The 72,089-nt window shown below is 37.0% G+C and overlaps 2 pseudogenes across 2 annotated transcripts; one reads left to right on the top strand and one right to left on the bottom strand.

The window, feature by feature from the left end:
- Positions 1-13,092: 13,092 nt before the first annotated feature.
- Positions 13,093-19,536, top strand: LOC143589446 (uncharacterized; annotated as a pseudogene). The gene is made up of 24 exons (XR_013145287.1): positions 13,093-13,293; positions 13,359-13,457; positions 13,544-13,756; positions 13,833-13,952; positions 14,069-14,152; positions 14,223-14,282; positions 14,789-14,914; positions 15,022-15,083; positions 15,400-15,456; positions 15,561-15,675; positions 15,764-15,898; positions 15,966-16,046; positions 16,147-16,260; positions 16,358-16,436; positions 17,092-17,228; positions 17,294-17,443; positions 17,523-17,605; positions 17,684-17,871; positions 17,946-18,038; positions 18,111-18,298; positions 18,379-18,489; positions 18,837-18,994; positions 19,076-19,192; positions 19,269-19,536. The product of XR_013145287.1 is annotated as an uncharacterized LOC143589446 (transcript).
- A 552-nt stretch (positions 19,537-20,088) lies between these two features.
- Positions 20,089-61,783, bottom strand: LOC143589445 (ceramide synthase 1 LOH3-like; annotated as a pseudogene). Its single transcript, XR_013145286.1, has 7 exons — positions 61,631-61,783; positions 21,562-21,693; positions 21,143-21,357; positions 20,911-21,066; positions 20,661-20,846; positions 20,379-20,562; positions 20,089-20,197 (listed from the first exon to the last, which is right to left on the bottom strand). The product of XR_013145286.1 is annotated as a ceramide synthase 1 LOH3-like (transcript).
- Between the last annotated feature and the right edge of the window lie 10,306 nt (positions 61,784-72,089).

The raw sequence follows: 72,089 nt of genomic DNA, 5'->3' as shown, positions 1-72,089 counted from the left end.
GGTCCCGGTTACTCGTTTAAGCACTACGAATTAACCGATTTATCGTTTTACTTGTTACGTAATGAATATAGTGTACCTCGTTTTGTCATGAATGTCACAAACTACAACATATTTAATACCACCTTTGGATCATGATGTGCTTCATTCGAATTACTCCCATAAGTACGGCTCCTTGCTTGATCAGAGGTGATGCTTGCATGAGGTTCGTTCTTCCAACGACACCTTGGTTCAACTTTTGGCAATTTTTCTTGAAACGTTCTGTACTGCCACATTCATAGCAAGTACAACTGTTTGGCATAATTTGATTTCTTCGGATGGATTGTTATTGAAGCGTTGGGTTCGAGTGGTTGTACACGAATGAGTTGGGTTGCCGGTTCACATGGCTTCAATTGGTTCTACAATTGGGGCATTACGTCCATCTTTACCACACCTGTGGCCTACTATCACTCGACATTCTTCTTCCTGCCGATAACCATATTTTCCACATTTAGGGAAGGACCCTTCATGCGGTTCATGTTTCACACAAGAACTAGTCTTTAGTATGATTCTGGGTTGTAGGACATACCTACTTATTCACAAGTCTATCTTGCACTATACCTTTATCATTTCTCTTTTTAACACTCGACGTCTCACCTAACGTCCTTCCAGTCCGCTTCCTATAAAGTCAAATATATCAGTGCTGGCTTGTGACACAACCCTCCCAAAGGTTGTATATTTTACAGGGTTGACTATACTCCTTATCGATGGAGTTAGCTCCCAATATAGCGCTCACTTTGCTTAGTTTCAGGAGTAATTAGCCATGTTACCAGACATGACAATTCCTTCAAACGATTAGCGTGTTCTATGTGATCAGCACACAACATTTCTATCTTCCATAACTCAGTTTCCAATCTCTGAACTTAATCATTCGAATAAAAGTGCTCTAGCACAAGAATTTTAAATTCCGACCATATCATCTGAGTAATAATTTTCTAACTGTAATTTATCGTGTTCCATCACGATACAACATAATCTACCAACATATCTGTAGCATATTTCACTACACAATGTTCTAGACTCTTACCAATATCCTTAACCATTTCGATCTTTTCTATCCACTCGCTAATCCATTCCTCCCTTTACCATTAGTAAACTATTAATAATTTCCTTACCACAAACAACAAACATATCCTTCATACCGGATCTAATTCATTACGACTACTATTCATGTTTAGTTTATAACTAATACTTGTAGTCAAAATAGTATTTGGTGGAACAATATCACTCTTAGTAATACCACTAAGAATTGAAATATTCATATTCATGTGATCGCTCGATCTATAATTCTGCGATCACATTTGCATCAACACTAACAGTAATCTGTGATACGACATTCGGTATCATCACCTGCTTTCTTTGAGCGATCAACTGACTCATATCAATCTTCATCATTGGAGTTATTCTTTTTATGCCATTCTGCCGTACTCATCCCGTACGCAGTAATCAATACTAATCTCACCTTTTAACTCGTTACCAGCTCAATCATATCAACAGGTATACATACACACCGAATATTATCATACATATTACACACACCAGTATCTAGTATATATGTCCCACAAGTATAATAACATATGGACTTAACCTGACGTCGGTTAACGTTTAAATATGTTTCATAACCCTTGTCACCAACCGACATATAGATCTTTCTCAACAAAGATCAACGTTTAATATTCTTGATTTCATTATCCTTCTGCATGTCAGCATAACCGATACATGCTCACCGTGAGCACCAAACGATTACGTACCACGGAGTTATAATATCCGTGTCTATTTGTATATCCGGCATACACGGTATATCACCTACGAACGAATAACCAACTATGCTATAATGATTCCAACACCTCTTTGTGTATGGGTAATCATTCTATTCGAGTATACATGGGTATAGGCATCTAACGGATGTAAGGTTAACATAGGGAGTTGCAAGGTTCGAGTTAATCGCGCAACACGGTTGCCTTCAAATATTGTCAATTACTATTATGGGAAACTCTATCACCTGCTCAGTCAATGTCCTCAGGCGTTCTAGGTTTGCTAAAATCAGTAATTCTCGATCTGGAGGAGGTATGACTCATATGTTTGAAAGTGAGCAATACATATATATATTTCTATATATTATTTTTATCTGCTGATTTATTATCCATTTTATTATTATTATTTTATTTTTATTTTATTGGAACAAGAATGGGTTCAGGTACAGGTCCGTCCGTACGTGAGGTTGGCGGTTCGGGTGAACATAGGGGGTTATTAGGATATACGGTACCGGTGTTGGTAGGGTAAGGGATTTATCAATTTTGGTTGGGAGTGACGGTTACTAGATATTTCTGGTTAAGGTCAAACGGGAGATCTAACTTGGTACTATCATAACTATGGCCCGATAAGTCAGACTCATTATCAACCGATGCTCTAGAAATTTTTAGCATCCACGGCACTTTATTATTTCATCCCCCGGTTCCTTATCCGGGTCCTATTTCTCAATACATGTACCCACAAGATATGCACATATATATACACACACATTAGCACGCATAAATAATATTATATACTTTACACATATGTTGCCATTTTTACCTATTAATGTACCCCGTGATTTCCCCTGAATTCCCTCGTGCGGACAAATCTGTTATTATGTTCCGGACCATAATAACTCACTTGTCCATCCAAGTTCATCCAGATCTCGTCACTATATATTATTAGTTGATATTCAGATCCTATAATACTTGAGCTACTGGTTATATTTTAGGTATCTTTTAAAGACATCCTAATTCTTTTATAACCAATGGCTCTGATACCAAGTTCTGTAACACCCCGAAACCGTAGCGGAAACGTAAACGGGGTGCGACAGACTCGTCTGATATCAACCACATTGTTTATAAAGAAAACTGAATACATTAATATACTTCAAATTGCATTATCTTGTATTTCATTACCGTCTAGGTGATACACGCATCATACAATACGATACACAATTCTATTTGTTATAATGTATCCTAATATCCTGCACGCAAATCTTACACACATCAAGCACTTAGCACGTAAGCAATCACTTCATCTTAATTGTACCTGAAAAGCATGTGAGAAAACGGGTCAACTACGAATAGTTGGTGAGTTTCACAATTTTAGTAAACCATGATAAATCCATATCATAATATAATATTATCTGGGGACACTGTTAACCCAGTACTGTACTCACTCTGGGGACAATGTTAACCCAGAAACACATCTAGGAACCCCTGGGGACACTGTTAACCCAGTACTGTACTCACTCTGGGGGCAATGTTAACCCGGAAACACTTCTAGGAACCCCTGGGGACACTGTTAACCCAGTACTGTACTCACTCCGGGGGCAATGTTAACCCGGAAACACTTCTAGGAACCCCTGGGGACATTGTTAACCCAGTACTGTACTCACTCCGGGGGCAATGTTAACCCGGAAACACTTCTAGGAACCCCTGGGGACACTGTTAACCCAGTACTGTACTCACTCTGGGGGCAATGTTAACCCGGAAACACTTCCAAGGACATCTGGGGACACTGTTAACCCAGTCCTGTACCCATTCCGTACGATTCCCGTACAATCAAATATTTATAAATACACGCAAATCCATGCGTTCAGTACGAACTTAAACATTTAAATAATAACATGCTTTCCGCCCCGGGAAAATATTTAAAAACAATTCAGAAAAAGGGGCTCGTGAAACTCACCTTAGCACATGCAAGCAGGTAACAACAATCATTATCAGTTAACACGTCCAATCTGTAATATGATCCCTACGATCGTTATTATACACTTATTATTAATATAACTTTAACCAAGTTAACCGGTACATCTGGGGCACTGTTAACCCAGCACTGTACCCGTTCTGGGGGCAAGGTTAACCCAGAAACACTTCTCCGGACTCAGATTGTGATGTCGTTTAGAGTTCCATGGTCACAACTACTATTAGTCGTTTTTTTCTCGTTTTGCGTGTCTAGCACGGTTATCCGTTTTTATGTTTCAAAAATGAGGTTGGTCACACACGACCCGAAAATAGTGGTTGTCTGATAATTTAATTAAAGATGTGAAATTATAGCTCGGTTTAGACGTCCCGATTGGCCGCGGGACCCGTTTCCGTCTTTGGCGTACCGGAAACTGTTAAAATAGGTTAAAATTACTCAAATCATCCGAATTATTTTCGGATGGTTTATTTTTACTTGTTTAACTCATTTATATGAAAATAGTTCATTTTTAGGGTTTTTATACACCAGTCAGCTCGTTTAAGCGAACTTCACCGGTTTACGCGTTTTAACTTTAAAAGGTTGATAATTAGCACGATTAATTATCCGTTTACTCTCGGATCTTGAAATTTTGCAAAAATCACTTTTTAACAGTGGGGAATTTAATAAAAATATTTCCAGAATTAATTCTTATATTTAAAATTTATTTATCTATTTTTTAAACACCATTTAAACACTAAATATGTCGTAAATACCAAACGATCTTAGAAAAATCCCAAATTTTTCCTGGATGTCCCCTGCCATCCACATAGTCCCCTGTAATTTTTCCAGAACCAAAATATTCTTTTACATGCCCTTTTTACTAAAACCGAGCTAGAAAACCCTAGAACTCGTTTAACCGAAAAGCATACTTAGACTTCTCCAACTGACCTCAAATTTTGTGTGTGATTTATACATGATATAAAAAGCTTATCTGCAATTTTCCAGAATTTTTCATGATATTTAACTATTTTTCACCATTTTTAGCCAAAACCGAGCATTAAATTCACCAAATATTCATCCTTTATCCAAAAATTACCAAAAATTCACAGAACTCTTATTTTCATGTGTTTAACACCTCTGTAAAATTTCATAACCTAACTCTAAAGCATCAACAATCTGTCCAAATTTCCCAAAACCGAACATAACCGAATATACCTTTCGTTTTCCGCCACTACAAGCTACAAACTCGTCTTTCCACCTTATTTACCACTAAATACAGAACCTACAACCAACATACCACAATACCAAGCAAGTTACACTCACGATCAAGCCTCTTACACTATAGTTTCGGATATTGCTTTAAAAACAAAGATTTAACCGTAAAAATCCGTTTTTGGTCCGTTTAACTCCTTTCTTGGACCAAGATCCCTTGTATAACCCGTATACATCACTTGATCATACAAGAATCGGTTTTCATCTTTGAAACCTCATTTTCTTGCAAGCAAACTCAATAAACGAAAATGAACACGTGAATAACTCAATCATTACCTTGTTTTTCTTGCTAGAACTCTCGGTTTTGGATCATGATCTTGAGAGAGTTGAAGATTGTTGGAGTGTTTGATGAGAAAAAAGAAAATGAAGTGGGTTTGTGGGGGTGGTGTCCGATCGGCCTCTTGGAGGGGTGGGGTGGGACCCACCTCTTCATTTCTAGCCACAAGTTTGGATTCTCGAAATCCGGATAATGTTTTGGATAATCTGGTTCAGTTCGTTTTTCGGTTAAATGTCTAATTCGGCTTAAAACGAGGCTAAAACGGTCTTTTTTCGGCTTAAAAATGAAATTTATATAAAACCGATTTAAAACTTTTAAAAAAACTTAAACCATGGCATTTATTAGCTTGAAACATCATATTATTAATAATTATGCATCTTTTTCGGCTTGATCGATCGTCTCTTGCTCGGTTTGGTATTAAAGGTTTCGTTTAACGTACCGACGTACCATTAAATCGAAATTCTTTTTCTGTGCTTTAATTCACTTATCCCGAAGCATTAATGCTTCGTAACATCACTAAATATCATATATTTCGTCTATAATTGAACCCTTGATTCGTTCGGGTTTCAATAACTATCGATCGATTAATCGCATAATCAATGCGATGAATTATATATTCACGTACAATCAATACAGTGAACCATGTATTCTCGTATAATTACTATGGTAATTCATGTATCCGACATTAAATATGACGTAACTCTCGTCTACCGGTTAGGATATCCCTGGTTTCGTCGGAATCGTTACACCAGCCAACTCCATTGCAGAGTCAACGGTATGAGGTAAGTGAGACCTTACCATGTCGCGGATTTCCCGCGGAAATCCCCATATGTATCTCCTGACTTTGCTGGACTCAGGGTTAACCAGCTGGGGAACAAGGCGACAATACTCAAGGAATTTAGTGTTGTATTCCCGAAGGTTTGTCCCTGCGACCTTATGATTAAGGAATTTCGTTTGGATCTGGTCAGTTTCGTGCATGGGACAAAACTTTCCCATCACCATGGCCTTGAATTCTTCCATGTCAAGCCATACATCACTTCTCTTCCCTTACTCATCAACGCATTCCACCACTCATGCGCTTCACCCTTGAACATCAAAGCAGAGTATTGAATTTTCGCCTCCTCGGAGAACTTGCTTGTTATAACAATAGTTTCCATCTCCTCGAGCCATCTCACAGTTGTGATGGCCCCTTTGTCACCATGGAACTCTTTCGGTCCATAGTATTTGAAGTCTTTGAACGAAAAACCACTTATCTTGAGTTTCTTGAACTCACGTCTAACTCCGCCGTCGGCGTTAGACTCATGTACACTCTCTTCGACACGAGACGGATTCGGTCGAGACTTTTCGGATTTTCGAGAGGGATGAACGGAAGGATTAGCATTTCGAGAATGTCTAGATTGTCTAGATTGAGATCTAAACACGGATTCTTCTCTAACATCATCTTTAATCATCTTTTGAAATTTATTCATATATTTCTCGGGAATTTCTTCCTTTCGCTCGTTCTCGGGGCCTTTTCCCTTGTCTTTCATTTCTTTTTCTTTACGAGCATTCTCGTTATTATTATTACTTTGTTCAGACATCTTTTCTTTTATCTTTTTCAGTTTAGTATGAAATTTAACAACGTTTCTTTTTAAAACACTTGTTTTATTACACACATATATATATATATATATCATAAAAGATATATATATATATATATATATATATATAAATATATATCTTTTCTATTAGACATACATATATATATCGTTTCAACGATATATATAACTTGTCCTACTATTACAAGAGAACGTTTCATACGTTCTTTATTAGTACACATAGCAAATAAAAACTATTTTACACACATCACATCACCACCGTCTTTAGTCTTTCATAAACTTCTTCACAACTTTTGTGAGTTTGTTGTATTTATGAAGAAGTTTCTCTCCCATGCTTTTTTTCTTCTTCTTTTCCTCATCTACCTTCCTTCTCCAGTCGTCAGTCTCATGCAATGCACGATCCAGATGTTCCTCATACGACTGCGGGACTATGTTGGGGTATCCGTACTGCGGAGGTGGGTCGCGATAACCCAGTGTTACCATCTCGTAATGGTTCCGCGGCTCAGGATACGGAACATAAGTCTGGTCAGATACAAGGTAAAGGTATGTCTTGGCGGCTTGATTTTGCTCGCGAATTTCATCGGCTTGTTCTTGAATTGAAGGAATTCTCCCTTGAAATGGCGGGAAGCTTGACGAAGCTTGGTTCCTTAGTTTCTCCAGATATTCAACATACGGATCGATGGAACCGTAGCTTGGATTCTTGGAAGTGAGTGATCCATTCATTGAGCTTGACATCTCGTTAGAGTTCTCAGGATGCTCTTCTTCCATTTCATCCTCGGACTCCTCCATAGGGTCCTCATCATCTTTTTTGGGATCTTCATCTTCATCGAGATCCTCCTCTTCATTGGGTTCTTCTTCTGTTCATCTTCATCTTCCTCCATTGGTTGTGCAGTTTCGTTCTCCATTGGGGGCATCTTGAAACTTTCTTAGGGCATCATTACCCTCATCTTGGGCTTGCGGGACGGCCCTTCGATATTGTTGGGTTGCGAGTTGACTTCATTCATGGTGGAACTTCCAGTAAACCATCGACATGGGTCGGAATGACACTGCATCCAGTCGAAGGATAGGCTTCGTGGTTCTTCCTTTATGGGTCGGTTTGAAAGGAAAGTGTAGGATGGGTGTGCATTTGGGAAATATCCAGCGGGATAGTTTTGTGGTTCTTGTGATGGTTGATACATCGGCATGGTTGGTGTGTGATAGCTGGAGTGTCTCGATGGCTTAACACTTGGCTTTGGTGGACTATGGGGTACTTCTATCGGGTAATGCTTACTTCCGGGGTAGTATAAGGGTTTGGAAAAGTCTCGTTCCACGTCTTGATCAAAGAACGCTTCATAATATCCATCGCTCATGTTATCCTCGGGGTAAGGGTTCGGCTATACCGGCTTCCTTGACCTTGCGAGTAAAATTCTCCATAAGAGCTTTGAATGACATCTAACAATTTTGGGTGGTTTAGAATGAAGAGAGGGATAGAAAGGTTACTAGCCTATCTTATCCTTAAAACAAATAATCAAATAATTTCCTATATTTGGATCGAAGCTTGGGTATTGTTTTATGATACCCAATTCGCTAAGATCGATAGCTCTGATACCAAACCTGTCACACCCCCATCTAGGGCCTAGGAGTGCGACCCACAAGTTGGTATCGTGTTTGTAAATAAATCAGAGTTGCGTTATTTTGCGGAAGACTTATAAACTTTAAGGATCAAAAGTGTAATTTTTATATATATATTCAAAAGACGGGAATTATAAAAGACCCGTTTAAAGTTGTTAACAAAAGATTACTTGTTTATGTTTACAAACCACCATATTAAAATTATACAAAATGAATCCGAGCCATCGGATATTAGTACTTCGTCATTTCCAAGCTCTAACTTTGTTCACCTGCAAAATGTAATAAAATACGTCAGCAACGAATGCTGGTGAACACGCTGACGCAAAAATAATTCTTTTACTTTATTACCCCTCGAGACTACGCCTGCCTCGGCCCAACGTGGCTTAAGAATAACAAAGTCAAATAACACATTAGAAATATGAGCCTCTACGCTAGGTCACCTCAGCAAACACCGCAGCGTTCGACTTAGTTAAGTACCCGTAAATATACACATAAGGTCGTACTCCCTGCAGGAGAGCGTCCTACGACCGAGGGTGGTGCGATCATGCCCATACATCGCATAGTACCACCTATGTAAGGATCCAGACATACGTATACCACAACCTGAGGGCTAGGTTTATACCCTTTATATATAACTGTTTTAGGAACACATAGTTCCTTGTAAACAATTTCAAATAACAAGTTGACTCATTTTAAATAAGTAAAAGTTTGGGGGCGTATTCACCTTGTCTCTTTAGGATCGGCTTCACTCACTGTCCAAGGGTCTTTCCCTTTCTTTATCTCACACCTATAGTACGAGTATAAATATTTGTTAGTCAGATACACGATCCGGCTTAAGACCTTTAGTCTTATATCTCAATCCTCGATTGAACCTTTAGTTCAATTCTTATTTACTTAAAAACCTTTAGTTTAAAAGTAAATTATAAACCTTTAGTTTATATTAAAAACCCGACGTTTCCTTTTCTCCAAGAAACGTAATCTTTTCTTTTATTATTTAAGAATACTCTTTATTCATTAAATAATATTTCATAACAAAGAATATTTACATATATACTTACACATATATATACGCATTCAACAATATTCAATAATCAATCTTTCATTCGTTTCTTTGTTATGTTTTCTTTTCTTTTCTTTTATCGAGGTATCGAGTATATCCTCGACTTAAGGCTTAAGCCTTGAATATAATATTTAAATTATATTGAATTCGATATTACGCCTAACCTTAAATGGCGTATAGAAACTCTAGGGACTCGAGCAGCACTCCAACGCCGCTTGAACTCTTTGGTCGTCAATTGATAACGCCAAACATCAACTCTCGATAACACGCTTATCGAGATTCATTTCCATTATAACATCTTCTTGGTATGTGGGTGGAGGGTGATATAAACTTCAAGGAAACGTTTGACACAGAATTCGAGGAATCGGGGCCCGCTTATCAATGTTTGTCGTGGCACGTTTTACGAGGTTTTTTTAGAGAGAGAGTGATATTTGTAGAGAGAGGTTAGAGAGCTGATTTGGGATACTTGGAATGAGATCCCATGGCTGCTATTTATAGACGATTCCTGGGTCCCCATCGCGCTTCGCGATAGGTCCTTAAGCAGGCCTATCGCGTATCGCGATATAGGCTTGATGACGCAGAGGGTAGGTCTGCCACGTGTCGACACGTGGCAGCCACCACTCCACGTGTCGATGGGAGTCTCTTCTGACTCATCGCGTAGCGCGATGGGTCAGGAAAACCATATTTTCATTTTTAACCCTCAAGTTTGGAATTCGGCAATTTTAGTCCCTATACTTTGGAAGGTTGATACTTTGAACTCGAAATTTTCACGTTGTTACAAAAACAGATTGTTGGTGTTCATCCACTAGAATTGTTTAATTACTCGTTAAGTGAGTTTGCGGCATAACCTATTTCAAGCAACTCTTGAGTGGTTATTACATGAGTTCCATAATTGCTTAAGAGTTGTGTACATCTGTTTCATCGACTTTGCTAAACTACTCCATAAAGTGAAAGATATAACCGACCCACGCTGAGCTGGAATCGGGATCTTGCTCATGTATTCTTGATACATTACTTGGTAATTCAAGGTTAATTATTTACAGCTCAACTAATTTTAATTGGTATTATATGTGTAATACAAAGGTTATTTTTACTAAAGTATCAAGGACAATTCATTTAGTAATTTAAGGAATTGTGTCATCTTTAAAGTGAGTTAACTTAGCTTTATCAAAAATCACTTGCTTACATAAAATGATGTTTTAGTAAAAGGGATCAAGAGTTATCTATTTCTTTAATTATCATGGAATAACATGACTAACGATGTTATTCTCATATTTAATCACCATAACAAGCTCAAATCACATGTTTACTAATCAACAATTAAACCAAGTTAAGAGTAGTTTTAACCAAGATGATACACTTTTATCTTTGATCTTCTTTCTATTTAAAAATATAAAAAACCCAAAAATATTGTGTTTTAATTTTAATTTACGTTTCTTTAAACTCAAACCAAAACCAAAACCAAAACCAAAACCAAAATTTTCACTTCGGTTAAATAAATACAACGATTAGTAGTAAAAATCTATAAGTGTGTCTGTGGATTGATACTTGGTTATTACCTATACTTTACTATATACACGATATGTACACTTGCCTATTTGTGTGTGATTTATTTAATATAATAATCATTTTTATAAATTAAAAACTCAACAATGTGTGAACTAACCTTTGAAAAAATTAACACATTTTTCATACCCACCATGCATCATATACCAAGGTGGTGGGCCACTTGAAAGTCTAGAAGATTTGTGGCGGCCTCATTTCTATCACCAAAACCAAAGCCCCAATGAACAGCTTGAAAGCCATTGTTATCCTTGCCAATATGTCCATTAAAATCACATCCTATACAAATCCTCTCATCCTTCCCACAATCGCGTCTAAGCAATCCTGAAACTCTCTCTTTTCTTGGTCCGCTAGTTCGAGATATGTCGCGTAAGCACAAACCACTGCTGCGACTTCCTCCCCTGGTACTAGCATCAACACGATAATCCTATCATTATGCCTTAACACCCCCACCACACCAGTGTGTAGTTCCTTAACCACTAGAATCCCCACCTCATTCTTAGCTCTGCCACACCCCGAGTACCAAAACTTATACCCATTGCACTTTGTCCCTCTATGCTTTTTCCACCTTGTTTCCTGAAGATAGGGTTGTAAGCGGACCGAACTGAACCAGACAAGACCTTGTCCATGTTTTTCCGTTAAGCTTTTGTCAGACAAACATGTGGTTCAAGAACACTCTACCATACGAAAATTCATGTCCGTGTCTGTTCATTAAGGAATTGAGTTTGTCTGTGTCCGTTCGTTAATAGTGTAAACAAACGTTAACATACACTAATGGACAAATGAACACTAACCGATACTAATGAGCATTAATGGAAAAACAAACATAAACGACTCTAACAAACAAACAAACAAAAATAAACGATTACATATTAATCCAAAAAGAATAATAAATCCACACAAATTCAGAATGACACCACATGATATCCAAAAAGACTAAACACTTAACATGGTAGGGCTTGTTTTATTTTTCACTTGGTTTATATACTTGGTAGAAAAACAAATAATTAAAAACATGTTAACTACAAAATATTACTACACCTTAACACACGGAAGTTACCGAACTTATTAAACAAACGCGACCTCTATTCGTGTTTGTCCGTTAAACTTACCAAGATGGGGGTATTGGTCAGGGACAAAAGGGTAATGAACTCACAAACCATTATATTTGTATTTAGAAAGAATTTCAGAGATTGTACTTTATGTTTGTACCATATTTCACTCATTGTCCTTTATCTTTAAAAGTAACTTGTTTTGTACTGTACGTTTCCACATGTGACATCCTTTGTTCTTTAGACTTAACCCAGTTAGTTTTTCTTGTTATCGGTCATTTTACCTATTTAATTAAAAAACCATTTTAATAATTAAACTAATAAACTAACCTACCCCTCTCTCAAGTCTCAAACCTCCTATCTGTTTCTTCATCTATGCTAGCAACAACAACCCACCACCGGACCACCGTCATCAGCCACCAACGACCTGCACCTTACCTTGTATAGAAAAATACAACACATATCACTGCTTCCTCCGCCCCCACAGTCGCGTCCACAACCTTGGCTCTTCCCCAACCAATATTAAAAAATACATTCTGATAGCTGTGGCGTCGATTTCCGGCGATTGACAGGGGCGTTGGTGAATACGGCACGGAGAAACGCGATGAAGATATTGTTCCTTGTAATTTAAGGTAATTTGTTATTCGAATTATTGGGGAAAGGGGATAAAATTGGTCATTGTGAAATGTATGAGGATGATGATGGTGTATTTTATTTTTCACCTAGTTCCATTTGCAGATCTGGAATTGGAATTTTTTGGAATGATGCATGAGATTGGTGATTGTTAGTTTATTAGTTTAGTTATTAAAATGATTTTTTTTAATTAAATAGGTAAAATAATCAGTGAGTGAGTCAAAGAAAGAAGATTGCTGATTGGAGGTAACAAATGAGGTGAAATCGGTGGCGATGATGAGATACTGAATGGAGTTACTGCAAAGTCAGGTGGCTCAGGCGGTTCACGACACCGAGTCCTGTAACCGGGTGTCTGCTAATCAGTGGCTGGTTCAGTTCCAGCACACTCATGCCGCTTGGGAGATCACCACTTCAATTCTCACCTCTTCCAATCATTCTCATTCTGATTTTGAACTCCACTTCTTCGCTGCTCAACTCCTTAAGCGAAAGGTATCACATTTTCAACTAATAACATAATAATTACCTACCAATACTAACTAACTAACTAATCCCAGATCCAGAATGAAGCCCATTGTCTCCCTCTCCAAGCTAAGGAGTCTCTTGTTAATGCTCTCCTTATCGCAGCCAAACGCTTTACTTTAGGCCCATCCCAGGTACCTACTTCCGTTACACACAATATTATATTATGCGCAGGTCGTTTGATAACTTATCCTTTGTGTTTTGGTTGGGTTGGGCGTAGCTCTTGACACAAATTTGTCTGGCTCTATCCACACTCATACTTGGCGCTACCGACTACTACAACCCAATTCAGAAGCTCTTTTACAGTCTTCACAATCTTCAAGGTCAGGATGATGGCAATATTGTTGTTTTAGAAACGCTCACTGTCTTGCCAGAGGTTGTTGAAGACGAATGTAAAATCAAATCTGCTCAAAGAATTGACTTTGGCCCAGAGGTACTGAATCTAGTTATAAGTAACTATAACTTTTCTTAATAGCAACTAACTTATTATCTTATAAATTAACTGACAGCTACTATCACACACATCAGCAGTATTAAAGTTCCTACTGCAGCAATCTGAAGAAACCTTTGATAATGCCATTCAACTACATGAAAGGAGCAGAAAGATCCTTCGGTGTTTGTTGAGTTGGGTATGACAAATTCATCATCTTTAAATGTTTTCTGACTACTACTGATCTTAATATTGCTTGTTGAATGTTTTGTTTTCACGTTCTTCTACATCTGAATCATGCTTTTTTGTTTTTAGGTCCGGGCAGGATGTTTCTCGGACATTTTACCTGTCTCATTACTAGACCACCCCCTTCTTAATTTTGTTTTTAACGCGTTGCTGGTGAGAAAAACTTTAATTTTGGTAATTTATGAAGGATATAGTCATTGACCTTACAGTTGAGTGTTTCTAGGTTTCATCCACATTTGATCTTGCAATTGAGGTTTTGATTGAGCTCGTTAGCCGGCATGAGGTATGCATATTCTACAAGTTATAGAATCATCATACAGGCTTGTTTTTCCTAACTTGGTCAATGAAGTAAATTTGAAAATAATTATTAAATATTTCACGACAGGACGCAATTTGAAAAAAGAAACATTACAAAATGGTTTGTTGAGATTCCATCTTATGGTAGTATTTTATAGTATCTTCATCTTCAAATCCCTGACTATGGATTTATGAACTTACCCTTTATAAGTTAGAGCTCACTCGAATTATTTTTCAAAATTGAACAATAAAGAGATACATGTTGGAGATCACCAAAACTAAACACAGCAATATAATACTGTTATTACATCATTTATTTTTGAAAATATGGAAGATAAAAAAAAGGATGACTTTCAGTTCTATTTATATAACCCCGAATGAAAAATACCCCCTTTCTTACAAATAAATTTAAATTTTAATATTATATCTGGTTTGGTATCAAGTGAAACATCCATTTAATTGGGATAAATTTACATTTGAATGACACTACAGGGACTGCCACAAGTTCTTATATGCAAAGTAGGATTTCTTAAAGAGCTTCTTCTTCAAGCATTTAGTGTCGGAGATGAAAAAGTCATTAGTGGTATTGCATGCTTGATGTCTGAGATTGGTCAGGCTGTAAGTAAAAAAACATCTTGTTCTCCATCTTATGTTCCTTTACATTTTCGGAAAAGGTAGCTTTTTTTTTCTGTAGTGATTAAGTTCTTGATTATATTGGTATCTAGGCTCCAAGTATGATTATAGAAGCCCATTCTGAAGCTCTTATGCTGGTGGATGCACTTTTAAGGTCAGAGCTTAAGTTATTGTTTTTTATATATTTAAAACATTAATACAGATACATAATACATTAATAACTTAAAGAGTAGTGTTTACATCGAAAAAGAAAGCAAACGCGTAACAAACTGCACTGCTGGCTCTTATTGTCAGTTTATATCAAAATATATTGGATTTTTTGAACCTTAAATTAGTATCATAATGAAATGTGATATACATGCAAACATAACTGTGTTTTACATTGTCTTAGTGTATTACTCTGTTAGATATTCAAGCTGCAAAAAAGTCACGATTTCACTTTAGTTTTAAGTTCATGTATTTTCTGGCAGCTGTGTGTCTTTTCCAAGTCGAGATTGGGAGATTGCAGACTCAACCTTGCAGTTCTGGTAGTTCTTTTAACCAGTTCAGTCAATATTAAGAAAAAGTAGTCATATGCACAGTTCAGATGAAGTTCATCAATTGAATATGTTTGCTCTTTTCCAATTTATAGGTGTTGTCTTGCAAGCAATATTGTTAGAATGGACGTTGGGATCACAGAAAGTAGCAAAGATGTTTTCTCCCCAGTATTTTCAGCATTGTTTGATGCTCTTCTGATGCGTTCTCAGGTAACAAAGTGTCCAATAAGCTCTACTTTTTCCTCTGTTAAAACATAGTAAATGACATTGACATTAAAATAGACATTCACTGTGGTAGGTAGATGATTCAACATATACCTGTGACACTGCGTCAAGCGACTTGCCAGATGGCCTTGCTCAATTTAGGCTAAATTTAGTGGAGCTTTTGGTGGACATTTGCCAGCTTTTAACTTCTGCTGTATTTTTGCAAAAGGTATTCATATTATATTCCACATTATTTTTCTCTAAAATAATAATATTGATATATAATTATGAATCAGATTCTTTCTGGTGGTTGGTTGTCTTCAAATTTACAAATTCCTTGGAAGGAGGTGGAAACCAGAATGTTTGCTCTTAATGTGGTCAGTTACTTCTACTGTATTGTTATTTTTGAAAAGGCAAATTGAGGGACACTGATACAAAATATAGGAATTAAAAAAAAAAATTCATTTCCTGTTTCAGGTGGCCGATGTTGTACTGCATGAAGGACAAAAATTTGATCTCTCCATGGTTTTGCACTTGGTGACAATTTTGTGTGACAGGGAATCATATGAACCAAAAGGCTTTATGAGCAGTGTATGTCATTTACTTTAAATAATGTTTTAACATGTAAATGAACTCCATAATGCAGAACCAAAATATTAAATTATATTCTGGCTTGGGTTTGTTTTAGGTACATAGATCACTTGCAGATGTTATTGGTTCCTATTCGAAGTGGATGTCTTCTTACATGACTGACGCCAGACCATTTTCTTTAAATGTAGTCTAAATCTGTCTCAGAATATATTTATAGGAAAAGTTAACGTAAAAATGAAATTAACGTGCTAATTGTGAGAATCAAGTAGAGTAATTATATATACAAGTAGAGTAATTATGTAATTACATCATAGAATAATTTCTATGATGTAATTACATAATTACTCTACTTGTATATATAATTAGTCTACGTGATTCTCACAATTAGCATGCTAATTTCATTTGTATTTGATCCAAACCCTATATTTATTACATAAATGTGAAAACAACTGTTCATAAAGTTTTGCATTGTGGATTACTAATAATGATCAGAGGATGCAATTTCAACCTATTTACTTGTCTTATCTCTAATGGGTCAATCGGGTAAAGTAAAAAAAAGTTGTAAGGAGACAGGTCAAAGGGATTAAAAAAGTCTCCTGAAGTGTGTTTTAATGCAAACAAACCCCGTAAACAACTTTATACTTGATACACTAATGAAAATATTTGGGCAAATGGTGGTTCGGGTCAACTCGACCTGTACCAAAGATTAGCCATTTTGACCCATTGCATGATCTGTCCTACCCTCTTTGCCACCTCTATGTTGATCTTTAACCTTTGTTCTGCTCAATATCACTTGTTATATTCATGTTCTTAACTCAAATCTTGTTTTCAGTTTATTTTTTGCAGCTGGTATGTCAGAAGCTTTATGCTCACATGCATGTGCAACTGCCTTCCGGAAGTTTTGTGAAGATGCTACTGCAGTTATGCACAAGCCTTCTAGTTTAGAAATGCTAATGTGGATCACAGAGGTTAGTCATGAACAGTTTCTTTGTTTAAGTTTTTTTTTGTATACTCATATTTAAAACAATTTCAGGGACTGGAAAAGTGGCACTTACCTCTGGAAGATGAGGAAGAAATTATTAGTGCTATTACTCTCATACTTGGATGCCTTCCTAACTTGGAATTAAGAAATAATTTATTACTTAAATTGCTTGCCCCTAGTTTCGGATCTATTGGCAAACTTGTAAGATTTCTTCTTGTCCCTATTTTGGAAAAAAGAAGTTTTTTTAGCAATAACGTTTGCAAGTTAATTCTTTATTCAGATCGAGGGAGATCATGTCCATTCTAGGCAACTACCAGGTTCATATACTAATCTTGTCAACTCTGCAGCAAGAGGGTTTTTCAGGTTTTTCTTAAACCGCCCAAAACATGTAGGTTTAGTAATTTACTAACATTGGAATTAACGTTTAGCAAATGTTTTCAGGATAGGAACGGTTTTCAGTAATATTGTAACATCACCCTCTACATGTCATGATATAGACAATTCTTTAATTACTATTCTTGGAAGTTTTTGGCCTCTGCTTGAGAAATTCTTCCAGTCAGAGCACATCGAGAATACATGTTTATCCATGTCAGCATGCAGGGCTCTTTCACAAACAATCATGTCTGCAGGTAATTTACCATCCCATTAATCATCGGTAAATTGCAAAAGCACTTAATTATGATAAATGTTACTTGATTTACAGGCCACCATTTTGTGACACTGCTGCCTAAAGTTTTAGATTATTTATCAACAAATTTCACTTCATTTCAAACACACGAGTGCTACATTAAAACAGGTAAACACATGCCTTTCATTTTAGAATGATGAATATAAGCTTCCTGCCAGTTTCTTATTACCCTCTTTACAGCCTCTGTTATAATTGATGAATTTGGTAATAAAGAGGAATATGGACCGTTATTCATCAGAATGCTTGAAAGATTTACAAATGCATCATCAATAATGGCTTTAAATTCATCATATGTTTGTGACCAAGAACCTGATCTTGTTGAGGCTTACTGTAGTTTCACTTCAATCTTTCTTCATAACTCTCCAAAGGTCTAATTACTTGCTGCTTCCTTCATGGTGCAGTTTGTGTGTTAAATTCATTATTAAATTCGGGTTTTTGTGCATTGCAGGAAGTAGTAGCTTCTTCTGGTTCTCTTTTAGAAGTTTCCTTTCAGAAAGCAGCTATATGTTGTACAGCTATGCATCGTGGAGCAGCACTTGCACGATGTCTTATATGTCTTGTGAGCATCATTTCGTTATAAGTTACAAATGGATGTCTTTTATATCGTTCTAATTTTTTTAACATCATATTTACATTTTTAAAACATAAAATATATTTTTTTCTATTCCATAGTATAAATAAAACAATACCAGTTACTTTTCACAGTTTGGTTTATTGGATAAAAAATAGGAAAACAACTGAGAGTGAATAATGTTTTCACTTCTGCAGCTGCTTTAGTAAACTATTTCGTAGGTAAATATGATAGATTTAGTGTTTCGAAAGGGAAAGGATATATATAAAATTTTACAGGGATATATGTGCAACTTATGGATTATGTAATTAAAGTATTTATTCCTTGTTATTTAGGTTTTCTAGACCTTAGCCTGAGTTGGTTGCTGGAATCAGTGACATGTAACTCTGAATCATTAGTTACATCAATGGCGGTTAATGTAATATCTCACAGTGGTGAGGGGATTGTTTCAAATGTGGTATATGCTTTACTTGGCGTGTCTGCAATGTCAAGGGTAAAACTCTCAATTCATCCATACCCCCCTCGAATATCAAATAGTCAAAAAGTAAACGAGTCAACTGTTTCCTGTTTTTAGGTTCACAAATCAGCAACTATATTGCAACAGCTGGCTGCAGTGTGCAGTTTTAGCGAGAAAACAAAGTGGAAATCTATCTTATGTTGGAAATCTTTACATGGATGGCTACATGCTGTGGTATTTCATTTAACCTTTTGTTGTTATTTGACTCATATGGTGTAATAATGATGTTATATTATAATGTTGAAAGCAGGTTCGGAGTCTACCTGGTGAGTACTTAAGGCAGGGGGAAGCAGAAGGTTTAGCAGGGGTATGGGTAAAGGTTTTGGGTGATGCTGGGATTGATTATATCGAAAGCAGAACAAGTGCAAGTAACGGACACAAACATATGAGGGGAAAAGGCGGGAGGATGCTCAAGTCTTTATTTAGAGAATTTGTTGATAGTCATCGTAACATTGCTACATGTTAACACATTTTTGCCCATCATTGTTTCCTGTATTACTATCACTGTCACTATCATGCATGTTTTTACGGGTTTCTCAATCAAATGATAACCCACAACTTTGATTGTATGAACGCAGAACCATATTCTTTTTGAAAATTTTGCCGTATTGATCATACACCACCTCATGAGATGGCAGATTTTTTTGTATGTGGTCGCTTATGGAAAAGAAAGTAGACGTTTCGTGTAAAGGGGAAATACTGTTATTTCTGATGTTACACCAAAAATGTGCATTTTAGAAATTAACCATCATGGTCAAATGAAAAAAATAATAATTTAATTGGAGCTGTTTATTTCAATAATTAGCTATTGTGATTGTGATGAAATTCAAATTTAAGCATTGATATTTCGTTCACCTTAGCTTGGTTCTAGAGCACATGTTAACGTAGCTTGTCCCATGAAAAAGATTATTAAATTAAGTATACCACATATCAATATAATTATTTAGATTCAAAGTTACTGAAAACCATATTTTCAAGCAAATTTCTTCATATGAATAAACAAAATTTGTTAGCATAGACAGATAGGGTCTTGTATGTATGCTGAGAGGATCACGGTGAGGTTCGTATATAATATAATGGCATTTACCAAATTCATAGAATGACTACACTCATGACTGGCAACTATGTTCATTGAGCAATAGAACCATCAATCTTCGTGTTCATTGTCGCTTTCAGAATCTGCAAAAAGAATCAACATCTCGCTAATAAGCTACAAGAGAAAAGAAAATGCAAAATTTAATAATTGCCTAGCTAGTGGAACAGGCAAACTGATTACAAATAATTAAACATGAGCAAAATAAAGACCACAAGAAAGAGTTGTTTCATCCTTCAACGGAAGAGAAAAGCAGAAACAACTGACCGGAACGAACATCGTCACTGAGTTTGCCTCTATCTTGGATTTGTTTAACAAGCATCCTGTACATTAGCACCCACCAATATATGTGAAGAACAAGCAAGCAAAAAGCAAAGTGTTGAAAACATAATAGTAGACTGGTGCTTCTGGAGTCTGCTTCTCTTCATCCAAAGTTTGAAGAACTTCATAACTACAACAACAAAGGTAAAAGACGTTAATATGTATGTAATGATGGACATATATAGATATATAGTACAAAAAAAATAGATTATTTGATGACCGATCGACCTTGTACTCCACAGGATCCAGAAGGGGAAATATACAAGGCGAAGCACTACCCATGAAAATACAAACAAAATGAATGATAAGCTTGCAAGCCGTTCAAAACCGCTGTATTTAGAAGTCTTCCCTATTTCAAGAAATACATCACTTCCATCATGAAGAGCTAAAACAACCGACCCAACACGAGCAAACCTGCAACAACTACTTTCAAAGAGAGAGCGTATATAGAATTAATCAACGTACTAATGATACCTGCCTGCATATATACGAGAGTGTAGTAAGAATGACAGATGCAACATGATGACCCATTGACACACCAAAATCCGATCGTCTTGTCTCCCAGAAAATCAAAGCAAATATTGAGTATGTGTAGAATCCATCAGTATACATGTACATGGCTTTTAGTTTTAACCTACAAGCGGTCAGTTTCATGAATCATGAATTAATTAAGAATGAGTGAGTGAGAGAGAGCTAGCAGTATAAAATACTTCATTTTCTGGTGTGGCCATCTCTGATTGCCGGGACCGATCCAAAAGCTGGTCGTCTTAGTAAACCACGGCTCGCTAAAAGTTACAGCCAAAGTTAGGATTTCTGCTGAAAGATAATATACGCATTTCCAGGCTGATTCCTTGAATTTATACATCCTTTTGTTTCTTTCACCATCTTCCAGCCGTTGGTTACATATTAAACGCCTTCCTATATGCTGCATAATACAGACCTCAAAACAAATTCTTTTGTGTCATGTCGGCCAACATGTTAGCTACTTTGTTTGATGAGAACTTTACAAGAGATACTATATATAAAGTCTACTATTATGTAAAACTCGATCATGATATTAATTTCCCTATCATGAAATTCGATTCTTAAACTTACAAAAAAACGATTTGATTTGAAAAGAAGTGTGTACCTCGAAAACAAGTCTGTCGAGGAAAAAGCGAAGAGCTGGGAAGAAGATAGCAGCAAAGAGAGGAAGAAATACAAAATCTTGATAAGTTGGGAAGGATTCATTTTCAAAATCAATCAACATGATGGATGGATGCTGTTATCCTCAGGGCATTGATTTTGTACTATGTGAGTGCAGTTGGAAATCAGGTGGAAGTTGGGTTTTAAACCACTCTCGTCCTTAAATGGCTTTGGTCATCCTACTTGTATTTTGAAATATAAATACCCAAAATTACTTTCATGAAATCCACAATACATATATCACACATTGACCCTTCCAGTTTTATGCCGCCCTTCTAAAAAAGAAAAATAATGAACCGTTCCTGTAACATCATATGTAGTGGGCCGTTAGTTATAGGTGCCCATAGCACCCCAAACACCACCCCGGGAGCTTTATGAGGGGGGTTATAGGCTTGGGCGTTTTGTACATAGTGTTCGCCCCATAATCATTCCAACCAATCATGCTTTTCCTAATAAACTCCAACCAATCATAAAGTTATATTATAAGAAATAATTAATTATTGTGTAATTATTGCAAGAAAAAAAAAGGGGGGAGGGGGGTTTACAACTACACCACTTTTCATAATATATCTTTTGCCATGTTTATTGTTGTAATGTTAATCATCCTTAAAAAATTTGGTTTATATAGTTTGTTACTCGTTAGGGCCTAACGGTCCTTTTCTTTTGACTCGGCCAAGACATTTTAATCCTCAAGACAGGCCATGACTCTGTCAAACTGTTTATACTAAACTTAAAAACTAAACCAACTATGAGTCAAGCTCTTATAAACTTATTCAAATAAAAACTGATAAAAATATAAAAGATGATAATCTTTAATAACTAACACAATCTCAAACTTGAATAGTTTCAAACTTTATCAAGAGTAACCTAACCCTTCAATGTATAAAACATGTAGTGTCAAAACCAAGTACAAGTTTACGAGTTGGATGTGTTGTCTCACATTTTTTAGTAAATATATGTGTGTGTATATATATATATATATATATTTTATAATGTTATGTTCTACCCGATGTGGTATATAAAGTGAGAAACCATATCTTACATCAAAATTATGTAATGTAAGGTAATGTTATTGTTACACAACTATACTTTTCTTAAGATGTTACTTTAATAAAGTCTTTTTGTTAGTTGTATATAATATAACATAATTTCCTTTACACCAATATAGATAGATATACACAGATGATTATTTTCTAAATCTATCAACTAAAGCCATTGCTTTATGCGTGATTAAGTTACGTGTTTGTTTTAATAAATTCATCAACTAACTCATTAATAAATCATTATATAATTACTTGTAGAATAAGATGGGAGTTAACACACTTTTCCAACAACACAAACTAACCTACTTCAAATTACTCCAATAAACAACTTATACATGCACATTGAAGACACATTTCCTAGAGTTAGTTCTCAAAGATTAACTCTTTTAACTTCTTCGTGCTGCTTTTAACGACAAACCATGTGAATTATACTTCTGTTGGATAAAACATGAGTTTAAGACGAGACTTTATGTTTGAATTCGAACCTATATATTCAACTTGAACTTGATCTTGTTGTCAAATCTTGATTCATGATCACTTGCTTAGACATAAAACAAACTTAATTCTCTTGAATTATATATCAACCCTTAGTATCTCACACAATAATCAAATTATTAAACTAATAGTTGAAGAAGAAATTAAGATAGAGGGAAATTATCTTAATTCATAGCTAGTTTGTTATTAAAGATTGATCGTTATTATACAGTTACGAACAAAGTACTCTAATGAACTAACTATTGCACTAACAACACTAGTCCTCTAACATGTAACTATTACAAAAGTTGTCCCTTGAATACAACTATTACAAAAGAATAGCGGCGCAGCTTGTTGCTCGCTTATCCATTATCCAAATATAGTTTGGTTTGTGTTAATTGTTAATAAAAAAAAAAAATCATTAAGAAATAGCTACTCTACGAAAAAGAAAAAGGATCTTTACAACCAATTCTCCAAAGGAATTCTTCTTCAAGATGACAAAGTGGTAAACAATTGGCTCATCTTCAAATCTAAATTGACAAAAGAATACAATATGACCAAAAATTAAATAAAATCTCCGTATTTTTCTTTAACAAAACTTCCCACGTAGAATAAGAATCAAATTGTGGGAACCTGAGTTTAAATTCTTCCAAGTCTTCCCACATTGCCTCTAACAAAGGTAGATTATTCTAGTGAACCAAGAGTTGTGCACAGTGCACCTTGTTGGGTTTATAGGCCTTTCGTTTAGGCCCGATTTATTAGTCGAAGTTCAAAAGACAGACGGGTGTAGGGTGGCCAGACCGAAGCCTGGCGCGATTTGGATTTCTTGTTGGATAAGATACAAACCCTAGGTCAATCTATATTTACCCAACTCTGTGTACTTATAATTATTTGCCACTCAATAAAAGAAATACCTATTTGCCACCCGTGGACGTAGGTCAGTTTAGACCGAACCACGTTATATCCTCGCGTTCTTTTATTTCTTTCGTGTGTGTGCTTAATCCTAACAAGTGGTATCTAGAGCTTAGGTTCGGGTCACACGAAGAACACTTTGAACCAACAGAGTCACCGCCAAACCTTCCGGCCGCCTCCACCCTACTGCGTTAGGGTTCCGCTGCCGCCTACGGTTTTCTGATCGCCGTCAGGGTTTACGCGACCGTTGTTTCGCCGCCAGTAAACCCAGCACGAAGATCACGACTAGGGTTCAGTCGAGCACTGCATCACCACCCTTTGACCACCATCTCGCGCAATCCGGTTTGTCGCTTCGTTCCTTTGATTGCCACTTCTTTCTTTTTGCTCCGGCTGTTTGCGATTGACAAGAAAGCACAAGAGTTGTGTTATTATTTTCTTGGAAGTTTGCGCCATTAAAGGGAAAACGAAGAAGCCATATTGTTTTCTTGGAGTTTACGTCGCATGAAAAGAGGGTCAGGTCAGGAGCAATTGTTTTTTTTTGCTTTTGAAGTTTGCCTTTCTTTAACTAGATTACTATAGTTATTATTATTTCATCTTTGGCCTATTAAGTTACAAAGGGCAGTAGCCCTGTTTGGTTTTGGTTTAATTTTGTGTGGCTGAAGTATTGGGCAGTCTTGTTTGGAAATAATTATCGGGCCGAGATCGTATTTTACATAGAGCGAGTCAAGAATGGTTGAATCGAGATCCTATTTAGTTGAAGAACAGTCGTCAAATCAGAAGAAATTGTTTAAAAAAACGAGAACCAGTGCCAACCGTGTTTGTCAGGTTTTATCGTTTCAGCTTCTGATTTTCAGTTTGTTATTCCGCTGCGTTTATGTTGATTGTTTAACAGAGTTAAGTAGAACAACTGTTAAGTTCAGGCTCGTGCCATTGTTGTGTATGTCTCTGTTTTTATCCAGGTTTCCGTTTAGTCATTGTTATGGCAGAAGACAGAAAGATTTCGATATAGAAGTTTGATGGACAAAAATTTGGTTGGTAATGCAAATTGAAGCGCTACTTCGTCAGAAAGACTTGGATGTAGTGTTTGGGGATGAAAAATCAGGAAAGTTGTTAGAAGCAAATTGGAAGAAGTCAGACAAGAAAGCTAGGGCTTGTATCACTTTGTCGTTGTCGGAAGATGTGGCGCTTAATGTTATGAAATAAACCACAGCCCGTGGTATGATGGAGGCACTATCCAACATGTATGAGAAGCCTTCGACAGCAAATAAGGTCTACCTTATCCGAGAGCTAGTGACAACCAGAATGAAAGAGGGTGGGTCAGTTACAACGCATATTAATAATCTTAATTCGACCCTCTCCCGCTTAGTGTCAGTCGACATTAAGTTTGATGATAAAGTTCAAGGTCTTTTGTTATTATCCTCTTTGCCCGACAGTTGGTCGCAAACAGTGACTGCGATTTGTAGTTCGTCTACAAAAATTACATTTGATGGGATTTAGGATTTGATTCTCAGAGAAGATTCAAGATGCATAAGTTCAGGTGAATCAACAGGTAATATAATAGTCACAGAAGGCAGAGGTAGGGGAAAACAACGAGGCAGTGGGAGTAGGAAGAGGAGTCCGTCTAAAGTTTGGGGTTTTTGGAAAGGTTCGACTAGCGAACGATGATATTTTAGAGGTTACGGGTATGGGAGATGTTGATATGATAACTTCAACAAGTACTTCTTGTACTTTGAAAGACGTGAGGGTTATTCCAAGTTTGAAGAAACGTGTGATTTCAGTTGGGCAGTTGGATGACCAGGGGCACGATGTTAAGTTCGGGAATCGGCACTGGAAGGTAGTCAAATGGAATCTCGTGGTTGCTCGTGGCAAGAAAATAGGTTCATTGTATATGGTCGATATGTCACCGAAAGAAGTGGATCCAGTTTTGGTGAAAGACAAAATCGGGATCACAGAATCTCGTGGGCAGAAGAAGGTTCGTTTTGCAAGTAACAAACCCAGAGCCAAAGTGAAGATTCAGGATGAACGAGCTAGGAAGGTTAAATCAGTCAGAGGACATCGTGACAGTGGGAGCACATGTCGTGTTTCAGTTACAATTCCAGGTCGACAATGGATTAAGAAAACCAGTATTCCAATTGTAAAAGTCTCTCCAATTGATTACTTGCTTAATATGGAGAGTGTTTGTTCTCAGAGTATCTCAGGATCCAGTAGTTTGTTTCAGTGGGAGCCAGTAGGGATAGAGAACGAGTCAGGGGCAGTTTTAGCCGTGACTGGTGTGTTGGAGCTCCGAGGAGCTTCAGTGGGCCTTCAGGTTCATTGATGAGAAGGCAGTGGCAACTAGAAGATGTTTAATGTTCGGATTACAGAAGTACAATCAGGAGTGCAGACGAGAGTACTCAAGGCCTCCGAGTGGGAGATTGTTGGGTTCGTAGGACCTTTGTTTAGGCCTGGTTTGTTAGTTGAAGTCCAAAGGGCAGACGAGTATAGGGTGGCCAGACCGAAGCCCGGCCCGGTTTGGATTTCTTGTTGGATAAGATGCAAACCCTAATTCAATCTATATTTAAACAACTCTATCTACTTGTAATTATTTTTCACATAAAAGAAATACCTAGTTACCACCCGTGGACGTATGTCAGTTTAGACCGAACCACATTAAATCCTCGTGTTCGTTTATTGCTTTCGCGTGTGTGTTCGGTTCGTGTGTGTTTTTAATCCTAACACACCTAGCTGGTTCTTCTTACAAATTAGGCGTCTATCGATGATAGCTCGAGGTTGGTAAATCAAATGCACGTATGTTTGGATAGGAACAACGGGAAGATTGGTTCCATGAATTTTCTTTGATAAAAATATATGAAAACTGGATGAATTTGAGAAGCTGATGGAAAGTCCAGCTAAGCTTATAAGCAACATTCCTAGGTTTTTGAATGATCATAAATGTTGTGTTGAGAAGCCTTTTAGGCCTTTGGCACGGTTGGTAAAGAAGGAATTTGGTTGGCCCACCCTAATTATAATGTTATCTTGTTACCCATGTTTTGTTAACTCTAATATTGTTATATAAACCCCTACGCTGTAACTGTAATATTTGCACCTGAATAATGAAATAAACTAGTTGCAGCCAGTGGATGTAGATCCCTCGCTGAGACTGAAAACGTTAAATTCTTGTCACTTATGTTTTCTATATTCGCGTGAATAATCGTATATGCGAGTGTGTTAATTATTTCCGTTACATGCCACTCTTTTCTAACAAGTGGTATCAGAGTTTTATGCTCGTTTCTAACATTCATTTAACTTTTGAAGCTTTTGTCAGTGGATAACTCAACCCGTAATCGGTCCTTTAAACCATCACGACTTTTGGACTTACATCCATTCCTCATAACCATTGCCCAATTGTGGTAAACAAATTATTCCAAATGATTAACAACAACCGAGCCGATCGATCTATGGTGTTCGGTATCAACTACAAAGTGCACCATTAAAAGGTCACCTTGCACTCATCACTCACAATCACACAAAGTACACAATCAAAGCGTCACATTACGCGCATCACCCACTAGTCAAATTGATAGTTGTGACCAATAGTCAATAGTTTGATCTATAAAAATCCAACAAAACTCTCTTAAAGACATTCAACCGAACATATACTTATGATTCATTTTTAATATTACTACACATTGTTGCATTGTTTAAAGTCGAGTATTTGCTAGACACAGGGGTAAATACTAGACATAGGGTCAGAAAAAATCGAACTATTAATCAAAAATTAACCAAACTTAACCATAACCGAATAAAAGCGACGATTATGGTTAACTGGCCATTCTGTTATAGATACGGTTAATGTGTCTCCGTTAACCGACTTTAACCAAAACCGAACCGACCTTGTATGTTTATATTTTTTTTCAAATTTTATACATTTATTTCCTTCTTCAATACATCTATTTATAGCTTTGAACATTTAAATTAGTAGTGCATCTGTCTATACATAGCTTGAAACACCATGACTAAGCTTGGAACCGGCATAGTTTTGAAACTTCACAAGCGATCTTAAAGCACCATAACGTAGCCAATTTAACTATAACAAAGGAAAAATACAAAAAAAACATTGGACAATTAACCGACCCATGGTTAACCAACCATTCGGTTATGGTTGTGGTTGCGGTTGTGGTTGAACAGTCATCCATCACCGAACCTCGGTTACAATTATCGTTAAGTCCTTATAAAAAAACTGACTTTGCACACCCATAGTTAGACAATAATGTAAGGAGTCACATATTAGAGCTGCAACATTTTCAAATGCTTGAAGCCATAAACTTCGATCATACTGATTCCAAGAAATTGTTGGGTTTCATAGGCCTTTTGGTGTAGGCCCGGTTTATTATATGGAATTAAAGAGGAGACGAGTGTGGGTGGCCAGGCCCACGCCTAACCCAGTTAGATATCTTATTTAATAAGTTATAAACCCTAGTTCAGTCTCTATATATAAACCACTCTATATACTTGTAATTATTTGTCACTCAATAAAAGAATGCCTGGTTGCCACCCATGGATGTAGGTCAGTTTAGACCGAACCACGTTAGATACTCGTGCTCGTTTATTGCTTTCATGTTGTGTTCAGTTCGTGTGTGCATTTAATCCTAACAAGTAGTATCAAGAGCTTAGGTTCAGATCACACGAGGAACTTTCCGTAGCTGCCACCTTACTGCGCTAGGGTTCCGCTGCAGCTACGTTTTCCGATTGTCGTTAGGGTCTATGTTGTCACTATTTTGGCGTCACAAAACCCAGACCGGCGATCGCGACTAGGGTTTAGTCAAGCACGCATCACCACAAGGTATCGTCGCTAAATTCCCGTCGTCCTTAGTTCTTTCTCGGCAGTTCAATTGCCAACTACAGAAGATTAGAATCAAGCCGTAACATTGTTGTGGCTGTTGTGTTCATATCAATTTTGTGAAGAAGAAAATGGTGCATTTGGGAATGAGCCTTTGACCAAGATTTGTTTTTATTTTTTTTGGACGACACACAAAGTTTTGTTTTGAGGTCTGTGCGTTAAAGTTAATTTGGGTTCATAATCTTTTATTGGACCAAATCAATTTATTTTTTGGCTTCCAAATACTTAGCCAATAGGCCTAGTTTGATTGTGTGGACCAAAACTATTGAGCAGTTTAGCTTGGTAATAAATTTGGGTCGAGTATCTGTTACCGTAAAGCACGAGACATGAACAATTCAGTCGATTCCTATTTTTATTGAAGAATTGTTGTCAATCAGAAGAAGCGTTAAAGAAACGGAGAACCAGTACCAACCGCGTTTGTCAGGATTTATCGTTTCAGTTTAAAATTTCAGTTTCTGATTTTCAGTTCGTTATTCTGCTTTGTTTAAATAGGTTGAGTTTTTAACAGTGTTCAGTAGAACAATCATTAAGTTCAAGCCCATGCCATTACTGTGTCTGTCTCTATTTTTTTCCAGGTTTTTTTCATTTTAGTCATTGTCATGGAAGAAGACGGAAAGGTTTCGATACGAAAGTTTAATAGACATAAATTTGGCTGGTGGAAGATGCAGATTGAGGTGCTACTTTGTCAGAAATACTTGGATGTAGTGCTTGAGGATGAAAAACCAGAAAAGTTGTCAAATGAAGATTGGAAGAAGTTAGACAAGAAAGCTACGGCTTGTATTACTTTGTCATTGTCGGAAAATGTGGCGTTTAACATCATGAAGAAAATCACAGCCCGTGGTATGATCTATGCACTAACCAACATGTATGAGAAGCCTTCGGCAGAAAATAAGGTCTATCTTATCCGAGAGTTAGTGACAACAAGAATGAAAGAGGGTGGGTCAGTTACAACGCATATCAATGATCTTAATTCGAACCTCTCCCACTTAGTGCCAGTCGGCATTAAGTTCATTAATGAAGTTCAAGGCCTATTTTTATTATCTTCTTTGCCCGACAGTTGGCCTCAAACTGTGATTGCGGTTTGTAGTTTATCTACAAAAATTACCTTTAATGGGATTCGGGATTTGATTCTTGGAGAAGATTCATGTAGGATGTTAGTTACTGAAGGCAGAGGTAGGGAAAAAAACGAGGCAATGGGAGCAGGAAGAGGAGTCAGTCTAAGACTCGTAAAAGTATAGAATGCTGGGTTGTAAAGAGTAGGGACACTTCAGGAATCGGTGTCCGAATGGTAAGAAAGAAGTGAACTTTACAGAGGACGACAAAGATGACCGCGTCACTAGTGATGAGGCTTTGGTTCGTAGTGTTGAAAGTAACGTTATTGATTGGGTGATGGATTCTGGTGCATTGTTTCGTGCCACTCACTGTAGTGAATGATTAAGAAACTAAAGTTTGGGGATTATGGAAACGTTCGACTTGTGAACGATGATATTCTAAAGGTTACGGGTATGGGAGATGTTGATTTGATAACTTCAGCCGGTACTTCTTAGACTTTGAAAGACGTGAGGGTTATTCCATGTCCAAAGAAACGTCTGATTTCAGTTGGCAGTTGGATGACCAGGGGTACGATGTTAAGTTAGGTAATGGGCAGTGGAAAGTATTCAAAGGGAATCTCGTGGTTGCTCGTGGAAAGAAAATGGGTTCTGATGTATATAAAAATATACATCTTTTTAGCATCAAATAATCCCTAAAAAACTGCAACTTCTATCGTATAATATAGTTAAAATAACTACTTATCATGTTAAAATGTATTTTCAGGTGAATCCAAGCCTCAAACGAAGAAACGAATGAAAAACCGAAGAAAAACCAAAGAAAACCCAAGAAAACAGCAAAACATGGGGCTGTGATTTTGGAAACACGGGGCCGTGCTTACCTATCAGAAAAGACAAAAAATCTACAAGAAAAGACAAAATAGCGGACAACTAAACACGGGGCCGAGCTTCAATGGACGTGGGGCCGTGGTCACCTTCTAGAAAAAGACAAAACGAATTTGGCGCATGTCATAATAAAACGCGGGGACTTGCCTACCTATGCACGAGGCCGTGGTCACCTTTCAGAAACGACTAAAAGAATTAGCACATGTCACTAAAAAGCATGGGTTCGTGCCTCAGGAAGCACGGGGCCGTGGTGAGTCATTGTGTACGATCTGACAACATGCAACAGGGACACGTAGACACGAGGCCGTGCTTAATAAAGCACAGGGCCGTGCTTCTATCTCCAGACAACCTATAAATAGAGGCTCTTGTGCCATTTGAGGAGTGTGCCTTGAAAAGAATTCTATTCGGTTTTCTCTTATAAAAACACACACTAACACTCACATAGAAGATTTAGTGAAGAGTTTGAAGGCTTGGAGGTCATCACCATCAACCATCATCATCATCATTAAGATGGAAGATTCATCTTTATTTGGTCAGATTGTTCCAAGTTTAATCATGTATTTGTTATCATCATTCATCTTAATATTTATCATCATGCTCATTATGAGCTAAAACTCCTTTTACCATCTAAAATATATAAAGAAGCTTTGTTTTACTTGATAATTATACAAAACATGTGGTGTAGTCTAGTAAAGTACATGGTTATATTACAATTATCTTTTGATGAGAAATGTTTCACCATCTTAAATCACTAATTCAAAGTTGGTGGTTGTCAATTCTATTGGCAATCGTTCATGATCGATTCATATTCTTGAAAGACAGAAATACTTTGATACATTATCAAAACAAGTATCCTTATATTGTACTTAGAAATGATGAGATATAAGTTAAGATGTATTTCTCTAAGTCTTGGTAATCCGAAAATGGCTTTGCTTAGGATATTATTCTAGTTAAAGAAATCATATGTTAATGGAATGTGTAAGTATAACCTACTTAAATCAACCTAGGGGAGGTTGTGTGAGTTAACTACAACCACCCGAAGTTGTTAGAATTGGTATTTGAGAAATCGAAGTCAATCCTAATCTTTCTACTTTACGAAACTACTTGCCAACCTAAATTGACATTCTTGAGGTAGCATGACATTAGGAAAGGATGGACTTTAAAATGCGCATGTTACCTCCTTAGTGCCAAAGATGCTTACTTAAGGCTTACGGAGCTATCTATCATATATTGCTACGACAAGTTTACCACATGTTTGAATATTAATTATCAATGCAAAAATGGAGTGGATTCTTGATATTAGATGGTAACCTTCATATAATTGAACTACTTGTTTAGAATTTCTCGTCTTGGTCACCTATATATATTATATGTAAGTATTTTTATTTTCTAAAAAGTTCAAAAATCAACCCCAAATATGATTAAAACCTCCGATTAAAGTAAAACGACGATTCATCATTAGAAACATTTGTGTCCACGGATCGATACTTGTTTCTTACCAATACTATTCTACATATACGATAGGTACACTTGCCTATTTTTTGTGTGTTTAGTCTTTGTAGAAATCACATTTATAAATTTAAAACACGATCTTGTGCAAAAGCAAATCATTCAATCTATTAATATTTAACCGTAACGCACAACACACATCAAGTTTTTGGCGCCGTTGCCGGGGACACGGTACGTTCTGAGAACGATCCAAGTTTTAATTTAATCATTGTCCATAATTGTATAAATTTTTCTTAACTTTTATTTTATTTCAACATTTTTTACTTACTATTAAACTATATAATTTTACGGCTAGCCTAATTTTTACCTTTATTTACCTAACCTTTACCTTAGCTTAATTAATTTAGACCTTAATTCAGTTTAAAGTAGCTTAGCCTAACTCGTAGTTTAATTTAGACTAATCTTAGCTAACTTTTGCTTTAGTTTTAATTTTGATTTAGTTCCATGTATGTCCTCTACTTTTGAGCCTGAGCTCGTTTCTCCAATTTCTAAACCAGAACGACTCTTTCGTCGACGAACTCGTAAACGGACAACATAAACCGCCGAAGCAATCAAAGACGAATCAGTAGACGCCACCACATCAGGAGAAAATCAAACCGAGGAAATGATGGCGGCCCAGAACAATGAGCCGAACATGAGCCAATATGCCAAGCCAACTCTCGAAGGCTACGGCAATGGAGTGGCTCCACCTGATATCACTGAACATTTTGAAATCAAATCAAGCACCATTCACATGGTGGAAAATTTAGTTCAATTTCACGGTCTCCTCGACGAAGACCCTCTTTCTCATATCTCGATTCTTACGAATCTGCGGAACCTTTAAAATTCAAAACTGTTCAGAAGATCAAATAAAACTCAAACTTTTTTCCTTTCTCTCTAAGGGGTCAAGCCTTAGAATGGATAGAATCTCTTTCCTCTGGTTCCATCACTAACTGGGACCAGATGGTTGAACAGTTTCTCCTCAAATATTTTTCACCTGATAAAACTGGCAAATACCGAGCTAGCATTACCAGATTCCGGACCGATGATGATGAATCGCTACACGCAGCATGGGAAAGATACAAAAGTCTTCTGAGAAGATGCCCACACCATGGACTGAGCGTATGGTTACAAGTACAAACTTTCTTTGACGCACAATCCAGTCAAAACAAAAAGGCCATCGACCAAATCGCTGGTGGAGACCTGGGATCCAAATCACCTAACGAAGCATTTGAAGTCCTGGAAAAGGTTGCAAAGAAGAGTTTCGCTTACAACCCACCAAGATCTACCCCAACCCATAAAGGAATACACCACGTCGATTCCAATACTCTTGTCACAACACAACTTGAAGCCCTTTCTAAAAAATTCGAACAACTTCAAGCCAAACTATCAAAAACCAGACTCACCTGTGACACTTGTGGAGAGAGTCATAAGACAAGTTACTGTAAACAAGTCATCATGGCCATGGAAGAATTCGATTTCATCGCTCGGCAGAACAACGCTTTCAGCAATAACTACAATCCAGGATGGAGAAACTACCCGACTTTTAGTTGGAAAGACGGAGGTAACGCTCAACCCCTACCCGGATTCGAAAAAAGACCGATAAATCAACCCTTCCAACCAAAACCCCAATTTAAAGATCAATGTTCCAGTAGCCATCAAAAGCCAAGCTACTAAAAAATAGAAGAAATGTTAATCCAAATCATGACCAAGACAAATGAAGCAGAAAAGAATGCCCATTCAAGAGCTGTTGATATTAGTGGAGTATTGTTAAAACATGAAGCTGACCTACAAAGTCAACAAGCATCATTGCGATATCTAGAAACTCAGATCAGATATATTGCCCGACAATTGTCAGAGAGACCACCCGACGCTCTTCCAAGCAACACTATAACAAACCCAAATGCAGCAACCAACGCTGTTACATTAAGAATTGGCACAACCACTGTTGCCTCACCAACTTCAGAACCAGTTATGGAGAAGGAATCCCCTGATAAAACGAAAGAAAGACTGATCCCAACAGGCACCGTACAACCTACGGAACCAGTCAGAACTTATGTTCCACCCATTCCATACCCTGGACGGCTGAAGCATGAGAGATTGGAAGCTCAGTACGGGAAGTTTTTAGAACACTTCAAACAACTCCTCATCAACATCCCTTTTATCGAAGCTATCGCTCAAATGCCAAAATATGCCAAGTTTCTCAAAGAAGTGCTGACAAACAAAAGGAAGCTGGGGGAACTCTTGCACGTCACCTTGAGTAAAGAATGCTAAGATGTCCTCCAAGGAAAGCTGCCACCGAAAATGACCGATCCAGGGAGTTTTACTATCCCTTATCTCATAGGAAATTTGTCTGTTAGCAATGCCCTGGCTGACCTAGGAGCTAATATTAATTTAATACCTTATGCGGTATTTGCAAAACTAGGGATAGGAGAACCAAAGCCCACATTCATGAGCATTTAGTTAGCTGACCGATCCGTTAAATATCCTCGGGGCATTGTTGAAAACATGCTTGTCAAAATTGAAAAGTTTGTTTTCCCAGTAGGTTTTGTGATTCTAGATATGGAGGAAGACAAAAGTGTACCTCTACTTTTAGGAAGACCCTTTTTAGCCACCACAAAGGCTATTATTGATGTTTGCACCGATAAACTCACTCTCAGGGTCAATGACGAGGAAATAACTTTTGACATAGGAAAATCTATGCAATATCCGCAACATCACGATGACACATTATACTGTGTTGACATTATCAAATCTATCATGAGTTGCTATGTGCGGAAATCTTCCCTTAATACCTCATTAGAAACACAAATCTTAACTGACACTATTACCAAACCCATTTTAGAAAACGATAATCTCAATACTGTGAATAACTATCAGGAAGCATCAGAAGTAGTATATGAGATCACCGAATGTAATGAAAAATCAAAATCATCAATCGAAGAACCACCAGCCTTAGAATTCAAAGAACTACCAAACCATCTTGAATACGCCTTTCTGGAAAAAGATTCTCAACTCCCAGTAATTATTTCATCTCACCTTTCTAAATAAGAGAAAGACGAACTTCTTAAGGTTCTCAAACACCATAAGAAGGCTATCGCATGGAAAATCATGGATATCAAGGGCATCAATCCTTCTTTTTGTACTCACAAAATCCTCATGGAAGAAGAATACAAACCCATGGTCCAACATCAAAGACATCTCAATCCCAACATGCAAGATGTGGTGAAGAAGGAAGTAATCAAACTACTTGATGCCGGATTAATCTATCCAATCTCAGATTCACCTTGGGTCAGTCCAGTTCAAGTAGTACCCAAGAAGGGAGGAATGACAGTAGTAATGAACGAGAGGGACGAGCTAATACCAATGAGGACCATCACAGGCTGGCAAGTTTGCATTGATTACCAAAAGCTTAATGACTCCACAAGAAAAGATCATTTTTCACTTCCTTTTATCGATCAAATGCTTGAACGTCTATCTGGAAAAATGTTATATTGTTTTCTTGATGGATTTTCCGGATACTTTCAAATTCCCATTGCTCCTGAGGATCAGGAGAAAACAACCTTTACATGTCCGTATGGAACCTTCGCCTATCGAAGAATGCCATTTGGACTATGTAATGCTTCGGCCACCTTTCAACGTTGCATGGTGGCCATCTTTCATGAAATGATCGAACACTCTATGGAAGTTTTCATGGACGACTTCTCAGTCTTTGAAGACTCCTTCGATCATTGTCTGAAAAACCTAGACAAAATGTTGACTAGGTGTGAAGAAGTGTATTTAGTACTCAACTGGGAAAAATGCCACTTTATGGTAAAAAAGGGCATTGTTCTTGGTCATAAAGATATCCCGAGCAGGACTAGAAGTTGATAGAGCAAAAATAGAAACCACATCTAAACTTCCACCACCAACTTCAGTTAGAGCCATTAGAAGTTTTCTAGGTCACGCAGGATTCTACCGCCGCTTCATAAAAGACTTTTCCAAAATTGCTAGACCTATGACCAAACTTCTGGAGAAAGACGCACCCTTCGTCTTCTCTGAAGAATGTGTTGAATCATTCAACATATTAAAAGACAAACTTGTCAACGCACCAATCATGACTACACTCGATTGGACCCTTCCATTTGAAATCATGTGCGATGCAAGTGACTTTGTAGTTGGAGCCGTACTCGGACAACGCAAGGAAAAACATTTTCACCCAATTTACTATGCCAGTAAAACTCTTAACGATGCACAAGAAAATTATACCACAACAGAGAAAGAGTTACTATTAGTAGTCTTTGTCTTTGAAAAATTTATATCCTACCTAGTTCTTTCCAAAACCATAGTTTACACCGACCATGACGCCATACGTTACCTCTTCAACAAGCAGGATGCCAAACCCAGACTTATCAGATGGATTCTACTACTCCAAGAATTCGACATAGAAGTCAAAGACAAAAAGGGAGAAGAGAATGTAGCCGCATACCATCTTTCACGCTTAAAATGCGCAGCTTTAGAAGAACTTCACAAAGAAATTATCGATGATAATTTTCCACATGAAATTCTCATGTATATCCAAGCAGTCATGCTGGAAAAAGGATGAAAATCCTTGGTTTGCCGACTTCGCAAACTATCTGGCTTGTAGAATCCTAAGAAAAGGGCTACCTCATAAACAAAGGAAGAAATTCTTCTCCGACCTTAAGTTCTACTTCTGGGAAGATCCATACTTGTTTAGGATAGGGGCCTATTAGGTTATTCGTAGGTGCGTAGTAGGCAAGGAAGCCTTAGATATTTTCAAACACTGCCGTGAAGGACCTACTGGTGGACACCACGGTACCCGCCACTACGGTCAGAAAAGTGTTTGATGCAGGATTCTTCTAGACCACCATATACAAAGATACACATGCTTTGATCCAAGCATGCGATGCTTGTCAAAGAGCCGGGAACATCTCAGCCAAGAATGAGATGGCTCAAAAAGGCATTCAATTTTGTGAGGTCTTTGATGTATGGGGAATAAATTTCATGGGCCCTTTTCCTAACTCATTCAGAAATAAGTACATCCTAGTAGCAGTCGACTACGTGTCTAAATGAGTAGAAGCTCAAGATCTTCCCACTAATGATGCTCGGGTTGTAGTAAGATTTCTGAAAAAGTTATTTTCACGATTCGGTACTCCGAAAGCCCTAATCAGCGACAGAGGTACCCACTTCTGTAATGCTCTGATGGATAAAGTCTTAGCACGATGTGGGGTTCACCACCGACTGACAACACCATATCACCCTCAGACCAGTGGGCAAGTAGAGGTCTCGAATCGAGGAATAAAAAGGATTTTAGAAAGAACTATAGGAATGAATCGCAAAAATTGGGCAGAAAAGTTAGATGACGCTTTTTGGGCCTTCAGGACGGCTTACAAAACCCCCATAGGAACAACACCATTCAAACTTGTTTATGTTAAAGCATGTCATCTACCAGCAGAACTAAAACACAAAGCATATTGGGCTCTGAGAGCAGTGAATTTTGATCTAATGTTCGCCAGTAAAAACCGAGAAGGTCAAATTCACGAGCTCGAAGAACTAAGAACACTGGCATATGAAAATTCCTGGTCTTACAAAGAAAAAACTAAACATTTACGCGGTGCCTATTTAAAAGGAAACAAGAAATTTCAAGTTGGCGACCGTGTACTGTTATGTAACACACGTTTACGTCTTTTCCCAGGAAAGTTGAAATCTCGTTGGACAGGTCCACACATAGTTGAATCAGTTTTTGACTATGGGATGAGTGAGATTTCAAATTCTAACGGCCACAAGTTCAAAGTTAATGGATATTGATTAAAACCATACATCGATGGACTATTCGAGACCGTCTCGAAGGTACTAATCCTCCACCAGAACTGATCAACAAATTGGAAGTAGGGTCTGGCCAAGACCCTGATTAAACTAGGTATTGTAATAGAAATAAAAATAAAAATAAATAAAATAATAATAATAATTTTCAGTATTATTATGCTTGTTGGTCGTATGCAGTTTTTTATGACTTAGGTACACTACAGGAAAACGGACGAAAAACAGGGGACGCTCTGTCAAAATTTCGTTGCCCCGTAGGGAAGTTCGTTTCCATTTTACCCTCCATACTTCATATGAATCTTATTATTAATCTTTTTATGAATCTTTTCACATTGAGGACAATGTGAGATTCAAGTGTGGGGAGGGGAATTACTTGACCAATTGCTTGCTTAACTAATTATAAGATTCTCTAATAACAAAAATTTTTGTAGCAAATAAAGACTATTTTTATAACAAAACCAAAAGAAAATCCAAGTTTGTAGCAAATAAAGACTATTTTTATAACAAAACCAAAAGAAAATCCAAGAGAATTTTTTGCAAATAACCAACTAGAAATCTACTATAACCAAAAAAGTGAAAAAGTAAAAAGAAGTTTTGTAATAATGAGAACAAATTTATGCAAAGTATGACGTTTATACCCAATCTCTCCGTTACTGTGAGATAAACCTCATGCCATATAAATATTTTTTCGGAAGCAATGAGTGAGTCATATGTTTCGTGTGATTCAGAACTTTTCGCAATTATTCATTTCAAGACCACACAAAGCGTTGTATAAGGAAGAAGGTAATATTGTTACAATTCCCTCAAACCATTCTCCAAATTACAAATCCCAAAAATCCTAAAATAAAACCTTAAAATACAACACAGGACTTTTACCCGCAGATCCTAAAGAACTGGAAATGCATTCTTTCGATTTCAATTTCCTTTGCAGCATACATTTCGCAAAAACCTAGGTTTCCTCCAGAACTTAGGGAGAGAATCTTTCTCTTTAGCAATGAGGTGAAGAAAAAGTGGCGCCAAGGCGAACAAAGGCCACCATTTTGTGCAGTTTCCAAAAGCGCAATGAAAAGGAGAGCAAAAAGATACGAACGATGCTTAGGTTGCGGAAACTGGTCTCACAAAGGAAGATGTAGATAAAGTCAAACTCAGTCTCAACATGAATATACCGAACTAATGAGGGTGGGGGCTATTAGGCTCAAAGCCGAATGATCCATTAGAGTTGGAAGTTATGTTCTAAATAGGATTGAGGATGAACTTATCCACATCCTCGATAAAACTGGTCTTGACGATCTAACCTTAAATGAGTCACTAGGTTTTAAAAAAATAAAAAAATCATTTAACAATTGGGAGAAAGGAGCTAACCGTTGAAGACATCTTAAGACTCCCGACAATCAGCAGAAGTTGTATTTACTGTCCTCATCCTTATTAACCTAAATCCTTGAACCACCACAAAATACCAAATCCCTACTCACACAAAACCAACCCATATTACCTTCTGATCTATGCAACCCTTCACAAAGGTGGAGATTTGAACTTGTTACAAGCTTATTTATCACAGGTCACATTTTGGCTAAGAGTGTTCACATACATACATCACATGTATGATCAGATATAAAACCGAGTGTGAGTGAACATTGTGAGAACATGACGTTTTGCATAAACGGAAGCTCATAAAAACAAATCACCTTTTTATATATCATTGCATATATTCCTATAATTTAAGGTTGGATATTTTGTTCCCATTTTCTTGGAACTCTTTTGGGGATGTTGCTATGCTCCTAACTTGCTACTTTTTGAGAATATTTATAAGTAGCTTGCTTGAGGACAAGCAAGGTTCAAGTGTGGGGATGTTTGATGTACATAAAAATATACATCTTTTTAGCATCAAATATTCCCTAAAAAACTACAACTTCTATCGTATAATATAGTTAAAATAACTGCTTATCATGTTAAAACATATTTTCAGGTGAATCCAAGCCTCAAACGAAGAAACGAACGAAAAACCGAAGAAAAACCAAAGAAAACCCAAGAAAACAGCAAAACATGGGGCTGTGCTTCTGGAAACATGGGGCTGTGCTTCTGGAAGCACGGGGCCGTGCTTCTGAAAGCACGGGGCCGTGTTTCTGAAAGCACGAGGCCGTGCTTACCTATCAGAAAAGACAAAAAATCTACAAGAAAAGACAAAATAGCCGACAACTAGACACAGGGCCGTGCTTCAATGGACACGGGACCGTGGTCACCTTTGAGAAAAAGACAAAACGAATTTGGCACATGTCATAAGAAAACACGGGGGCGTGCCTACCTAAGCACGAGGCCGTGGTCACCTTTCAGAAACGACAAAAAGATTTAGCACATGTCACTAAAAAGCACGGGGCCGTGCCTCAGGAAGCACGGGGCCGTGGCGAGTCATCATGTACAATCTGACAACATGCGACAGGGACACGTAGACATGAGGTCGTGCTTAATAACGCACGAGGCCGTGCTTCTATCTCCAGACAACCTATAAATAGAGGCTCTTGTGCCATTTGAAGAGTGTGCCTTGAAAAGAATTCTATCTGGTTTTCTCTTATAAAAACACACACTAACACTCACATAGAAGATTTAATGAAGAGTTTGAAGGCTTGGAAGTCATCACCATCAACCATCATCATCATCATCCATCATCATCATCATTAAGATGGAAGAATCATCTTTATTTGGTCAGATTGTTCCAAGTTTAATCATGTATTTGTTATCATCATTCATCTTAATGTTTATCATCATGCTCATTATGAGCTAAAACTCCTTTTACCATCAAAAATCTATAAAGAAGCTTTGTTTTACTTGATAATTATACAAAACATGTGGTGTAGTCTAGTAAAGTACATGGTTATATTACAATTATCTTTTGATGAGAAATGTTTCACCATCTTAAATCACTAATTCAAAGTTGGTGGTTGTCAATTCTATTGGCAATCGTTCATGATCGATTCATGTTCTTGAAAGACAGAAATACTTTGATACATTATCAAAACAAGTATCCTTATATTGTACTTAGGAATGATGAGATATAAGTTAAGATGTATTTTTCTAAGTCTTGGTAATCCGAAAATGGCTTTGCTTAGGATATTATTCTAGTTAAAGAAATCATATGTTAATGGAATGTGTAAGTATAACCTACTTAAATCAACCTAGGGGAGGTTGTGTGAGTTAACTACAACCACCCAAAGTTGTTAGAATTGGTATTTGAGAAATCGAAGTCAATCCTAATCTTTCTATTTTACGAAACTACTTGCCAACTTAAATTGACATTCTTGAGGTAGCATGACATTAGGAAAGGATGGACTTTAAATGCGCATGTTACCTCCTTAGTGCCAAAGATGCTCACTTAAGGCTTACGGAGCTATCTATCATATATTGCTACGGCAAGTTTACCACATGGTTGAATATTAATTGTCAATGCAAAAATAGAGTGGATTCTTGATATTAGATGGTAACCTTCATATAATTGAACTACTTGTTTAGAATTTCTCGTCTTGGTCACCTATATATTATATATATGTTGGGTTTCTATAGGATTTAACAAACTTAGTTAACCGATTAACTAGTTATAATATATGCGGAAACGTGATATACAAACTAAACATATGAACAACCTAGTTTATTCATTTCAAGATTACCAATAATCTATTTACTAGAAACCCGAAGCAAGGATCAAATGATACGGAATAACTAAACTATCAAAGCATATAAACACTTACAATCTTAACCCTTTAAGAGTTTGGTGGATGGTTGAAGAAGATGATGATGTGAATGCTAGACTTTCAAAGGAAAACCCTCAAACGGAATATACCCCGAGCCTCCAACACGCACCGAGCTATGCTAGGGAGCTTGAACACGAAAAACCCGACACCCGAGCTCCTTCTTCTCTTTTGGCCGTGAGCTAGAGAGAAAGAAAGAAGGGAGTTGTGTCTTGTTTTTGGTTACTTGAAAGTCATATGAATCTTGATTGTCCACATGCACACATAAGGGTAGGTTTTTATACAAGTCCACACTCCACCTTATGTCTTTGCATGTTAATCATTTTGACCAAGTTAGTGGGGTGTGGGGCCCACCCAAAACCGGCCCCAATATTATTATTATTATTATTTTTTTTTTTTTTTTCTTTTTATTTTATATATTTTATACTTTATAAAAATATATAAACACCCCATCTTTTATAAACCATTTTATAAAAGAATACATAGTTAAATAATCATTCCAATAATAATTATTTGAATAAATAAATTAACCAATTAATTATTTAATACTTTCAAGTAATTATTCAGAAACCCGATTTTCTGAAAGTGTCGTGTTCTGTATTTGTCTTATAGATCTTATCTTAACAAATACATAATTGGTGTGTGTCTAACTCGTTATTGGGTATGACCCGACTTGGATCAAACATGACTAGCCACATTAACTTAATTATGTGTCTCGGGCATACGATATTCCAACAATCTCCCACTTGCACGAGACTCATAGGAAGTTAATGCTAATGGTGAATACCGCCTAACAACAGGTCACCACCCCTAGTGTGTTTGACTAAGTGCCATTCAATAACATCATCCCCTTCAAGTCCATACTTGATATGATATAGGTAAGTCTTATCATTACATCCCTTTGTTACTAGATGTCCTGTCAAATCGAAGAGACACAGAGTGATCATTCTCTCAATGATTTAACTTAACAGGCCTTAGACATCTAAACTCTCAACACATAAGAGGAACAAATCCCATCTTGACTGCATACATCCTTGTTGACATCTCGTATGATATCTGAGCTCTTTCTTTTACGTCATCGTGTTACCGAAAAACAAAGAAGAGAGTCAAGTTATCAGACTTGATGGAAAACCAGATCCAATATGCATCTCAGGTCAAAGGACACAATGATACTCGCCTTTACTCAAGGATTACTTATGATCAGTTGCACTAACTCCATGCAGTGATCCTTGAGAGCGGATCATGTCCAATATTTGTATCCCACAAATATCTATGAACCTTGGTGGCAAACCTATGCCTTATATTCATCACATGAATATCAACCAATCCGGGTTCATAATAGTCTTACCTTCATACTTGTTCCCACAAGCATGATCGACTACGGACGTTTAGAATAACATAAGTCATTCATGGATTAAACATGCAAAATTAGAACATAACTCATTTAATAATTAAAACTTAATTAATTTCATGAGATACCCATTACATTCGTTCTTATACAAACACTAAACACGGATTTAAATCCACTCACTAGAATACCGAAGTCCTAATGCACAAACATGACCCTCATGCTTTGGCCTATCGAGGAGCTTCGTGAGTGGGTCCGCAATATTTTGATCGGTATGAACTTTATGAATACATATTTTTCTCTTTTCAACTTCATCCCTTATGTAGTTGAATCTGCGCTCAATGTGCCTCGTTTTCTGATGAGCACGAGGTTCCTTGATCTGTGCAATAGCACCCTCATTGTCACAGAATATCTCTAGGGGCTCCTGAATGGAAGAGATAATCCCTAGATCCATGATGAACTTTTTCATCCATGCAGCCTCTTGGGCTGCCATTGAAGCGGCGATGTACTCAGATTCTGTAGTGGATAACGCGACAACATCCTGCTTCGAACTCTTCCAAGAGACAGCGCCTCCATTTAAGATGAAAACATATCCCGACTGTGACCGAGAATCATCTCGGTCAGTTTGGAAACTCGCATCCACGTAACCCTTTACGACGAGTTCCTCCTCACCAGACCCATATATTAAAAACATATCCTTAGTCCTTCTAAGGTATTTTAATATATTCTTGACAGCCATCCAATGACTGTCACCTGGGTTGTGCTGGTATCTACTTGTTATGCTTAAAGCATACGAGACATCCGGTCTAGTGCACATCATTGCATACATGATAGATCCTATTGCCGAAGCATAAGGAACATGCTTCATCCTATCCTGCTCTTCCTTAGAGCTAGGACTTTGGGATGAGCTTAATACGGTTCCTCTAGGAATAGGCACCAAACCTTTCTTAGAGTTTTCCATCCTAAACCTCTTTAGGATTTTATCAATGTACGCACTTTGATTGAGTCCGATCAATTTCCTTTGTCTATCCCTATAGACCTTTATTCCCAAGATATATGTCGCTTCTCCAAGATCCTTAATTGAGAAACGACTACTTAACCACGCTTTAACGTTTTCCATACTTGGTATATCATTTCCAAATAAAAGTATATCATCGACATACAAAATAAGGAACATGATTATACTCCCACTAGCCCATTTATACACACACGCCTCATCACCGTTTTGGACGAAACCAAACGCTTTGATTTCTTCATTAAAACGATGATTCCACATCCGTGATGCTTGTTTCAACCCGTAGATTGATTTCTTTAACTTACAAACTTTATCAGGATTAGATGGATCGACAAAACCTTCAGGTTGAACCATATGGACATCTTCCTCAAGATATCCATTTAGAAAAGCGGTCTTGACATCCATTTGCCATATCTCATAATCAAAATGAGCTGCAATGGCAAACAATATCCTGATCGACTTAAGCATCGCGACTGGCGAGAAGGTTTCATCATAATCAATTCCTTGAGTTTGCGTGAAACCTTTTGCGACAAGTCGAGCTTTGTAAGTATCTAAATTTCCATGCATATCGGTCTTCTTTTTGAAGACCCACTTACATCCAACCAGTTTGGAGTTAAGTGGACGATCAACCAATTCCCAAACTTGATTATCGTGCATGGATTGCATCTCGGCGCTCATGGCTTCAAGCCACTTGTCACAATCAGGTTGTGACATAGCATCTTTGTAGGAGATCGGTTCATCCGAATCGACCAAGTAGCAATCATCCACAAGAAATCCATATCTCTTGGGAGGTTGACTAACCCTACTAGATCTGCGAGCAACGTGTGTATGATCAACCATTTGATCATCTTCAACATCCTCGTGTTGAAAGCTAGTATCGACCAACTGTGTATCATCCAGTGATTCTTGAACCTCTTCAAGTTCCACTCTCTTTTCACTAGGTCCTTCCATAAGGAACCTAGTTTCTAAGAAGTATCCTTTGCGTGAAACAAACACTCTTTGTTCACTAGGATCATAGAATATATATCCTATATCATCCTTTGGGTATCCTATGAAGACACACCTGATGGATCGAGCCTCAAGCTTATTTGGGGTGTCACGTTTAACATAAACTATGCATCCCCATACCCTTAAATATGAAAAGGATGGAACCTTTCCATGCCACACTTCATAGGGTATTCGATCCACCTTTTTGGTCGGGGCCATATTCAAAATACGAGCCGCTGTGAGTAGCGCATATCCCCAAAATGATGGCGGTAGTGAGCTTCGTGCCATCATTGATCGAACCATGTCCAACAGTGTTCGATTCCTCCTCTCGGATACTCCGTTATGTTGAGGAGTTCCAGGAGGAGTGAGCTGTGAAATAATTCCACAATCTCTAAGATGACTTTGAAAGGTATCACTTAGGTATTCGCCTCCTCTATCGGAGCGGAGTACCTTGATTGTTCGGTTGAGCTGATTTTGCACTTCATTTTGAAATTCTTTGAACATTTCAAAGGCTTCATGTTTGTGTTTCATTAGATAAACATACCCATATCGACTAAAATCGTCGGTAAAGGTAATGAAGTACCTTTCACTATTCCTACTAGTTGGCTTGAAAGGTCCGCATACATCCGTATGTATGATACCTAACAAATCCTTAGCCCTTTCATTTGTACCTTTGAAAGGCTCTTTGGTCATCTTGCCTTGAATACAAGATTCACACTCATCAAACGAACCTAACTCGTTTGTTTTCAAAAGACCTTTCTTTTGGAGAGTATTTATACGATTCTTGTTTATGTGTCCAAGGCGACAATGCCAAATGTAGGAATCACTCAAATCCTTTTTGAGTCTTTTAGTAGAAGTTTGATATAATGAGCTATTTGAGGTATTATCATGAACCAATTCATAAATACCGTTGTTTGGTACAGCTTTAAAATAAAAGATACCATTAGATGATACATGCATTTCTGATCTTACAAATTTAAAGTCAAAGTTACATTGTCTAAGAAGGTGCACAGAAATAATGTTCCTAGTCAAACTAGGAGCATACAAAACATTTCTCAAAACAACTTCCAAACCACTTGGAAGCGATAAAGTGAAGTCTCCTCTAGCGACCACGTGCACCCTTGCACCGTTGCCCATGAAAAGATTCACTTCGCCCTTCTTTAAGTCTTCATTCTTTTTGAACCCCTGCAACCAATTGCAAATATGAGTTCCACATCCGGTATCCAATACCCATGTGTTAGAAGAAATAAGATTTAGCTCAACATTAATCATAAAGACATTACCCGAGGTATGCGCCGCATTCCTCTTGTCTTTTAGCTCTTTTAGGTAGACCGGGCAATTGCGTTTCCAGTGTCCGGTCTCCCCACAACCAAAACAAGGATCATCCTTATGACCCCTCGGTTCCATAACCTTTTGTTTCTTTGCCATAACCGGTGATTTGCCCTTACCCTTAAGATGCATAGGGGGACCCTTTCTTTTTGCTACCTTAGCCTTAAGATTGGGTTGAGATCGATTCTTGGATCTACCTTCATTGATCGCAAACACGGGTAAAACCCTTTTGCCCATGCTCGCCTCGGCTGTTTTAAGCATTGAGTGAAGTTCTCCAATGGTTTTGTCCCACCCGTTCATGTTATAATTTAACACGAAAGTGTCGAACCTTTTCGACAAAGAGTTAAGGATCAAATCCGTTGCTAGCTCTTTTGAGATGGGACAATTGAGCTTGGCGAGGCGATCAATGTAACTTTTCATCTTAAGTACATAAGTTGAAACTGGTTGATTATCATCCATTCTACATGCATGCAAGGCTCGAACCGTTTCGAACCTTTCAACTCTCGATTGCTTAAGGAACATTTCCTTAAGTTGAGTAATCATGTCGTACGCATTATGGTTTTCGAAATCCTTTTGGATTTCGGGAACCATAGTCGCCAACATGAGGCATGATACTTGAATGGAATCTTCCGTGAGTTTGACCCAATTCATGTATTCGACCTCAGTTCCCTCTTCCGGTTCTTCGGGGATAGGTGTTTCCAAAACATGATATAATTTTTCTTGTTTTAGAACAATCCTTAAATTTCGGAACCAATCCGAAAAGTTATTGTGGTTAAGACGGTCTTTAGCGAGAATAGATCGGAGAGATACGTTTTGGACGTTAGGGATTATGTTGTCGTCGACGTGTGCGGCCATCTGCAGAATTTTAATTAAGTTCATTTTAGTGTTTTACCTTTTAATTATTAATACCCTTTTTATATATGCAAATATAATTAATAATTAAAATCTAGAATCCAACGATAAACCCGACTCCGGTTAGGTGACCTTTTTCCCATTGTCGGTTTATCAAGGTAGTTATTCATAACAATTGCAAACCCTTTTGCAACTTCTAGAATTTATGGGACCGGTTCGAAATCATATTTCGTGTTGGCATGTTTATCCCATCAACACCTATTAGACCCCATGCTTGGGTGACCCTCTTCACATGGTTCTAATTTAAGTCGTCCTACTTGTATCAACTTGTAATATTAACATACAAACGGTTAGGTGACCTTTTTCCCATTTTATGCCAATATTACCTCAACATGTTAATTTACTCTATGCGGTTAGGTGACCTTTTTCCCACTAAGAGCTTATTAATATGTTAAGTGTTATACAAAAGGATGGTGTTTAACTTATTATCCTTAAATTTAAAAAGGGATTTTTAGTTTTAATAATTCTAGTTGTAAAACTTTAAATCATGTTCTAACATGCATTTAGTAACATGATATTTTGAAACCATTTTCAAAATTCTAATTTATAATAAAGCCATTTTATTATGGGCGTGAGACGGCTAGTTAATAAATCCATTTTATTAAACTATGTGTCACGTAATTACCGATAATTATTAGAACCCGTTTTATGCTTTGTTAATTAATTCTATGTGACGAAGTTGATATCCTAATATCTAACAACCACACAATCAAACAATCAATTAACAAGCATACACAATTATACTAGACACGAGCCACTAAGTTAGACCACACTTGTTAGCCGAAACAAGTGTGTGTCTTAGGTCCGATCCTAAGGGACACATGACACATGGATGTTGTAGCTCCCACTCGATCCCGCATCCAAATGCTTCGAGCATCTTCTTCAACCTTGTTGTGATCCATTGGGCTTGAACTTGGGCCTTAGCTTCCATAAGCTTCCACTTGGGCTCAATTGGTGGGCTTAGGTCCTTTTGGGCTTGAATCCCTTAATGGGCTTGTGAAACCCATTATCACCATACCCGGCCCAATTAGGCCCAAACTTCCAATTTTGCAATCTTCTTTAATTTTACAAAATCAAATGTCCTAATACATTTTTTCTATAAAATAAAGAAATTACAAATAACCTATTTATTACATACCCATATGAATAAATAATTACAAAATTACAAAATTGCCCATAATTAATTATTACAAACCGAAACTTGAATAATTAACTACAATCACAACATCAACCACAAACAAACATCCACATTGGTCTACGGCTCGGTCTAGTATTAGCAAACATAACCCGTTATGTCATAGGAACCCGTTCCAAAACCCCTTGCCTTTATCGGGCCTAGCCCAACCCATTTGGGCTTGACCCAATACCAAGATTATGGGCTTCGGCCCAATCAAAACTGCATGGGCTCGGCCCAAACAAAACTTATGGGCCCGGCCCAATATAAAAACCCATGGGCTCGGCCCAAAATCCTTATGGGCTCGGCCCAAAAATTTTTATAAAACCGGTTAGCCCAATAACCCTTTTTCAAGTGGGCTTCGGCCCAAATTCACCCGAATTGGGCTTCGGCCCATTTGCTCGGTTTTTTTTTTTTTTTTTTTTTTTTTTTTTTTTTTGAACTAAGCCAAAAACAATAACAAGATTAAATACAAAAATATCATGCATGTTAATTTTTGTATAAATCTTTCAAGGGGAAAATAAAAAACCGAGAACCCGAAGCTTAGTTTCCCGTATCCCGGCTCTTGATGCCATTTATTGGGTTTCTATAGGATTTAACAAACTTAGTTAACCGATTAACTAGTTATAATATATGCGGAAACGTGATATACAAACTAAACATATGAACAACCTAGTTTATTCATTTCAAGATTACCAATAATCTATTTACTAGAAACCCGAAGCAAGGATCAAATGATACGGAATAACTAAACTATCAAAGCATATAAACACTTACAATCTTAACCCTTTAAGAGTTTGGTGGATGGTTGAAGAAGATGATGATGTGAATGCTAGACTTTCAAAGGAAAACCCTCAAACGGAATATACCCCGAGCCTCCAACACGCACCGAGCTATGCTAGGGAGCTTGAACACGAAAAACCCGACACCCGAGCTCCTTCTTCTCTTTTGGCCGTGAGCTAGAGAGAAAGAAAGAAGGGAGTTGTGTCTTGTTTTTGGTTACTTGAAAGTCATATGAATCTTGATTGTCCACATGCACACATAAGGGTAGGTTTTTATACAAGTCCACACTCCACCTTATGTCTTTGCATGTTAATCATTTTGACCAAGTTAGTGGGGTGTGGGGCCCACCCAAAACCGGCCCCAATATTATTATTATTTTTTATTTTTTTTTTTTTTTTCTTTTTATTTTATATATTTTATACTTTATAAAAATATATAAACACCCCATCTTTTATAAACCATTTTATAAAAGAATACATAGTTAAATAATCATTCCAATAATAATTATTTGAATAAATAAATTAACCAATTAATTATTTAATACTTTCAAGTAATTATTCAGAAACCCGATTTTCTGAAAGTGTCGTGTTCTGTATTTGTCTTATAGATCTTATCTTAACAAATACATAATTGGTGTGTGTCTAACTCGTTATTGGGTATGACCCGACTTGGATCAAACATGACTAGCCACATTAACTTAATTATGTGTCTCGGGCATACGATATTCCAACAATATAAGTATATTTATTTTATAAAAAGTTCAAAAATCAACCCCAAATATGATTAAAACCTCCGATTAAAGTAAAACGACGATTCATCATTTGAAACATTTGTGTCCACGGATTGATACTTGGTTCTTACCAATACTATTCTACATATACGATAGGTACACTTGCCAATTTTGTGTGTGTTTAGTCTTTGTAGAAATCACTTTTATAAATTTAAAAAATGATCTTGTGCAAAAGCAAATCATTCCATCTATTAATATTTAACCGCAACGCAGAGCATACATTAGGTTCGTTGTATATGGTTGATATGTCACCGAAATGAGTGGATCCAGTTTTGGTGAAAGAAAAAATCTGGTTAACAGAATCTCGTGGGCAGAAAGAGGTTTGTTTTGCAAGTAACAAACCCATTGCCTTAGTGAAGATTCATGATGAACGGGCTAGGAAGGTTAAATCAGTCGGAGGACATCGTGACGTGACGGTGTGTGCACATGTCCTGTTTCAGTTATAGTTCCAGGTCGACAGTGGATTAAGAAAACCAACATTCTAGCTGTTAAAGTCTCTCCAGTAAATTACTTGCTGAATATGGAGAGTGTTTGTTCTTGGGGTATCCCAGGGTCCTATAGTTCGTTACTGTGGGAGCTGGTAGGTACATAGAACTGGTCAGGGAAATTTCTAGCCGTGACTGACGTGTTGGAGCTCCAGGGAGTTTCAATGGGCCTTCAAGTTAGTTGATGAGAAGGCGATTCCTCCGAGTGGGATATTGTTGGGTTTCGTATGCCTTTTGGTGTAGGCCCGGTTTATTATAGGAAGTCAAATAGGAGATGGGTGTGGGTGGCCAAGCTCAAGCCCAACCCAGCTTAGATATGTTGTTTATAAGTTATAAACGCTAGTTCAGTCTCTATATATACCACACTATGTACTTGTAATTATTTGTCACTCAATAAAAGAATACCTAGTTGTCACCCATGGACGTAGGTCAATTTAAACCGAACCACGTTATTCCTCGTGTTCGTTTATTGCTTTTGTGTTGTGTTCAGTTTGTGTGTGCATTTAATCCTAATAGGAATGCCCTTTATGAAGAGAGAAAATCGAGAAATGTTCCCACAACAACAATTCCAAAAATGGCTACTCCAAACGCAACGACGACAACATGGGTTTTGAGTGGGACGACATGTTTGACTATCTAAAAAGAAGACAACGCCCGCCGCGATGTGTTTATATACCAAATATAGTTTGACGACTTGTTTGAATTAATCGACCCATTTTATGTCGTGGTCCCTCCACATTCTCTTTCAGAATTTGAACCTCAAACTTTTGTTTCATAGTTGTATTTTAATATTATATTATAATTAATTTTAATCGTATTTACTTTTTTCATTTATAAATTTTTAGATAATATAAATTTTATAAAATTCCAAATTTACCGGTATATTATGCTTATTTTATCTAAGTGCTGCAATAAATTTTGCTGAACATCAAGCATGGTCACAATTTTATTGAATGTTTTGATATAATTTTGATCGAGCTTGATTTTGAACAAAATTAATATTGGCATGTAGATAAAATATAAACGTCTCAACAGTAAATTCAGATATTTATAAAACATTATACATTAAATGTTATAAAAGAAAAACAAAATATGATTAAAATTTATTGTAATAATATAAAATTCAAAATTACAACTTCAAAACATTTGTACGCATGGTTTCAAGTCGGGATTACAGAATTAATGCAGGGTGACATAGTTAACTGGCTGGCGGATCAGATATTGGTATTGCTGACGTGTTCGGTGACACATTTCTATGCATTGAATACACAAAGGTGTACCGGTAAACAAAAAAAGTAGCTTCCTACATGTTTCGAGAGGAAGATTTTACAAATCTCTAGTATACGAGAACAAAGAAAGGTGAACTCTCTCAATTAAAAGGGATATTTTAAGAATTTTCACTTTATTATTATAAAAGAGTATTATTTTAGTTTTAAGTATATTATACTATATATTAATTTTCAAGTTCTATAGTTAGGGGTGTTCAAATCCGGATACGGAGTTTCGGATATCCGAACATTTCGGATAGTATATTTCACTATCCGAATCCGTATCCGAAATTTCGGATATCCGAAGTTCGGATATTTGTTCGGATAATAAAGCGGATATCCGAAAATCTGGAAAAAAAAAGAAAAAAAACCCAAGTCACATATATTATATAAATATCTAAAAGTTCATTAATAATTTAATTGCTTTATCAAACTAAATTACATAAACGGCTTATGCAGCTACCTACATCAGAATTTGTAAACCAAATGTATGTGTCAACAGATTCATAAATAAACTAAATTAAGAATATTGCTTTTCGTTTCTTGCTTTTATGACATTATTTAAAGGAGAATGTTGCAGAAGCCATTGTCGGCCGCAAAGCTCCATTGGTGGTGGTTGGAGAAGGGGAGGTGAGTGGATCTAGGGCTTGATGGTGGCCGGACAAGGGTGGCATGGTGGTGGTTGGAGAAGCGTAGGGGTGTTCGTACTGGGTAGCGACTAGATTTAGGGAGAATAGAAATTGAATTTTAGGGTTTTAAAATTGATACCAGAGAAGTTTGTGGGCTATATGGAAGTTGGGCTGTTGGGGGCTTCTAAAATTGATATTACTTAGATATATAAAATAAATAAATAAAAATATTAATATCAATATTTCGGATATCTCGGATATCCGAACTATCCGAAAAGTAGCAGAATTGCTATATAATGTACATAAAATTATACATTTTTTTAGCATCAAATAATCTCTAAAAACTGCAACTTCTATCAAATAATATATCTCAGAAGGCTACTTATCACATTAAAATGCAATTTCAGCTAAACCCAAGCCTTAAATGAAGAAACAAGTGAAAAGACGAAGAAAAACAAAAGAAAACCCAAGAAAAACCTAAACCACGCCCCAGTGCTTCAAGAACCACGCCCCCATGCTTCTGAACACAAGAAAAGACAAAAAACTACAAGGAAAGACAAACACTGGACAAAGAAGCACGGGTCCGTGCCTAAGCAATCATGGGGCCTTGGTCACCTTTCACATAAGACAAAAAGAAATAGCACATTTCGCTAAAAAGCACGAGGCCGTGCCTCAGAAAGCACGCCCTCGTGGTGAGTCATCATGTACGATCTTACATAGCATTTAATGCAACTGTAACCCTGGACATGGGGGCGTGCTTCTAGAGACACGGGGCCGTGCCTACTTCCTCAGACTGCCTATAAATAAAGGAGAATGTTTTATTAATCAAGTGTGCTTGAAGAAAATCTCTATATAGGTTTCTCCTATAAAAACACTCACATTACACTCATATTGAAGATCTTGTGAAGAGTTTGAAGGCTTGGAGGTTACCATTATCATCCACCATCATCAACACCATCATTATCCATCATCATCATTAAAAAGGGAGGTTCATCCACTTTTGGTTAGATTGTTCTAGTTTAATCATGTGTTTGTTATCATCATATCTTTTAATGTTCATAATAATGCTCATTATAAGCTAAATTCCATTTGCTATCTAAAATCTATGAAAAAGCTTTGTTTTACTTGATGATTATGTGAAACATGTGGTTTCGTTTGGTAAAGCACATGGTTGTTTTGCAATTATCCACTGATGAAGAAATGTTTGATCACTTTAACTCAATACATCAATGTTGATGACTAAAAATCATTCATGATAACTCATGTTCTTGGAAACTAGAAAAGGTAAAAAGAATACTTTGATAACTTATTTAAGATAAAACATGGATCCTTATGTTGTACTTAGAAATGATGACATATAGGTTATGATCTATTTCTCTAGTTTTGATAATTCTAAAATAACATTGTTAACACGATTGCTTAGGTTATCATGCTAGTTAAAGAAATCATATGTTAATGGAATGTGTAACTATAACCTAATCTAATCAACCAAGGGGAAGTTGTGTGAGTTAACTATAACCACTCGAAGTTCTTAGGGTTGGTATTTGAGAAATCAAAGTCAATCCTAATCGTTCTGCTTCATACTTCTTGTCTACTTAAATTGACATTCTCGTGGAAGCATGATATTAAGCATAGGCTGGACTTGAAAATATGTGTGCTACTTTCTTTTGTGTCATAGAATATGTTCACATAGAAATGAGGGACTATTCTATCATATATTACTAGGACAAGTTTATCACATGTTTATTTATAAGCATCAAGGAAAAATGGAGTGGATTCTTGATCTTAGATGGTAACCTTCATATAGTTGAACTACTCGTTTAGAATTTCTCTTCTTGTCACCTATATATTATATATAAGTATATATATTTTATAAAAAGTTCAAAAATCAACCCAAAATGATTAAAACTCTCGGATTACATTAAAACGAAGATTCACTATTCTAAACATTTGTGTCCACGGATAGATACTTGGTTCTTACCAATACTATTCTACATATACGATAAGTACACTTGCCTATTTTATGTGTGTTTAGTTTTAGTAGAATTCACTTTTATAAATTTAAAACAATATCTTGTGCAAAGATAAATTTCAAACCCATTATAATTTTACCTACACCGCACGCACGCATCATAGTTTTTGGCGCCTTTGCCGGGGACACGGTACGTTCTAAGAACGATCCAAGTTTTAATTTATTCGTTGTTTATAATTGTACAAATTTTTAACTTTTATTTTTTTTCTTTTTACTTATTGTTATATTAGAATTATATTTTTTTAGGCTAGCCTAACCTTTACTTTAGCTTAATTAACTTATACCTTAGTTTAGTTTTAAATAGCTTAGCTTAACTTTTAGCTTAACTTGCACTAACCCCTAGCTTATATAGTTTAAATTTGATTTAACCCCATGTATGTCCTCTACATTCAGACCTGAGCTTGTTTCTACAATTTCTGAACCGGAACGACTCTTACGTCGGCGAACGCATAAACGGACTGCAGAAACCGCTGAAACAAACAAAGACGAGTCAGTAGACGCGACGACATCAGAAGGAAATCAAGCCGAAGAAATGACGGAAGCACAAAACAATGAACCAGACATGAGCCATCATGCCAAGCCAACTCTCGAAGGCTACGAAATTGGAGTGGCTCCACCCGATATCACCGAATATTTCGAAATCAAATTAAGCACCATTCATATGGTGGAAAATTCAATTCAATTTCAAGGTCTCCTCGACGAAGAACCTCTTTCTAATATATCTCGATTCCTACGAATCTGCGAAGCCTTTAAAATTCAAAACTGTTCAGAAGATCAGATCAAAGTCAAACTCTTTCCTTTCTCTCTAAGGGATCAAGCCTTAGAATGGATAGAATCTCTTCCTTCTGGTCCATCACTAACTGGTACCAGATGGTTAAACAGTTTCTCCTCAAACACTTTCCGCCTGATAAAACTGCCAAATACCGAGCCAACATTACCGAATTCCAGACCGATGATGATGAATCTTTACACGCAGCATGGGAGAGATACAAAAGTCTTCTGAGAAGGTGCCCACACCATGGACTGAGCGTATGGTTGCAACTATAAACTTTCTTTGACGCACAATCCAGTCAAAACAAACAGGCCATCGACCAAGTCGCCCGTGGATACCTGGGATCCAAATCACCTAACGAAGCATTTGAAATCATGGAGAAGGCATCAAAGAAGAGTTTCACTTACAACCCACCAAGATCTACACCAACACATAAAGGAATGCACCACGTCGATTCCAACACTCTTGTCTCCACACAGCTTGAATCCCTCTCTAAAAAATTCGAACAACTTCAAGCCGAACTATCAAAAACCAAGATCACCTGTGTAGGAACTCATAAGACGAATGACTGCAAAAACGTCGTTATGGCTATGGAAGAAGTTGACTTCATCTCCCGTCAAAACATAGCTTTCAGCAACAACTACAATTCAGGATGGAGAAACTACCCGAACTTCAGTTGGAAGAACGGAGGTAACACTTAAACCCTAACAGGATTCGAAAAAAGACCGATGAATCAATCCTTCCAGCCTAAACCTCAATTCCAAGAAAAAAGTTCCAGTAGCCATCAGAATCTAAGCTACTAAAAATTTGAAGAAATGTTGATCCAAATAATGACCAAAACAAATGAAGCGGAAAAGAAGGCCGACTCAAGAGCTGTTGATATCAGCGGAGTATTGTTAAAATATGAAGTTGACCTTAAAAGTCAACAAGAATCATTACAGAATCTAGAGACTCAGATCGGATAAATCGCCCGACAGTTATCTGAAAGACCACCTGGCACTCTTCCAAGCAACACAATCACAAATCCAAATGCGATAGCTAACACAGTTACATTAAGAAGCGGCACAACCACTGTTGCCTCACCAACTTCAGAACCAGTTATGGAGAAGGAAGCCCCTGACAAAACGCAGGAGATACTGATTCCATCAGGCACCGTACAACCTAAGGAACTAGTCCGAACATATGTTCCACCTATTCCATACCGTGGACGGCTGAAACAGGAGAGATTAGAAGCTTAGTACGGAAAGTTTTTAAACCTCTTCAAACAACTCCACATCAACATCCCTTTCGTCGAAGCCCTTGCTAAAATGCCAAAATATGCAAAGTTTCTCAAAGAAGTTTTGACAAACAAAAGGAAGCTGGAGGATCTCTCACATGTCACCCTGAGTGAAGAATGTTCAGCTGTCCTCCATAACAAGCTGCCACCGAAAATGACCGATCCAAGGAGCTTTACTATCCCTTGTCTCATAGGAAATTTGTCTGTTAGCAATGCCCTGGCTGACCTAGGAGCTAGTATTAACTTAAGCCTTATGCGGTTTTGCAAAACTAGGGATAGGAGAACCAAAGCCCACCCGCATGGGCATTCAGTTAGCTGACCGGTTCATTAAATATTCTTAGGGCATTGTTGAAAACATGCTTGTCAAAATTTACAAATTTGTTTTCCCTATAGATTTTGTAATTCTAGATATGGAGGAAGACAAAAGCGTACATCTGATTTTAGGAAGACCCTTTCTTGCCACTGAAAAGGCTATTATTGATGTTTGCATCGGCAAACTCACTCTCAGGGTCAATGATGAGGCTATCACTTTTGACATAGAAAATCTATGCAACATCCGCAACATCACGATGACACATTATATTGTGTTGACATCATCGATTCTATCGTGAGTTGCTATGTGTGGAAATCTTCCATTAACACCCCGTTAGAAACACAAATCTTAACTGACATCATCACTAAACCCGTTTTAGAACACGATAATCTCAATAACTATCAAGAAACATTAGAAATAGTATGTGAGATTACCAAATGCAACGAAAAATCAAAAACATCAATCGAAGAACCACCAACCTTAGAATTAAAAGAACTCCCAAATCATCTCGAATACGCCTTTCTAGAAAAAAAAGACTCTCAACTCCCAGTAATTATTTCATCTAACCTTTCTAAATAAGAGAAAGACGAACTTCTTAAGGTTCTCAAAAACCATAAGAAGGCCATCGCATGGAAGATCATGGATATCAAGGGCATTAGTCCCTCTGTTTGCACTCACAAAATTCTCATGGAGGAAGAATACAAACCCGTGGTCCAACATCAAAGACGTCTCAATCCCAAAATGCAAGATGTGGCGAAAAATGAAGTAATCAAACTCCTTGATGCCAGATTAATCTACCCAATATCAGATTCACATTGGGTTAGTCCAGTTCAAGTAGTACCCAAGAAGGGAGGAATGACAGTTGTAATGAACAAGAAGGACGAGGTAATTCCAATGAGGACCATCACAGGCTGGCGAGTATGCATTGTCTACCGGAAACTTAATGACGCCACAAGAAAAGATCATTTCCACTTCCTTTTATCGATCAAATGCTTGAACGTTTATCTGGAAAAATGTTCTATTGTTTTCTTGATGGATTCTCAGGATACTTTCAAATTCCAATTACTCCTGAAGATTAGGAGAAGACCACCTTTACATGTCCGTATGGAACTTTCGCGTACCGAAGAATGCCGTTTGGACTATGTAATACTCCAGCCACTTTCCTACGTTGCATGGTGGCCATCTTTTATGAAATGATCGAACACTCTATGGAAGTTTTCATGAATGACTTCTCAGTCTTTGGAGACTCCTTCGATCATTGTTTGAGAAACCTAGACAAAATGTTAGCTAGGTGTGAAGAAGTTAATTTTGTACTCAACTGGGAAAAATGCCACTTTATGGTCAGAGAGGGCATTGTTCTTGGTCATAAGATATCCAAAGCAGGATTAGAAGTTGATAGGGAAAAAATCGAAACCATCTCTAAACTTCCGCCACCAACTTCAGTCAAGGCTATTAGAATTATTCTAGGTCATGCAGGATTCTATCGTCATTTCATAAAAGACTTCTCCAAAATCACTAGACCTATGACCAAACTTCTGGAGAAAGACGCACCTTTCGTCTTCTCTGAATAATGTGTTGAATCATTCAACATATTAAAAGACAAACTTGTCAACGCACCAATTATGACTACACCATATTGGACCCTTCCATTCGAAATCATGTGCGATGCAAGTGACTTTGCAGTTGGAGTCGTACTCGGACAAGGCAAAGAAAAACATTTTTACCCAATTTACTAAGCTAGTAAAACTCTTAATGATGCACATGAAAATTACACCACAACAGAAAAAGAGTTATCAGCAGTAGTTTTTGCCTTTGAATAATTTAGATCATACTTAGTTCTTTCCAAAACCATAGTTTACACTGACCATGCCGCCATACGCTACCTCTTCAACAAGCAAGATACAAAACCCAGACTTATCCGATGGATTTTACTATTCCAAGAGTTCGATATAGAGGTCAAGGACAAGAAAGTAGCAGAGAATGTAGCCGCATACCATCTTTCACGCTTAGAATGCTCAGCTTCAAAAGGACATCACGAGGAAATTATCAATGATAACTTTCCACATGAAGTTCTCATGCATATCCAAGCAGTTATGCAAAAGGAGGATGAAAGCCCTTGGTTTGCCGATTTCGCAAACTATTTAGCCTATAGAATCCTAAGAAAAGGGCTAACTCATCAACTTGTTTAGGATAGGTGCCGATCAGGTTGTTCGCAGGTGTGTATCAGGAAAGGAAGTCTTAGATATTCTCAAACACTGCCATGAAGGACCTACTGGAGGACACCACAGTACCGCCACCACAGTCAGCAAAGTGTTTGATGCAGGATTTTTCTGGCCTGCCATATATAAGGACACACATACTTTAATCCAAGTAGGCGATGCTTGTCAAAAAGCCGGAAACATCTCAGCCAAAAATGAGATGGCTCAAAAAGGCATTCAAATTTGTGAAGTCTTTGATGTACGGGGGATAGATTTCATGGGCTCATTTCCTAACTCGTTCGGAAATAAGTACATCCTTGTAGTAGTCGACTACGTATCTAAATGGGTAAAAGCACAAGCTCTTCCTACAAATGATGCTCGAGTAGTTGTACATTTTCTGAAGAGGTTATTTTCACGTTCCGGCACTCCGAAAACCCTAATTAGCGACAGAGGTACCCACTTTTTTAACGCTTTAATGGACAAAGTCTTAGCACGATATGGAGTTTACCACCGATTGGCAACACCATATCACCTGCAGACTAGTGAGCAAGTAGAGGTCTCGAATCGGGGGATTAAGAGGATTCTCGAAAAAACTATAGGAATGAATCGCAAAAATTGGGCAGAAAAGTTAGATGACGCTTTGTGGGCCCTTAGGACATCCTACAAAACCCCCATAGGAACAACATCTTTCAAACTCATTTATGGGAAAGCATGTCATCTAACAGTAGAACTAAAGCTCAAAGCTTACTGGGCTCTCAGAGCAGTGAATTATGATCTAATGTCCACCGGTAAAAACCGGGAGGATCAAATTCACGAGCTAGAAGAACTAAGGGAACTGGCCTATGAAAACTCCTGGTCTTACAAAGAAAAGACTAAATGTCTACACGACTCCCATTTGAAGGGAAACAAAAAGTTTTAAGTTGGCGATCGAGTGCTGTTATATAACACACATTTACGTCTTTTTCTAGGAAAACAGAAATCTCGCTAGACATGTCCATATGTAGTTGAATCATTTTTTGACTATGAGATAGTTGAGATCTCAGATTCTAACGGCCACAAGTTCAAAGTCAATGGACATCGATTAAAACCATACATCGATGGGCCATTCGAAGAGGTTTCGGAGGTAGTAATCCTCCGCCCAAACCATTGAACATGCAAGAAGAAGGGTCTGGCCAAGACCTTCGTTAAATATGTTACTTTGTTTTCTTTTATATATATATATATATATATATATATATATATATTATGTGTCTAAAAACACGGGGGCGTGCTCCTAGAAGCACGGTCCCATGCAAAAAAGTACGGGCCGAAATCTTCGCTGCAAAAATCTCAGTCAGACTGGTTCGTAACAGAATTGTCAGACAGAAAACACGGGGCCATGCTTCTAAAAGCACGGGGCCGTGCCCGAAAATTGCTTGGCTATAAATTGAATCTCTTTCCAATGCATTTCTTGCACCAAACCAAAACCATACACTCTCCCTGAATTCAAAATGCCTACTTAGATAAATGAAGAATTTCCATTCCTCATCAACAGAGGAACGAAACCCGACACGTATCCAAAACCGAGCTTCTCATGAAATTGCAAAAAACTCATCAAGGAACTCACCGAGATGAATCTCCTTGCGGAGATGCGTCTCATCAACTCACCGAACCTGTGGAGAGTATGAAAATGGAGCTTCGAGACATCAACGAACAACTCCAATCTAAAGTTTCCCGCTTCACGTACTTTTCTCCGCCCGGACCATTCGACGGAGGAGAACCTTTCGGTGGGATGTAGAGACATTAGTTTCATGTTTTCATGTTTAAACAAGTGCATTAGGTACAATGTTTTAGGACCCTCGGGCTTAACCTGAGTAAATTCATGTTTTTAGGAAAACCGGGCTTATCCTGTAATTGTTTTAGGACTTTTAAATTTAATGAAAAGTAATCTTAGGATGATCAAACTGTTAAAGTAACATGCTAAACATCATTAAAAAAAATCCGGCTCTCGCGTTTGGATGAAAAATCAAAGAAATTTTCAGTGACAAAAAGCATGGGGTGCTTCTTGAAGCACGGGGCCGTGGTCACCCTAGAATCTTCAGCTTGATACGCACTGACTCAGTACAATTCTCTGTATCAGAAACATTTATTCCCCTAGCAGCACAGGGTCGTGCTCCAAGAAGCATGGGGTCGTTCTCGACGTTACAATTCCTATATAATGCATGCAAAATTCACTATTCCATTCATACCAAACACAAGTTTACAAAAATGGAAGTGAGAAGGAGCAAGAATGGTGATTCTTCCTCAAACCTTGAGGAAGAAATATTGAGGCTCCAAAGCATTGTTAGGGACCAAGTCTAAAGTAACATCCAAGCTGAAGCTCGCCTAATCGAGCTAACCAACAAAGTCGAACTGCTTCTATTCAAGAACTTCCACATCGTCGAAAGTCATAACAAAGATGTGGACTTCAAGCTCAATTATCTTAACCGAGAGATCGCTAAGCTCGAAAAAAAGCTTTTCGAGCTCTTGGAAGCTAGATGAGCCTCGCCACACATTCAAGATTTGTTCGGGAATGGTGGTCATTAGTAGTTCGGACCTTGTCTTGCTTGGAGTTACTGTTGGTAGTTTTATGTTTTAGAGATTCGGGATTGTTATCTTACTTTTCTTTCTACTATGTTTTAATTATGTTTTTATGTTTAATGAAGATTAGGACTTTTAATTTCTATCTTAACTTTAATCCTTAAAGAAAAGTCAGTTAACAAAATGAACCAGCTCGACAAATAAACAGCAAAATAAAGAAAAACTGACTGTTACCTGCAGCACGGTACGGTGCTTCAAAAAGCACGGGGTCGTGCCTCTGTCTACAGTACAGTTACGTTTTTTTTCCAATAAAATAACATTTTCACTCACTTAACCCTAAAACCAACTTCTCCTACAACTGAAAACCGACGCCTCTATACCTATTACTCGATCCTTTGCTTCAAATCTTTGATTTCCAACCAAATGTATGTTAATTTGGTGAATCTATTGTCCAAATCCATCATTCTAGGTCTTAAATAAACCCTAAATCTCACCAATTGATGAAATCAGTTCTGAACCCGAAAAATAGATGGTTTAATTGTTTAAATTTAGGATAGTGATTTGTTAGATAGATTTACACTTAAGCTTTGTTGAGAAATTCGGGTTCGGATTTTGGATGATTTGTTTAACAAATTGAACTCGAATGATATGTTAAACCGGTTGGAATCGCAAGATAGAGTCTTGACAATGGTAGAATTAGGATTAAAAACACGGGATGTGCTTTGCAAAACACGACCCGTGGACAACTTCTATTCAAAAAAAGTGAAAATCAGAAAACTGGTTAAACTGCCAAGGACCCTCAGCATACGGCACCGTGGTTTTGTAGTCTGTTCCAGGTTTTCAGCAATTTTTTATAAAATTGAACTAATCTGAGTATAAATTGTAGATGGCTGAGTACAGTGATTGTTTGTGCACGGTTATGGTGTCCGTAGCAATCGAATACGTTATAGATAGTCTAGATTATATATTTATTGTAAAATGGTCATTCGCTATGGTTTGTATAGCGAATGGGTCCATTCATTAGTTATCTAGGCTATTCGTTAAGTTATTACCACTCGTTATGAAGGCATAACGAATGGTGTCTCATTCGTTATGAAGATATAACGAGTGAGGCTAACTTAACGAATGGAGCTTCGGCCTATTAATAGGAAGCTCATGTTCATAAATTAGAGAGTGAGAGAGAGATCTAGATCTAAGTTATTCTTTCCATAAGTTATTATTCTCTCCATAATGTATTTATCCTAAATTATCAATAAAGTATTTATAAACTTATCGATCGATCTCATGTTTCTAGTGTCGATGTATCGGGTTAGCGGCTAGATCCGGGCTCTATGATGTTCACTCAATTGGTATCGGAGCAGAAGGCTGCTCTCGATGCATCGATTAAGGTATTAAATCTATGTTTATTTGTGTTCTTCATGTTCATCGGATTTTGGTTAGATCTGGATTAAATTAGTGTGTTAATGGTGGAATTGATGGTGAATTCGTGTTTATTGATGGAAGATGAAGCTTCTTGTGTAATTTGGTGTTAAATTATGGTGAATTGAGTGATTCACCATGGAAGAGTATGGTTTCTGTTTGATCGGATTTGGATCAAATCAATGGTTGTGATGTTAAATGGACGATGGATTCGTGTTTAGGACGATGGATTCATGTTTGATTGAAAGCAAGAAAGTAATGTTAAAGTTCTAATTCCGTAACTTTAACTTACTTAAAGGGGATTGTTGAGGAAACGACCACTCGTTTCAATCAATAATTGCAAAAATGAACAAATTAAAGATGGAACCTTCTGAATCTGATAAGATTGATACAGTTAACAATGCTTTACCTAGTTCTTACTCAACATTCCTGATGGTGTTGAAGGAGAATAATTATTTCAAACGAAGATAAGAACTTGGTATGAGAACTTGGTTGGTAGTAAAATTGCCACGAGTGAGTTAACCGATGAAGATTATGACCAAATCGACCCTGATGATTTGGAGCTCATGGATTTAAAGTGAAACATGGCAATGATAGTAAGAAAAATGAAGAAGTTCATGCAAAGAACTGGTAAAGTTCTTCCATCGTTGAACAAGAGGGTTGGGTTTGATAAGCTGAAAGTTAAGTGTTATAACTGCCAAGAGTTTGGACACTTTGCCAAAGAGTGTGACAAACCAAAGATGGAGTACACTGGTCCTCGAAGCCAAGATAGAAGTTCTTATGTGAAAAAGAGTAATGATACTGATAAGCCTTCTGGAACTAAACCGTCTGCTTCTGGATCACAAGCTTTTCTCTCTGCTGCTGATGGAACTGATTGGACTCAAAGGTTGTTATGCAATGATAATCAAGCAAATTTGGCGATGTTAGAGATGAATGAAAGCTTTCAATATGCAAGTAGGAATGAGCTATCTTCTGACAATGACACTGAGTCTGATTCTGATGATTCATGTGAAATGCAGCCAACCACGTTTGCTTGTATGGCCAAAATTGATGAGGTTAGTTCTTCTGCTTCTAATTCAGTTAATATATCTGTTAATGTGCCTTGTGTGAATTGTAAGACATTTAAGCCTAAGTTAGAATCATTGAAAGATCATAATGACCGTTTAGTGAATGAAATTGCTTCGCTTAAGGATACTTATAGACAATCTTTAGAATCTCAGATGAGATCTAGGGAGAAAACTGAAGCATTGTCTACAAGTAATCATGATCTCAAAGCTGAATTGTCGGTTAAAATGACAATTAATGATCCGAAATTTCAAGAAATCTTGAAACATCGATCTAAGATAACTGAGCTTAAGAATGAAGTTCTTGAGTTGAAGAATAAGTTGGGCAAATTTAGAAACTCATCATTTTTGCTAAATGAGATAGAAGTATCTGGTAAGCAAAATGATTCTAAAAAGGGTGTAGGTTTTGTTGAATTACCTCCACCATTTCATAATGATCATACTGCAAATCCTTTGGCTGGAAAAGAAGAAGTAGTTGTTAATGAACCTGTTTTCTCAGAAAAACCTAAACCAGTAAAAACTGATAATGTTAAAGCCCAATCGTCAACTCAAAAACATCATGTTAAAAGTAACAATGTTTTTGTTGAGAATGTTGAGAAAGTTATTATTGAGGATGTGTTTGAACCTGAAGTGATACACAAAGATCAGAACATTCCTCGTTCTAATCACATTCTATGTGAACCTCATGAATTTGAGGAGGCTGTGTATAATTCAAACACATCTCAAGTGAAAAAGGAAAAAGTTGTTAAACCAGTGAAGGATAAGAAATTAGAAAAGCCTAAAGTTTCTGATGAGGATTTGATGCGTTTTATCAATCCTGTTGCTTCTACGCCATCAACTGTTCGTGTTTTTAAGCTTAAAGGGATAAGCACTATGTTTACTGAGAAAGACATTCCGCTTGATATCACCAAACTCGAGTTGATTGAAAGTGTCTTTCACAATGAAACTTCTAGAGTACAAGACCTTGAAAACAAATTTGTGAAATCCAAGACCTCAAAATTAATAGATCCGTTAATAAAAGCAAAACGTTTGTTAAAATATGCTAAAAATGTTCAGTTTGTAAAGTCAAATGGAATTGATTTTTTACAAAGTTTTTCAAATTGTTCAAATATGAATTTCTACATGAAACGGAAATCTTTGACTTTTGATGACTTGGATAATGGTCCAATTGCTGGAGTTTATCATCAAACTTTGGTTATACATGTTTCTGCTAAACCATCACATGAACGTGTTGACATGAGAACATGTTTTCTCTATTGTGAACATGGTCATTTAGTCAGAAACTATGGTATGAAGAAATCCCAAAATCTTCATCCATTTATCAAAGAACAATCCAAGCCCATTCCTGTGATCAAGGAGATTTTGAGAAGACCAATGTCTTTCGATGATGAAACTCACATTATGTTTTCTGATGTGAATCCTCGAAAGGTGATTCATGTTAATGAGAATATAAGTAATGTTAAGCCCAAAATTCGTTCCTACGGAACCTATTTGCAAAAATGTGAATACAAATATTGTTCAAGCTGCATATTTAAGACAAAAGTCTAAGCGTCATGTGACTTATTCACAAGCGGCTACACAAAATTTGGATTCATTGAATGTTAAAACTTCAAGAGAAACTTAAGAGGTGCCCAAGACTGAGGCCTGGGCTGCCTTTTTGAACTGATCATTTTCTTTTCACGTGTAGGGCTCATCCAAGACCATTTCTGGTGAAAACTGGATAATGGATAGTGGATGCTCTCGTCATATTACCGGAAACATCAATCTTCTAACAAATGTCAAAATATACAAGGAGGGTATGTTGTGTTTGCTGGTAATTCGGGTGGAATGATCATTAAGGAAGGTGATGTGTCTAATGGGTGCATCACTTTGAAAGAGTCAACTACTGTGATAAAGTTAACCAAAATCTATTGAGTGTGTCACAAATATGAGATAAGAAATATACTACCGTCTTTACTGATAAAGAATGTCTAATTGTAAAATCAGGATACGTCATTCCCGAGGAGATGGTAGTCATGCGATCTCCTCGATCGAATGATATTTATGTGCTGAACATGACTTCTAAAGTATCAACTTCTGTGGAAACGTGTTTTGTTTTGAAAGCAACTGAAAAGGAGACGATTCTCTGGCACAGAAGAATGGGTCATATTCATGTCAGGAAAATGAATTATTTAATGGAAAATGACCTGCTTGAAGGTGTTTCGTTGAAACATCTTAGGTTATTTGATCACTGTGTTGCTTGTAAAAAGGGAAAACAGAAGAAGAAATCACATCCATCTAAGTTAATCAATACCATTGATACTCCACTTGAACGACTTCATATGGATTTGTTTGGTCCTGTGAATCGTGCGAGTATTGCTAGTGATTGGTATTGTCTAGTCGTCACTGATGATTATTCAAGATATTCGTGGGTCTTATTTATGAGTTCAAAAGATCAGACACCCATTCTGGTTCAAAATTTAATCAGAAAGATCTAATAACTATTCAAACTGAAAGTGAGACGCATTCGAAGTGATAATGGTACGGAGTTTAAAAATATTGTATTGGATTTCTTTTGTGTTCATAAAGGTATCCATCAAGAATACAGTGCTCCTTACGTACCACAACAGAATGGGATGGCTCAAAGGAAAACCAGAACATTGATTAAAACAGCAAGAACAATGCTTGCAGATTCTAAGCTTCCTGTTCAATTCTGGAACGAGGCCGTGAATGCCGCTTGCTACACGCTCATCGTGTTTTAACTGTGAAGAAGCTTCAAAAGACGAGTTATGAGCTTCTGAAAAAGCGCAAGCCTAATTTAAAGTACTTGGAACCATTTGGGTGTCCGTGTACCCTGTTGAAGAAGGATGCAGGAAAATTTGAAGAAAAAGCAATTGAAGGTTACTTAGGTTACACATCACCTAAGAAACGTGTATTTAACTTTACCTCGGGCTGTGTAGAGGAGTGGTACCATGTTGATTGCCAAAGGTATACCACACATTCCCAAGGTAAAGGACCTGATTGGATGTTCGACTATGAGAGTTTATTTAATTCATTTACTCAAATCTTTGATCAACCTGATGAAGACTTGGTGCGTGCGTATTTTGAAGACCAATACTTAACTCCAAGATTTTCTGTTTCTAATCATGAAGACACTCCACAAGATGATCTCCCCGATGCATATGATGTGATTTCTATATCTTTGGATGATAGTCAGTTTATTGATTCTTCCTCGGCTCCATTTCCTGAAACACATAAGATTGGTGAATCGTCTCATGATGCTGAGAAGAATCTCACTAATTTAACAAACAACGTTGTTGTTCCTGAGAATCCTACTCTTCGGATTCACAATTATCATCCACAGGACAACATCATTGGTGCACTTGATGTAGGTGTGCAAACACGTCTTCAAGTTGCTTCATCAAGTGAGTCTAACATTTTTTGTTCTTTTGCGGATATGCATTTTTCGGGAATCATGAATCTCGCCAAATACACTTTCTTTCTATCTCAAGTGGAGCCAACGACTACTCGTATGGCACTTGAAGATCCTTCTTGGGTATAAGAGACGTAAGAGGAATTGCAACAGTTTAACCGACTGGGTGTATGGGATCTCATTTATAAACCCGCTAGAGTTAAGAAGCCGATTCCTATGAAGTGGGAATTTAAGTGTAAAACGGACGATCGTGGGGTGATCGTGAGGAACAAAGCACGGTTAGTGGTGCAAGGTTTTCATCAGCAAGAGAGAATAGACTACACTATCGTGGGGTGATCATGAGGAATAAAGCACGATCGTGAGGAACAAAGCACGGTTAGTGGTGCAAAGTATATGCTCCGGTCGCAAGATTAGAAGATATATGAATATTTTTAGCTTATGCGGCTTACAAGAATATTAAAGTTTATCAAATGGATGTGAAAAGTGTTTTTCTCAATGGAGAACTACATGAGGAAGTATTTGTTTTGCAGCCTCCTGGCTTTGAAGATCCTAATTATTCGGACAGAGTTTACCAATTAAACAAGGCCCTGCATGGTCTACACCAAGCCCCGAGAGCTTGGTATGGCATGCTTGCTGACCATCTTACTGATAACGGCTTCAAGAGAGGAACTGTAGACTACACATTATTTTATAAGAATATTGGTGATGATCTGCTCCTTGTTCAGATATATATCGATGACATTATTTTTGGGTCAACAAATGACAAGTTATGTAAGGATGTCGAGAAGTCAATGCATACAAAATTTGAAATGAGCTCGATGGGAGAGATGAACTTCTTTTTAGGGTTGCAGGTTCAACAGTCTGACAAGGGAATCTTCATTCATCAGACAAAGTATGTGAACGATGTCTTGAGCCGATTCAAGATAACTGCCGGAAAAATCCGTTCAACTCCTCTCCCCGTGGGTCACAATTTATCACCGGATGAATTGTAGGATACCGTCGATCCTACCCTTTATTGACCGATGATAGGTTCTTTAATGTATCTAACTGCTTCTCGACCTGACATAATGTTTGCTGTTTGTTTATATGCTAGGTACCAAGAAAGTCCCCGAGTGACCCACCTGGTGGCGATAAAAATATACTTCAATATCTAAGGGGTAATCCTGACATCGGGTTATGGTATCCCAAGGACTATAATTTTTAACTCACTGCGTTTTCCAATTATGATTATGGAGGATGCAAGATCAACTTTAAATCGACCACAACGGGTTGTCAATTTTTAGGAAGCCGGCTTGTTTCCTGGAAGTGTAAGAAGCAGACAACGGTCTCCACTTCAACCGTTGAGGCAGAATACGTGGCAGCCTCAAGTTGCTATTCACAGGTTTTATGGATCCAACAACATCTGCGCAACTACGTTTTGAAGTTTCTTGCTACTCCAATCTTAATTGATAACTCCACTGCTATAAGTATCACCAAGAATTCCGTGCAACACTAAAAAACTAAACATATCGAAAATCGATATCATTTTATACAGGATTGTTTTGAAAAGAAATTAATTGATATTGAGAAAGTGCACACTGATTTTCAAAAGGCCGATCTGTTTACCAAGGCATTTGATAAAACACGTTTTCACTTTCTGCTTGGTTTAAATGGATTAAAAACTCTTGCTGATATCCTGAAACAAGGATAATTATCTTTATTATCTATTTATTTTTCTTTCGTTTAATATTTTTTATGTATTGGTTTTTGGGGGTGAAATAGAAAATACAAAAATATTATGCTTTTTGTTTGTATAGAGAAAATCCAAAAACATTAAAAATTTTGAAAAATACAAAAAATATTGTGATTTGTGTTTTAAATATTTTGAAAAATACAAAACCATTGAAAAATTTGAAAAAAAAATATTGTGCTTTTCTGTTTTAAAGAAAAATTTGAAAAGACAAAAAGATTGTGTTTTAAAGTATGTACAAAGAAAAACCAAAATTTGAAGGACATATACTTGTATATGTTTGGTCCTGATATATACATGTAAATGTTCGGGATAGCCATGTACCTGATAATTGAAAGTGACTGGGGCGACTGTTATGCTTTTTTTTTATTCTCTCACTGAAAATTATGTCGGTTATTTAAGTTTGTGGAACATGCTTGCATGTTTTCGTCCTGTTATCCACTTGTGGATTGATAGGATAACCATTAATCTATAAACTAAAAGTAACTGGGGCGATTGAATTTAGTTTTATGCTCCTCAAAATTTTGAGTTTTCGAAGAAAAAAGAGAAAATGATAGTACATTGATCATCTGGTCCCATATCCAGAAAGAAATACGCTTAAAAGAGTGAGTGCTTAATTGCATTGGTGCATTGATAAGTCCTAAACAAGTCGTTAGAGTAAAGTATGTGATATAAACATAAAGAAACGCCAAAATGAAAGAGGTGTTAGTCTCTACAAAAAATCTCGGTAATGATGGCAGAATTGTAATAGCCTGTCATACTCAAGCCTTATGTCTGTTTGATCACCAAAAACAAAATAAGTTTGATTATAAAGCTTTAGGAATCTGGACATTGTGAGTTTTTATGCGGCTTAATCATCTGGGTATTCATAATCATGAATATTTCAAATGCTTTTAGAGCAAACCCAAAGTCATTAAACTTGATCGCTGCTGTACATTGTACAATTTGAATTACTGACTTGATCAAAATCCGCTGTTAGTCATACATTGTTCCTCCCTTGCGTGCATCTCAATACCAATAAGAAACGGACCTCAGTGGACACAATGTATGTAAGCCGACAGATGGACTCGTGCATACTCACTCACAGTAAAAGAATCTTAGTGCATCAAACATAATCTTTAAATTCAAAAATTTTGATCGACATCATAATGGTTTAAGTCAAGTTTGGGTGATGCCGTAAAAATCAAAATAAGCTTGAAAAGAGATTAGAGGTTGACAGTTTCTGATATTTTGTGCTTTAATTGAACGAATTAATCATATCACAAAAACGCTTGAAAGTTTGTTATAAGATTTAAGTGGATAACAATATCAATAACCGACTTAATGCCAGTCATAATATCGCTGAAATATAAAACTGTGATGGAAGGGAAATTTGGTCAATATGATTCGCTTCTTAAACTCACCAAAAATACACAAATATGTACTGCTTTTGAATAACATACAAAAACACAAAAATATTTTATGTTTTATGTTTACTTTTTGGATTTGATTGTTAATATTTTGATAAGAAAAAGAAAAAATACCAAAAAGATTTTTATATTTTTCATTTTACATATTATTTAATCATTTTATTTATTTTATTTTAAGTTATGTCTTTTGAGCATAAAACACGTTAAGGTATTTCATTTTACCACGTTGGGTAAAGAGTCTTAAAGTACAAGGTCATTGAGATACGGGATTTCGTTGATTTAATTTCATGTTTTATTTATTCATTTTTTTATTTATTTATTTTATTATTTAATTTAAAATTAAATAAAAGAAAATTTTAAAAACATTAATTCGTTAATTATGGACAACGAATGGGATGTTTTTAACGAATTACTTCAATTCGTTACCTTTTCTAACTCGCTCCCGCCACTCTGTAACGATTGATCCTAATTAGTCATTCATATATAACGTATTAACAATAAATCACTTCAAGTTAGTTCTTGCTTCGTGTGAAGTATTAACAAATTACTCATTCGTTGGGATGTGGTAATTGCCATGTGTTATGAATGAGATAACGAATTGACTAATTCGTTACTTCAAAAATTAACAAATTAGATGATTCGTTGTCTTGGGAAATGTTCAAATTCGTTGTTTATAGGGAACAGTGTTGAACGATTCAGTTCATTCGCTCATTTCACTTATTCGTCTTCTCTAAACGTACTCTGGCAAAATTTTTCAAAAATTCTCGACCTTCACAAAATTTGTTTTCGTTCATCAATTCAGATTCATAAGGTATCAAGGATCAAAACATGACACATTTCGTCAATTTTCATCAACATCTGATGGGTTTCTGAATTGTTTATGTGTTCGGTTTTAACTTATAAGTTTAAACCCTATTGAACCTAATATAAACTTAGTTCTGGTTCAATGAATAATGTATATTGATTATCGATGCTATTCCGAGTTGATTAGGGTAATTTGTTGGATATTTCATCGTGTATTATGGTGAAATTGAATCTGGGTTGCAGTTTTGACTTTAAAATGTTCTTATCAATTTTGACTTTGACTCTGGAAAGTCAAAATTGAACATTATTGGTGCTTATTCGTTATGCGGTAGAATTGATACTAATTCGTGCTCAATTCGTGCGCAATTCGTTATTGATGACATAACGAATTAACTTCTTCGTGAATTATATAACGAATTCCTTCACATTCGTTCTTTAATTCGTTATGTTTATAAAGTTAATTCGTTATGAC

The sequence above is a fragment of the Bidens hawaiensis genome, unplaced genomic scaffold (assembly GCF_021521415.1).
Source record: "Bidens hawaiensis isolate Kalapana, Puna unplaced genomic scaffold, B.hawaiensis_p1.1 tig00037564_1, whole genome shotgun sequence".
In the NCBI taxonomy this organism is placed as follows: Eukaryota; Viridiplantae; Streptophyta; class Magnoliopsida; order Asterales; family Asteraceae; genus Bidens; species Bidens hawaiensis.
This window is presented reverse-complemented; position numbering and strand designations above follow the sequence as displayed.